Source organism: Meriones unguiculatus, chromosome 6, assembly GCF_030254825.1.
Source record: "Meriones unguiculatus strain TT.TT164.6M chromosome 6, Bangor_MerUng_6.1, whole genome shotgun sequence".
Classification (NCBI taxonomy): Eukaryota; Metazoa; Chordata; class Mammalia; order Rodentia; family Muridae; genus Meriones; species Meriones unguiculatus.
Genome location: NC_083354.1, coordinates 11,134,549 through 11,206,637, shown reverse-complemented (window position 1 = coordinate 11,206,637; position 72,089 = coordinate 11,134,549). Strand labels below are relative to the sequence as shown.

Here is a 72,089-nt window from a genome sequence, read left to right as displayed (position 1 = left end):
CTGCACACTGATAATTGGGGGGGGGCAATGGTATTCTTTTTCAGCTTCTTAGAGGAAAAAAAAAAAAAAAAAAAGCATAAGAACTGTGCATACAGTGGCAGTGGTCCTCAGAGCTCGACCCTGGACTAGCAGTATGATTGTGACCCAGGACCTCGTTAGAAATTCAAACCCCCCCCCACACACACACAGGCCACAGGCCAGATTTACATATATGGAACCTCGGGGTTGTAGCCAGCGAACCACATTCTAACAGCATGAGGGTAGCAGGGCTGCCAGTTAACCCTGAGCTTTTTCATAAGTTTGTAACTCTTACATACTACAATTCGAATTTATTTTCTTTAGCCTGAAATGAAAGTGGAGGTCATCTAGCTATTCTGTGGGGGGAGGGGACACCGAATAATTGCTGGGGAGCATCAAATGTTCCTTCCACCCTGCTTTACGGAAAGATATAGGACAGACGTTGTATCTTAGGTATCATCTTTAAAATCAATCAAGTGTACACATTTAATGACATTTGTACATTTCTACTTTTAACAACAAGAAAAGAAGCAACTCTGGGGAGGAAGGGGCGAGAAAAGAAAGCTAACAAGAAGAATTTCCTGAAAACAAATGAGTTTAATTCAGGCAGAATGCAGAGTGAAACACAGAAATATGGCGTGTACTTCCTTAAAACACTGGCTGTTTAGTGGAAGCCATAACTGCGTATTTCCTTAAAATAGAGCTAGGCATAGTCAGAGTGGCCCATCAGTTTCAGATAAAAGCAGCTTGTTCTCCATTCTGCCTTCCTTAGCTTCCTTTTTCACTGTAATATCTAGAATTTTCCCTGTGCTTAATCTGTAATACACACACATACACACAGAGATCATAGGCTATGGGCTTTTTTTTTTTCCAAGCTTGGATTCTATGAGCAAATAAATCACTTACCCAGGAAGTGAATACCCCACAAACTATGAGGTATTCTCCAGAGAAGACTGCACCAACATGGGTTTAAGCCAATAGAGTCTTTATTTGGCAGCCAGTGACTACACTGGGTGTTCAGGATTCCAGTGTGGCCCCAAGCCTTCTTGAGGGTGAGTTTTTTACGCATAAAAAACATGTTCCAGGTTGACATACTTCAGTTAACATTTATCCAGAAGCACAACTACAGAAGCTAAAAAGCAAGGTTAGTACATTTAGAGACTTTCCCAGAACTAAGGGCTTTGCTGGACGTGGCCTTTATTTTTGTTTTCACAGGTGGTGCTGTGTACATGCTGAGTTCTATGGCCTGAATGGTAATTCCACCATAGTCAGTTCTGCTAAGGCCTGTGGTGCCTTCTAACCTCTGGGAGTCTGTCACACTAATAATTGAGATCTTTATTGTTGCTCGCCTGGACTAGTAACTGGGTTTCTTTCCACTTTTTGTGAGATTGATGTTCTCACCACAAAGGTAAAATGCTCTCAGTAACTTTTCCCCATCAATAATTCTGCAGGTACAGACTGGCTTTAGACCAAGCAAAGGCTGCATGACTGCAGGGGAAATTAAAGAATCAATAAGGATGTAATATCTTTAAAACCTGAGAAACTCAGGGAGACTAGAGACTGTCATACATTTTGGTTGGGAGCATGCAAAGGGAAAATAAGAGGTAAACAGTATAGTAAGGTTCTGTCTGTCTCTGTCTCACATTTCCTTTGGACTACTGCCTGCCCCATAACCACTGTGATTAAAAATTAGGGAATGCACCAAGAAGGAAAGGCTTTCCTGTTGCTTTGTGTCCTCCTCCTCCAGTTCTGCTGGCCAAGCTTCAGAAAAGAGGGAAGATCCCTTATCAGATACACCAGCTGCCACTTAAAGGCTTCAGAAGAGACCACCTAACTGAGGGTTGGCTTGTGGGTGTGTTGTTGACTACTGCTCTACCAGCTGAACTCAATAGTCAAAAAGAAATCATAAGCTAAGGCCTGAGCACTGAAACCTGAGGCAGGGTACTACTGATGACAACAGAGGAACATCAGCATGCATCTGAAGTAACTGGGGTTTGAATGACAACACAGGCAGAAATACTGAAACAGAGCACAAACTGGGATAAGCACATGCAGTTATAAAGACACCGGTGCTAGAAAGTAGAGACCGGGCCAATCAGAGAGCCAAATGTTAAAGATTAAACCGGCTACGGTAGTCATGCCTTTAATCTCAGCACTTGGGAAATGAAGGCAAGCAGATTTCCATGAATTTGAGGTTAGCCTGGTCTACACATCAAGCTCCAGGACAGCCAAGATAACATGAAAAGATACTAAGAAAGAAAGAAAGGAAAGAAAGAAAAGAAAGGAAAGAAAAAAAGAAAGAAAGAAAGAAAGAGAGAGAAAGAGAGAGAGAGAAAGAAAGAAAGAAAGAAAGAAAGAAAGAAAGAAAGAAAGAAAAAAGAAAGAAAGATGATAAATAGATTAGATTAGACTTAAAACAAACAGTGAAAGCCAGGTATTGTGGCGTATGCCTGAGATCTCAGCAGTTGGTAGGTAGAGATGAGAACACAGGACAAGGAGTTCAGGGCTAGCCTGTGCTACATAACACTGTCTCAAAACAAAAATAAAAGCAAAGAGCCAAAATAAAAATTCAGAAGCCTTTTTCTTTAAACACTGACCCTTTCACAACATGTCTGGAAAATCAGTAATAAAGCAGACAGAATATTTCAACCTGTTGCCCTTGGAGGAATGATGTACTTTCCCACCAACTTCTCTGCTTGTCTGAGTTAAAAGGCTCTATAAAAGGTAAAAATGTTAACAAGAAAAAAAAAGAATTATTCCATCCTTTTATAGAAGTCATGGGTGGCTTTGGAACAAGGTCTTGGCTCATTTCCTAAGCATGGTTTCCTTGGTCTGTTATCTTGAGCAAATCTTGTTTACTCAGAGTGACATCCACCCCAGGAAATCTCCTTGAGTGTCCTTCCAGCTGTTGGAAGTAAAATGGTCAAGGGAGGGAACGAGAGCAGGGGGCTGTGATGAGAGGGCCAATGCATAAACCCAGAGTAAGTTACCCTGTCCAAGACCCTCAAAACATCTGACAAGATAAACAGGTAGGGAAGTGGAGGGTAGGGGCTGAGGCCAAGCAGGCACATGCTGGTCAGTGTAAGCACACTGGTAAGCTGGATATCAAAATGTGATAGAGCCAGGAATGCTGCCTTCCACTTGTAACCCAGCATTTTGGAGGCAAAGAGAGGAGGATGGCTTAAGCTCAGCAGTCCAAGACCAGGTAGACAATAAGATAAGACGTTGACTCAGAAAACAAACCAACAGCAAAAATCCAGTAATCTTCTCCCCCTGATAGATGAAATCAGGACAACAAAATTATTTTGTATTTTGTCACTGCAGATATCCGAAGCCTAAAATGTACTGACTGTGCATTAACTTGAGATTCAAGGGATGCTCTATTATGTGCTAATACATTAATCACAAACAACAATAATAAAACAAAGCCTACCTTCAAATATAAGCTTCCCAAGGACTATCAGAATGGAAGAAAGCTATTTCTGTCATCTAAGAAATTCTATGACAGAAATATATTTTTTATTTGTTATTGTTAAATAACAAAAATATTTAATACTGTACAGGAATTTTAACCCAGCAACATGGCTGCCCTGGCAAGGGATCACATCCAAAGACTGTCTAGGTCCGTGTGATTAGGCTGGAATACAGACATTCCCTTAGTATACACTTTTAATCCCAAACAATGTAGGTAAGGTTAGTTTGCAGAAGGAAGCAGCCATGTTTGAAAGTGATGAATCAGAGAGAGGTTTGGCAGAATGAGTCAGAGATAGAAAATGCATAACTCTCGTGAGGACGGGAAAGAGGCAACGTAAGAGAGCAGCTCAGAGAGATGGGGAGGAAGTAGTTTTACAGGGACAGTTTCACAGAGACAGGTTGCAAGGGAGGACAGAATGAGCCAGAGGATGAGAAGAAGAAAAAAGTTTAGACCAAATTGCCAGAGTTAGTTTGAGGCCAAGCAGAACAATTCAGTTCCACTTTACATATTAAAACAGACTAGTTATTCCAATATGCTTTCTGTTGCTATGAAAAAACACTGAGGAAAACCAATTTGATGAGGAAAGAGTTTATTTGGCTTATACATCATAGCCAATCACTGAGAGAAGCTGAGGCAGGGTCCTGGAAGCATGAACTGAAGCAGGGACAACAAAGGAAGGGTGCTTAATGGCCTGTTCCAGGATCACATTCAACCACGTTTCTTGTGCTGCTCAGGCCCACTTGCCTAGGGAGAGTGCTCCAGAATTGAGCTGGGTCCACCCACATCAATCATCAGTTAAGAAAATGCCCTCACAGACATTCCCAAGGACAATGTGATGGAGAAATTCCTCAGTTGAGGTTCCCTCTTCCAAGATACGTCAAGTTGGCAACCAAGATTACCCATCACAAATAGTAAGGGGAAATAGTTGAACTTTTATTAACTTTTATTAAGGAATATTAAAAAATATTTTTAAAAATTCCATCACAAAACTATACTCCTTATTGTAAAAATTGGTAATAATTGCCACTTACAGGTAATAGAATGAAGATAATGCCTGCACCTTCACAATTAAAGCAAACATAGAAATGTCCACTTTAAAGCTGACATTTTCTTCTAAAACCAGTGGTTAAAAACTACATGTATGCTCTAGAAATACATTTCCTACTGCCAGCTATAATTCCATCAAGTCCACAGTTGCATTATTCTAGAAACATCAACATGCACATAGTTTGGTACCCAGTTGTAAGCCCATGTTACGCATCATTTTCTCACAGAGACCTTTTCTGAAAAACAGCCTCCCCATATGTCTTAGTTAGGGTTTTATTGCTGTGAAAAAAACCTACCATGACCAAGGCAGCTCTTATAAAAGAGAACATTTAATTGGGGCTGGCTTACAGTTTCAGAGGTTTAGTCCATCATCATCATGGCGGGAAGCATGGCGGTGCACAGGCAGACGCGGTGCTGGAGGAGCCAACAGATCTCTGTCTTGATTTGAAGGCCGCCAGGAGGAGACTGGCTTACACCCTGGGTGGAGCTTGAGCGTAGAGACCTCAATGCTCATGCCCGCATCGACATCCTTTCTCCAACAAGGCAACACCTACTCCAACAAAGGCCGTGTCTCCTAATAGTACCACTCCCCATTGGTCATTTACTGAGTCTACTGGCGCTATCACTATTCAAACCACCATATCATTTATCCTTGTCTTCCCCTCTTTGTTCCTTGTTATAGAACTCTTCCATTGTTCTAAGATATCGTTCTAAATTGATTAACTCCTGTGTGGTTAAGAAACCAATGGAAACCAGGGAAGTGAAGAAACAAGGAGGCAGAGACAGGGATTTGAATCCAGAGTCTGTCATTTACTAAACAGGTAGACTTAAAAACAAAACAAAACAAAAACCAAAAACCAATGCTTAAATACCCAGTGGTCACCTTTTCACCTACCTTTTCAAAATGGAGAAACTACTGACTACTTCATGGTTACTCTGGGAATTAAATGAGAAGGTGTTTCAGAATCAGAACACAGTGAGGGCTACATGCTGAGGCCTCCATTATGGAACAAAGTGATCAGTTATTTGGCTGAGGTCTGTAAACTTTCCAAAGGGGGGAGGTTGTAAAGTCATCAAACTAGATGAATCAACCTCTTGATGGATTATCATCTTGTAGAATGTACCTGCTTTGCCCCCAAAGAGCTCTTATATCTTTGGTAAGCATAGTACTTTTAGTTATTTTGCCACAGACTTCAAAGCGATAATGTTCTGCCAGCATTCTTATCTCTCAGCCTGAGGACTAAGACATTTAGCTCTCTCAGAAGATAAGGACATTGCTCATCCTGCTTTCTATATGGCTGGGCTCGAGCTCCTCTTGAAGGCTGCTTGAGATAACCCCAATATGGCTCTACAAAAGGGGAGGAAATAGTCCTGGCTCTTTTTTCTTTTGCAGAGAATTTTCTCAGAGTATGTTTATGTATGTTATGTTGTGTAAGCACAGTAACTGTGAGACAAGACTCAGATGTCCAGCTTTGTTTATTTGAAGCACTGTCTCATTGTCTCATTAGGTAACTCAGGCTGCTCTCATACCACACCAAGTCTAGCAGATTGTTGCTTTATTGTTTTGTTCCCAGAACTAATGCTGAGAAGTAAACATATTTACCCAAATTCTTATCACTTTTACAATAATATTTTGAGAGGCAGATGAGCTACTAAATAAGGGATCTAGACAACTGATCCAGGCTGTCTTCCTTTGCATTCCTTACCCCTTTCCCAGCTCCCTCCCTTTCTCCTTTTCTTTGTCTGGTAATTTTTCATTATCTCCACATCAGTTTCTATCATCATTCCTCTGGAACACTGGAATTAGTGTTTAATACAAGCAAAGAACAAAAGCACACTAGTCACTGTTCTTAAGCTATTTGAACAGTATACATTCCAAGTAGCTGAAATAAACCCAGCATCCTTTAATCATGCAGGAACACGCTCCCTGAGCTGAGCCAATAACAGACACTAGGAGTTGTAACAAATACTTGTAAACCTATGTGGATGTTTCTTTTGCCTGTTAAGTAAATTACTGAGTTTAAAGTTGCCCTAAACTATAAACTGGTCACAACTTGAAAACTAAAACTTGGAAATATCAAAACACAATACCATAATTAAAATATAATGACCATTAATCTCTACTTCCATATAGAAAACAGAAGATAAAGAAACTAGTTTTAATGAGGATTCCATTTTCATCAGCAGAACTTTTTACTTTTTGTGAGAACCAGCCCCAGATTTACAGCTTTAGGTATGATACAATTAATATCGCTTTTTATTTACTTATTATAAATTTGGCATCATCAAATGTACTAACTCGGGACTGTTCGTACTTATTCATTTTAGATTTACATTCTCTATATCTTCCTTGATCCTGTGCCAGAGACCATGTTTTTAGCATTATCTTTCTACAGAATATTATTGCATACTATAACAAAACCATGCCATTAATTACTGTCTCCATCCAAGTAAATTTTAAGGAAAATGTGGTATATCAAGTCAATTTATAATATAAAATATTCTTTGACATTTTGACACTATGAACAATGAATAAATTCTATTATAAGTCTCCCATAAACCTACCCTACTTTAAAAATTAGGTAAATACAATATAAGTATATAAGTAAGGGTGCAGTGAAACCATCAAGCCAGACCACTATGAAAAGAACAGAAGGTTTATTGGGGATCAAACTATGAAGGCTATCTATTCCTCAGTGGACAAAGAGAAGAGCGAACTGGTGGGAAAACAAATAGATTTCATATGACAGCAGTTTTTTGAAAGGAAACTAGATGTCCTTGCCCAAATTAGGTGACCTTTGGGTCAAATTAAGGGAGGTTCCTGTAACCGGACCATCAGCCCCTGTTTAGGCATCTGTTTACCCAGTAACAATTTTTCTATTTACCCAGCCAAAGGCCTCTGTTTAGGATGCTATCACCAGCACTGCCCATCAACACTCTCCCTCCAACTTTGGACTACAATAAGAACTTGTAGATTGCTAACAGAAAGTAGGAGCTCTTGAAGGGAACTCGGCATCCCTTTATTTGCTTTTTTCCTTTTTCTTTCTTTCTTTTTTTTTTTTTTTTTTTTTGGTTGTTATTAAGAAGGGTGTTGGATACCTTACCTGAAATAAAGTGGTGAAAGCTTTTCTACTTCAGCTGACTTATGTCACACCAAAGCAGAGGGAAATTCTCTTTAAGAGTCTGGCAAGCTTCTCAGCATGCAAGATCACAGCACCTGTAGCTAAATTTTTGGCAAACTAAACAAAACATGGCCTGATACATGAAATAATAGGCGCTCTGTATAATGTTCTCCAAGAAGACATTTAAAAAAGACCCAGTTTCATGTCCCTGGTCTTATTCTACAAAGCAATCTCCATGAGAACAGCATGGGCGGAGTCACATATAATCATGCTATTTCCCATGCCAAACTTCAAAGTCAGGTCTTTGTGGCCCAGATCAACACTCCTACTCATTTCACGGCTGATCTGTGAAGATGTTTAGTCTAAATTAGAAAATAATAATGATCGTTTGTAGGAAGATCTCCCCAGCCCCACCTAGCCTGAGTGGAGATCCTTGAGCATGTCCGGGCAAGCTCTGCACCACTCAACTCCCTTCCCAGCGCTGTAGATTTTGTAACCGCTTGTTTACATAACAAAGATGAGGAGTGCCAGCTGCAACCTCAGTCATAATCTACTGTCTAAGATTCATCCTCACATTCGGGGCTGGAGTTCCTGCTATGACCACTGCAACTCAGTTATGACTCAGGGAAACGAGATTTCTTCATCATGCTTGCCTGTAACTACAGGGCTGCTCCTTATCCTACCCAAGACAATGTAAACACTGGTTAGTTCCCAGTATATGGAAATAGTTCATGCTCTCTCGTGAACGTTATATTTGCTTATTTTCTGTAAAGAGAAAAAAACCTTACTTTACTGTGTGATCTTGAAAAAACATCTCTAGACTATCTAGAGAATTTGCACTTTGGATGTGAATTTTCACATATGATATGATGAAATGATGCTAAAAAGAAATGGCCTGAGATTAGTAAGGACCATTTTTAAAAAAGGATTTTCCTTGTAAAACAAATCATTCTTGCAGACTTTTCTTTTCTTTTTTCTTTTCTTTTTTTTTTTTTGCTAGTCTAACTCCTGTGTTACTCTCCTCTCTCTCAAGTATGCATTTTGTGACCAGTGATTCAACTTCTGGTATGCCTTTAGGCCTTTCGCTGTATCTGCCTTCATCAGCACACCATGAAGTTCACCAAGTTCTACCTCAGCAACTAGTACATGTGTGAGGACTTCCTGGACAATGAACTCAGGGCTCATGCGTGTACTATGGCAATTAAGCCACATCCCCAACCTAACCTAGACATTATTCCAAAATCAAAAATTACAAAGGTAAGGGTATAGAGCTAGAAGTACATGAATCCCCTCCCCAATACCACGATTAAGAGGGCTTTGTGAGTCTTACCTCAGTAAACCTAACTGTATTATTTGCAAAATCTGTATTGAATGATTTATGCAATCCCAGTCAAAATACCTGGGATTATGTGCAACTTCCATGATTCCACACTTCTTTAAGAACTGAATTCCATGAATTAATTCAGCTCTTGGAAGTAGTATAACACAGAAAATCATGCAAAAACCAACAGCCAAAACCCCACCCTAAGTCTATAATAAAAACCTATGCTTTCTACCATGAATTTATTGATAAGGAATTTAAAAGTTAAGATTAACCCAGGTGGTGATGGCCCATGTCTTTAATTCCAACACTCAGGAGGCAGAGGCAGGAGGATCTCTCTGAGTTCCAAGCCAGCCTGGTCTACACAGTGAGTTCCAGGACAGCCAAGGCTACACAAAGAAACCCTGTCCCAAAAAATCAAAACAAAAAAGACGAAATAAGATCTTCAGTGTAAAGTGAAGTATACTGTAGGTATATAAGAAATATTCATTCCTTTACCTTTCACTTAGACCTTCTGGCTAAGCACTTTGTAAGCCACAGGTCCTATTCAAATGTCAGCTGCTACTATGGGTGAGCTTTGCTTTGTTTCTGGCAAGGTGAGGGAAGTGGAACGAACTTGGACTTTGAGGGCAAACAGACTGGATCAAATCCTGATTCTGTTTACTAGCCTGTCTCCTTTAGGTTTCCCGCACTGAGCTTCAGACTCCTCTGGAGAATGGACATCTTAGAGTAAGCAGTCTTCCTCAGCCTTCTTAACATTTATACCTCCAACCCCACCACGGATTCTGAGGCAGGTTCCCGATGACCTTAAACTTGAGATCCTTACTCAGCCAATTATTGGAAGCCATCTAATCTAGAATGAAATGTGCATACACAAGTTCAAGTGCATGAAATGGGAAGAGCAGAACCTAAAATTTGGACACCTCAAGTGCCTGCTTAACAATGTCATTCATCCGTGACAGTCGTTGTGAAACAGTTTATGTCATGCACGATTAGCACAAGTCTTGAGTTTCATTTTTAAAATGGAAAGTTCTGCCATGCAGAAATCTAATAATGTGGAATGAAAGGCATCTGGATAGCAATGTGCGGAATCCCCATTTTCAGATTGAAGGAAACCATTTCTGTCTGAGGATCAACCCACTCACTCATTCTTTCCCACCTCCTAGGCTCCCTGTGGATTATCTTTGACCCTAAGAATAGCCGTGTAATGACACCGGTAATAGAGAAAGGACCTGTGCTCCATTATACGTGTTTTCATGGTGCTGGGAATTTGCATAGTAAAAAGTTTTTTAACCATGTCTCCATGGGAAAGGGTAAGTCTACTGGACTGCAGATTTGGCCCTTCCTGCCTGAAACCACCATCTTGGCACCTGTTATCCTCTTCCCCAGTGTCTCGTTAGGTTGAAAATAACACTATAGGGTATGGGGGCTCACCTATGTGTTCTGCATCCCCATGTCCAGTGAGAACTTGCGTCTTAAAGCACCATGTCTTGCTCCCACATCTTTTACAATTTCCTGTGGGCCTTCATCACTCACTCATCTTTGCAGCTACGTGAAAACACATTTCTCATAAATCCAAATAAACTAGAAAAAGGGACAGGGCATGTGGTGTCAGCACACGAGAGGTAGAGGCAGGAGGATCAGGAGTTGAAGGCTATCTTTAGCTAAACAGTGACTCTAAGGCCAGCCTGAGCCACTTGAAACCCTGTCTTGAACGACAGAACACATTAGAAGAGCTTTGCATTTTCATTAAAATAATAGCACATCTTTACAGCCTGAGTTCGAATACTACACAGTGCAAAATATTTGCATGTCCTCAACTCTTCCGGTAGTACTGGCATCACAGAATGTTCAGGATAAAAGGGAAAAACATCTCTAGAACGGAGAGTATAGGAAAAATCATGCAAATCTGTGAAATCCTGTCCCTCTGGCCTCTTTGTTCTATCACAGGAGACTTCCTTGGGCCTGAACAAATCTTAAGTATAATTCAAAGGGAGGGTAAAACATCACATCCCTTCCACATCGGTTGTTACTTTGCTACCATATACACTGAAACTGGCTGTTTCCAACCATTAAGAAATCTAAAGCACAACTTGGAGGTCTCCCCTAAGTGAACTTGAGGGCTCTGGAGAGAAAGGGTGTGCGTCAAAGGAGGCGTGCAAGGCCAAGGGGCGTCACAGCTGGAATCCCGATGAGGGCCCACCAAGGCCTGCTATGTGCTGCCGCAGAAAGCAAGCCCACTGGGGTCGCACGCCGTTCTGATCCCCACGGGTGTAGGTGGCACATGACTGGTTCTCAGTGGCCTCGCTGAGAAAAACCTGGTCACAAGGTCCTGTCCTCGGTTTCCCCATGAAACCCAAGGGTGGCGCAGAGCAGGTGCAGCACAGAGTCACTTAGGCCACCAGGCACTAGCTCAGACCCAGGGGAGCTTTCCTCCTTCAGTCCCCAAGGCTCTGCGCCTCCGCATCCGTCCCCGGACGGGGGAACGTCACCGCGTGACGCCCGAGGAAAGACGCCCAGTCCGGCCTTGCGCATCCGAAGTGGCGGCGGCGACAACGGCCCTCCCGCGGGGACCCCCGGCAGCCTGTGCCCGGGAGCGGACCCCTGCGGGCGGCCAGCCCGCTCAGAGTGCTGAGTCACGGTGAGGCGGCACGGCGCGCCGCGGGGAAGGCGGGCCGGCGGTCACGTGGCCGGCGCTACCACAACAACGGCGAGCGCGCGGCGACGCCCCGGCGCTGCGGGGCCCGTGCGGGCTCCGCGTCCGGGTTTTCCCGCCGCCTGTGGGCGGGGCCTGCGCGCGGCCGCGCTCGCTGCCTCGCTCGGTGGGCGCGCGCACGGCCGGGTACCCCGGAAGACCCAGAGCATCCTCTCGGAGCCGCCGAGCCTGGATGCGCCCGTGATGATGGCGGAGGGGAGAGCTGCTCTGCCAGCTGGGAGTTCTTTCTCCCCATAGCATCGCCTCCCCGTGCACCCCTCCGCCCGCTGGAAAATAACGCTCCCGAGCTGAGACCCGGCCGGCGGGCAGTCTGTCCCGTGCAATCTTGGAAACTTGCAGGTGCAGAGCAAGCACCGGCAGAAGGGAGACCCTTGCTGGACGCGGCTACGTGGTGGTGTCTCTTTTTAAACATAGCTGAAGACACTGCAAGGGAGCATGGCTTAAAATTTGGCAAATCCCCCTCAGTGGCGCCACAGTGCCCGGGTCCAAGTCATGGTCCGGAGCTCTGAGACCCTCGCACAGGAGTGAGCTTTCGGAACTGAGACCACGGAGCCCAGACAGCTCCCTAGCGATTGTGGATCCCGGTTGCAGGAGTAAATCGCCAAGACGTTAGTTATGGCGTCGGAATTTGGCTGTGCCAGAACTAGTCACTGAACCATTCAAACCTGTTTCCTCCTGACAATGAGTTGACATTCCCCCTGGAGATGGCTTCACAGGTCTCCCCGTGAGAAAACAGCAGGTGTGCTGGGAGAAGTACTTTTCTACAGGTAAACAAAAGTCGACGTCAACAGCTCTGTTGCAACGAAGGGGGGTACGCCACAAACGTCACTTTTCAGTAGCCGCCTTAAAGAACTGCAGAGATCTTGGTGAGACAACGTAAACAATTGGCTATTTATTTTAACCAAACATATCTGAAATTTATTGCATCAACATGATGTATAGCATAAACAAATATATTTATATATTTTGAGACACCGTTTCTCTATGTAACCCTGGCTGTCCTGGAACTTACTCTGTACACCAGGTTGTCCTCGAACTCACAAGAGACCCCCCTGCCTCTGCCTCTTAAATCCTGGGATTAAAAGTGTGTGCCACCACCTCCTGGATAAATTTTTTAAAGAGATATTTTAATTTTTGTAGCAAGTCTTCAAATCTGGTATCTCCCGGGTCCCTAACTTTCCATCAGAAGACATAATTTGCATTTTTATTTCATAAAATTTACAGTTGAAAATTCACATTCCTAACTTGTTCCATATTTATGCGAAAGTGTCCCAGTTACCAAGAGAAAGATGAAATTTTTAAGGGGGTGGTGGTTGTCTGGTTCTAGCCCAGGCTGGCCTCAAGAATTCACGATTAAAGTCATGTCAGAGACATTCCAAATGCTTGATAGCCACTTGAGGATGGTGGCTGGTGTGCTGAATCATGCAGGTGTATGAAAATGTGAGGTGAGATTCTGAGAATAACCAAATGCTCTTTGGGAAACTTTACATGTAGGTGAAACAGCTTTTCTCCCCCTCTCCCAATACCTGCTCTTTCCCCCAGAAAAATTAACACTTAGTAAGCAATAGTGTATATTGAGCATTTCCTAGAAGAAGAAGAAGAACAACAACAACAACAACACACACACACACACACACACACGTCACCTCTACTCTAAAGAAAGCCAGTATCTAACACACGTAGTGTAATAGGCAAAGGTGTATACACATTCAGGCACAATACAGACTAACCAGAATCCAAAGAAGTGTGTCAGGTGGTGGATCTCGGGCATTCAGAAAAGAAACAAGAATGAAGGGAGCCTCAGAACATAGTTAAGGACCAAGAAAGAAGGTTGATGGGGAGGACACAGTAAGATGAGTAGTAGCGGTTAAGAGGGTGGGGGAAATTAGAATGAGTTTATTATTATTATTATTGCAGTATGTGCTAGGGATAAATGTCATCTTCTGTCTTAGATTCACATATCATCTAAATTGTGCACCTACTCACTTCCCACTGTGGAAATCACAGCCATACCCACGGTCCCGTCCCAAGCTTTTTGATGGACACATTCAATATGAAGGCAGTGAGCAAATATTCCTATCACGCATTCATTGGTTAGTGTTTATTAGATATCAAATCTAAGACAGGTGTGGAAGTTCATACCTATAATCCCAGCACTCAGGAGACTGGGGCAAGATGGCTGCCTGAAGTTCAAGGCTGGGTTGGGTTACATAGTGAGATCTTGTCTCTAAGTAACTACATAATAAAAATGTAACTACAGTCTAGGAGAAAAGATGTAGTGAATGTTTTCTGCCCTCTGTACAAGAATGGATCATCTAGTTACTGCATATATTTATCCAGTTGCAAAACATTAGTCGAACAATTACTCAGGAGCAAAGGGGCAGGTCGTGGGGACGCCTTTCTTCCATTCCCACCGAATCCAGGTCCTGGAGCCTTCAGCAGTCAGGGTAAAGCTCTCCTGAGCAATAGAGTGACCCGGTGCTGGCTGGATGTTAGGTTCTGAAGGCGGGGTAAGTTCTGAAGACAACTTCTCACACTGCCCACTTGGAGACACACCACAAGATCTCTTTCTCACAGTGAATGAGGTCTGTGCCAACCGGAGATCCCATCGACAGTTAGTTAATTTAGAGGACTTCCAATGATGACACACATATGTCTAACCCCTTGTAGACACACGGATCCATGTAAAGGACCAGCAATCAACGCTCTGCACCTCCATGCCATGGAGAGCTGTAAACATACATGAAAAAGTCTTACTCCGGAGTTTACTAACTTTACTAACTCCGGAGTTAATATTTGTTTGCAACACATTTTTGTCTCCCACCGTTTGTAAGCATGAGGCCCTTCACACCCAAAAAAAAAAAAAAAAAAAAAAAGGAATCCGGTCGGCTTTTGATTAATTCTAACAATCGTTTTTTCATGACCCGGATTTTATTTCGGGACCGAGACCTCTCAGTCCTTATTCGCTGGTCACCAGGCCACCCGCGGACGGCCACCGGCCTCAGCCCCGCCCCCTCCCGAGGCCCCGCCCCCGTGACCCGCCCACGACCCGGCGCTCTGCTCCCCGCCCCCGCCGCAGCCTATAAAACGCGGAGCGCGGCGCGCGGAGCGGCAGGCGCGGAACTGGGCATGCTCGGTGTCGGCGCTGCTTCGGGTCGCAACTAGGAAGCCCGTGCACGACACCGGCGGAGCCGAGTGGAGCGCTGCCGCGGCGGCCTGGGCCGCGGGGCAGGCGTGGGAGCGCGAGACCGGGCGGCGGCGAGAGACCCCCCGTCCCGGGCCGTCCACCCGCGCGGCGGGGTCCGAGTCCGAGTCGGAGCGGGAACGGACGGGACGCCCGCCGCGCGGCCCTCGCGAGCCCCCGGGGCGGAGCTGCGGCCGGGAGGAGGACGCGGCCATGGGGCTGCTGTCCCAAGGCTCGCCGCTGAGCTGGGAGGAGACCCAGCGCCACGCCGACCACGTGCGGCGGCACGGCATCCTCCAGTTCCTGCACATCTACCACGCCGTCAAGGACCGGCACAAGGACGTGCTCAAGTGGGGTGACGAGGTGAGCCCGCGCGCCTTTGTTCGGCCAGGCCGCCCGCGGACCCGCCGCCGGCCGAGCGGCGCTGCGGCTCGGGAGTCATTCATTCGTGCTGGGGCGGCAGCCGCTCGGAGGCCCGGAGGGTCCGGGCGGGAGCTGTCGTGGGAGTGTCGATCTCCCGCCGTCCCGTCGCACGGTCCGCCTTGGAGATGAGTGTGGACCAGACTAACTGGCCCCCGTCGGCGTGCTGTCACGGTTCAGATCTCCGGGGTGTTTGCTTCGGCCCTCCATCACCTAGGTTCTTTTCTTAAACTGTCACGCCTCACACCTGTCCGCAAACTTCAGAGGTGTACATTGACACATACAGTACCAGGGCTTGTGCCTGTCCTGAAGAACCGGTGGCTTCATGATCCCGTTTAACTGAACGCTTACTACTTACAGGTTAGGTAAGGCTGGTGAGATCCTTCAGCTAAGTGTTACCAACCAGTGCTAAAATTGGTGCAACGCCGAGACCGTTGTTATTTTTATATAGTTTAGTTCGCTCCCTAAAGCACACACGCATACGCTGATATACATAAAGTTAAATTGATCTCTTGAGGAGTCAGTCTCTTTGTAGTGTGGGTTTGTTATTTGCCATAGATAGGGTGCCACTCTTATAATTTAACTTTTAGTCAATATCATCATCCTGGGGCTAAGTTTCAAAGTGCTTTCTGTACGTAATGTTGGTAGATGATTCTGCCATCTGCAGCTGGAAGAATTATATAAGGACTAATAATTTGCATTTCTACAAAAATTGTCTATCACATTTTTCTCAGGAAAGGGACACACATGTTTGGCAGTTCTCCAGTGTTAGTGTAAAGTTTGTTGTGTATTTACAACCTTTGGCAGTTTCTCATTTGTGTTTTGTGTGCCATTTACAGGGCAGGAACATTATGCTTCTTGTTCACCTGTTTTTCCTAGGGCCTAACTGAGAGCCTGGTATTGTTGACAGCAAGTAATTGTGGCATCCTTTAAGGTTCTCTTGGAACTAGCCATTGTTGAGCAATCAAAAATTGATTTTTTTTTTTTTTTTTTTTTTGCATCTTCCAATATTTAACGAAGACTCCATACTTCAGAAAAAGAAAAGGAAGGCGGTTAATGTGTTTGTAATTGTGGTTCTAGGTAGAGCTTCATCCTCACATGTTCAGTACAGGTGAAGCATAGCTGTTCACTCCAGTGTCCCCTGACTCCTTGCCCTTTCTCTGTGGAACCAGGAACCTCCCAGATCACCTTTCTCTTTTTAAAAAAAATGCGCCCCCTGTTGGCAGGAAGGGCATACGCAACTAATTACTTGTTTGAAGAGACTTGCCCTTGCTGAGCAAACCTGATGTTACAGGGAGCTGCACAGAGGGTAGGACCTGAGTGTACCACACACATATCCATCATGCCAGGCTTTGCTTTAGAGAGAGTTGGTGCTAGGATTGCCTTTCTTCCTCCCCACAAAAGGTCAAGGGGAGTAGAAAAGCCTGGCAATTCCATGCAGTTGTATTCTGTTTAGGGGGAGAATGTTGGGCATTTCAGCCAGTTAACACTTTTTCTCCCCTCAGGACAGGGTTTCTCTGTGTAGCCCTGGCTGTCCTGGAACTCCCTCTGTTGACCAGAGACGCACCTGCCTCTGCATCCCAAGTGCTGGGCTTAACGGCATGCACCACCACTACCCAGTCAGTTAATACTTCCTGAAAAGAGGATGCTGGGTAGGTCTGTTGAGAAGTTGGACTCCAGAGGTGTAATCCTCCAATAATAAGTAGCCTGGCTAACAATGTTCCTTCATTATATGACACCAGGGTGTTCTATGAAAATTTAGTGGCTGCTGGAACTGCATTTCCAAATATTCTGTCATTAGTTATGTACAAACCTATAGACTGATTTCCCCCCAGTCTTTTAGTGTTGAGAATTTACTTGGAAATAGCCTGACATGGGAAGAATTAGAATTGTGAAAAATTCCTAGAAGATAAGGGGGAAAAGTCCCTACCATGCTGTTACTCCTGATACTGCACTAGAGTGAAGCCTTGGTCTCGTCCTCCAGGGCTCCCCTTTCTTGCCTCTGACCTTTGTAGTACAGACACTTAAGCCTCCATTGTGGCAGTTTTACACTTCTGGCAGTCTCGTGCCCAAGTGTTTGTTGTGATGACAGCCTTATGTACAAGAGCTGGAAGTCAGCACAAGCCCTGTGCACAGTAGGAACTTACTGCTGTGTACACGGAGGGGATATCTGAGGCCATTCAGCACCCAATCTGTAAGTAGAAGCCTTGGGGAGTAACTGAGAAACAGACTGAGCAGATAAAAGTGGGAGAGGTGTGCTGAGTGGTCTGGGCTCTGGAGATGAGGGCTGTTCCTGCTGAGTGGAAGTGTTGTAGACGTAAGATGTTACATTGGATAGGCCTGACACCAAATACAGCAGTGGTCTTCAACCTGTGGGTCACAGCCCCTTTGGGGGTGCATATATATCCTGCATATCAGGGGTTTATACAACAACTCATAACAGTAGCAAAATTACAGTTATGAAGTAGCAACAAAAATAATTTTGTGGTTGGGGTCACCTAGAACATGAGAACTGTATTAAACAGTTGCAGTATTAGGATGATTAAGAACCACTGTTTTACAGGGTTTGATATCATATCTGTGGGGCCATGGACTTGGAAAAAAACAAGAACTGCAGCCAAACCTTAAAACTGGTCACAGTTGTATTTGGAAGAGAGCCTGCCACTTCAGAAATGTTCGGCTACATGTACAAGGATAGTGTTTATATCTCCACACCAAAAAGAACTTTGGGTTTAGTGTTTGCCAGACTGACTGTTGGGTCTTGAGCCTGCTTCTTCACTTTCTCTATTTCTTCAACTTTTGCAGTTTGAGTAGGGACAATTGGGTCTGTGTGTGTGTATGTTTTGGCTGTGTCCTTTGGAGCCATGGCCGGCTTTGTTTTGGTTTTGTTTGTTTGTCTTTCTTTTTCCTACGTGTGCCTATTTCACCTTTAACATGACAGATCCTAACTCTGCATTCAAGGCCAGCCTGGTCTATGTAGTAATCCCTAGGACAGCCAGGGCTACATAGATAGTCCCTGCCTCTAAATAAATAAATAAATAAAATATTGATTCAGGGATAGGGACATAATTCAGTTAGTTCTTTCCCAGCCTGCATAGGGCTCTTGGTGTGTAATCTGTCCCCAGAAAACAAAGACTGGTCTGGGAAATCTGAAATGCATATAGCAATAGCTACTACTCCCCCCCACCTTAATATTGCTGTCAGCTGGGCCCAGCCTTTTCAGTTGCTTTGTACCAGAATTGAAACCTGATTCTAAAGTTTTAGATTATTTGCAATGCTTGTCATGTTACCAAATCCCCTTTTACAGCACTCAAGCTATGCAGGTCCTGGAGCTTTCAGGATATAATGCAAAGAAGCAGATGTGTGAAAGATGTCAGCATGTGCAGGGAGTGAGTAAGTAAAAGTGAACGCATTTTGTTTGACTTGAGTCCTGTCAAGGACCAAAGCCTCAGACTCATGGGAAATTGGCAAGGCCTTTCTCAAACTGGTCAGTCTCAGAATTGGCAAAGCCTTCCTCTGGTCTGAGTGTGAATGTTGATGTATGTACAAGTAGAAAGTTTTACATCCTAAAACTGTACCTACAGAGACCTCCTGCAAGACTAGCTAATTCCCTGTCCCCGTGGGGAAGTCCTTGGTTGTTACTGTAGTTAGTACTACACCATCAGAGCGAGCATAGCCTACCTGAGCGCAGCCTTTCTGTACTTGTATCCCTGAGTCTGTTCTTTCTTCATCTCACCCCCAGATGGAGTAAAGATGGGACCTTTTAAAAATAATTTATATTAATAAAATTTTAAAAAATAAAGAAGTTTCAATGCAGGAAAAAGAAAACACTTTCAGGTTTTTAACTAAATACAGTAGTTCTCAAAGAATATGCCTTTCCCAAACACCGTTCTTCCAAGTTTCCTTCTTTGTCTCAGTAGTGTGATCAGCAAGCATGCTGCCTACTGAGCTATATCCCCAGCCCTTTTTAAAATTTTGAAGCAGGCAGTCCTTGAACTTGTAATCCTCCTGCTTCAGTCTTCCAGGTAGCTGGAGGTGTAGGACTGTGTTATAAAGTAGGCCTTACTTTATATCTCATTTAAATAACCAGAGTCACTGTGGGTGAGACAAACCACCTTAGTTGTTTGGTTTTGCAACCAGATCTGTTTCATTAGCTTAGTACTTTCTGATGGAAATGGAAAATGGCTCAGCAGCTAGGAGCACTTGTCTTTCCAGAGGACCCCGGTTGATGGAGTACCCGCATGGCTTCTCACAGCCACCTGCCACTCCAGTCCTAGCACCGTCCTCTCACCTCTGAGGATACTGCGCTCGTGTGGTGCACAGATGTACACGCACATAGACACAAAATAATAACATGATAATAAATAATAAAATTGCATTTCAGAATATCAGTTGTGTTTCAGAACCACATTTATTGATTTTCTAGAATAAGCTGTTGAACACATCTCATTCCTTTTTTTTGAGCTTTATTTATTTTAAACTTTATCTTTAAAAAAAATGTTGGAAATAAAAAATGTAACACGCGAAAATTAGATGAGATCCAAAGACCCAATGAACTTTTATTGCAGGTAAAGTGGTGTCACTGCTCTAGAGGCAGCGGGACCTGGGAGAATGGAGCTGATAAATGAGGTGGACAAAAGTCTCATACAATAGCCAACTTTATTCAGGGCATCAGATAGTCTGTACTCTGGGAGGTAAGAAGGATCGCCTGAGTTAAGTGCACAACTACAAAGACAAACCATTCCGTAGAAAGGATAGTTCAAACATTTAATTGAATAATGCCAGCAAGCAATGGTGAGTAATCTGAAGTGGGCTCACTCCTATCTGTTAAACCTGAGGAGCTCAGAAATTCATTCCATGAACAGATCATGTTTTGAAGAAACTAAGGTCACAAAACTCTTGTCTTGTTTTCCTGGAGTTTTCTCCCAAGCATTCAGTATTCTCCTCACGTGACTCCATTTTTCGACCGTGTTCTGACAGAATAGCTATTCAAAACATAACCTGAAATTTTATGTTGGATTTTTATATTTTGACATTTGAATGACTATATAGACTACCAAGAATGAACTAGAATTAGAAAAACAATTATATCCTTTAAATAAAATTATATATATCCTTTATATCCTTTAAATAAAATTAGTTTTATATCCTTTTATAATTTGTGTTTGTTACCTGTATTCCCTTCCTTATTCCCTAATATTTAGTTTTTAGGTTTTTAAAATTCTATTTCTACATATTATACTGTGCTTACATGTACATTTATGTACAGATGTTATTGGCTAGACTCCAGATACAAGGGAGAGCATGTGGAGTGTTTTCTTTTTGAGATTGTACGACCTCACCTAAGTCCATTCTAACTATCCATTTTCCTGCAAGGTTTGAGATCACATTTTTTCTTTACAGCCAAATAATACTACACACATATACATATATGTGTATACACATACATATATACATATAAATGCACGTATGTGTATGTAATATGTATACTAAATTCTCATTATCTATTCCTCTGTTTGAAAGACAACTAGGTTGATTCCAATTCCTTTCAGTAGTAAATAAAATAGCAATAAACACGTAAATATCTCTGTGGTAGAGCATGGAGTTCTGTGGGTAAATGTCTAGGAGTGAAATAGCTGGGTCATATGGTAATTTTATTATTTTTTTTTTTGAGAAATCTTCAATGGCTGTATTAGTTTTCATTCCCACCAGCAGTGAATAGGGTTCCTTTCCCTCCACATCCTCTCTAATATTTGTTGTCAGATTTATTGATGACGGCATTCTGACTGAGGTGAGGTTGTATCTCAAAATAGTTTTGATTTGCATTGTCCTGATTGCTAGAGATATTGGCCATTTGTGTTTCTTTTCTCAAACAATGGCTATTACTTTCGTTTGTCTGTTCATTGAATGCCACTTGAATTTTGTTGGTATTTAATTTTTACAATTTTTGTGAACTCTGGATATTAACTTCTTATCTGAAGTGAAGATAATTCATCTCTTAATAAGCATTACAAAAATTCTGGGTTGTGCCCCCCCAACCCCATCTTCCATCCATCCATCCATGTTTCATAGAAAAGAAAGGCAACCTGTGTATTGTGTTTGTGCATACACATGTGTTTATGTTCAGTGTTGCTGCAGTGTTTGTTGAAAGCACTAGCCTTCCTTTGCTTAAGAAAGTGTGTGATATGTAGTTTTATTTCTGGACTTGTTGCACTGTCTACTGACCTGCCTTTGTGCCGATAACATTTTCTTCTTTGGTTCTGTAGAGCATGAAGTCAGAAAATACCTTCTTTCTTTGTTTTTGTTTGTTTCCCTGCTTTTGTTTTTTGTTTGTTTGTTTTTTGAGACATCGTTTCTTTATATAGCCCTGGCTATCCTGGAACTTGCTTTGTAGACCAGGCTGGCCTTGAACTCACCACAGAGATCTGACTGTCTCTGCCTCATGACTGCTGGGATCAAAGGCATGCACCACCACCACTGCTCTTTGTTTTTTAATTAGTTTAGATGTTTCCAGATATATTAAATTTCCATGAGTTTTAGAACCAGATAGGCCGTGTGTATAAAAAACAAACCCTCATGAGATTTTGATCTCATTAGGACTCTATTGAGTCTTCATATCAATTTAAGAATTGATACCTAAACAATATTGAATTTCCCTACTCATGAACAAGTAAATCTCTTCTGCACATCTTTAATTTCTTAGCAGTGTTTTGTAGTTTTCAGTGTAATTGTCTTGCACATATAAAACTGTATGCATTTGCTGAGTGTCTAAGTTTGTCTTTCATCCTTCAACCTTTCTAAATTCACTGTTCTGGACACATTGAATTGTGATAATTCGTGTGGTTCTAGTGATTGCTTTTCACATTTTAGGCCCCTTGCCATTGGTTGACCCCCACCCATTTTGAATGTGCTTTCAATCTTTAAATGACAAAAGTATGCATTAATAATAATTCCTGTACGTATTAATAATACTTTGGGAATATGATTATTTAGATAGAGGATCTTTTAAAGAAGCTGTTTTTATAGCTGATGAGTAGCTCTGGAAAAGTCTGCATCCTCTACCCAGTATCCCTGGATTATAATTTAGTTGGAGTGTAAATGCCTGTCTCACTTTGGGGTGCTTCTGCATAACATTACTTACTGAGTTCTTTTCTTAGTATTATTTTAATTTACTTATTTTTAAAATTCACTTTACATCCTGGTTGTTGCCACCCTCCCTCCTCCTTCCCCCATCTCCTCTTCTTCAGAAAAGGAGAGCTCTCTTTCCCATCCACTCCAGCTCATCAAGTTGCATCAGGACTGAGCCTGTCTCTATCCCTGTGGCCCAATAAGGTAGTCCCAACCAGGGGGAAGTGATCAAAAAGCTGACAAGTGAGTCTGTGTCCAATGCAGTCTGCACTTCCATACTAGAGTTCTAGTACGGAACTCTAAGCCGTCCATCTGCTACATCTGTATAGGATGCGTAAGTCCGATTCATGCTTGGTCCTTGGTTGATAGTTGAGTCTCAGAAAACCCCTCTGGGCCATGGTTAGTTAGCCCTGTTGGTCTTTTTGTGGAGCTCCTGTCACCTCCAGATCCTTTTCTCTTTCCTTCCACTTTTCCACAAGACTCCCTAAGCATCACGTAATGTTTGGCTGTGAGTCTCAGCATAAGCATGCTACAAGGCATAGACCCAAAGAAGATAAATAACAAGGAGGATTCAAGGGAGGATACATAAATCTCATTTGGAAGGGGAGATAGAATAGACAGAGGTAGCTGCTGAAGAGAGGGAACAAGGTAGGAGAAGGAGCACAGAGTTAAGAGGGTAGAGAACAGACTTGGGGAGAGCGAGGGTGAGGGTTCAGAAGGCCTGTAGAGAAAGAGAAACTGAGGGTGGGGACATCTCTGTGACAAGCTGGAGACCTAAGACAGGGTAGGCTCCTGGGAGGATATAAGGGGGACTCAAGCAGTGACTCCTAGTAGCAGAGGCCATAGAGACTAAAGAGGATACCTTCTAACTAGAATAGCCTCTTAGTAGAGGGAGGAGAACTCCAACCCACCCACAAAAAACTTCAACCTCAAATTTACCTGCCTGCAAGATGTGCAGGGATAAAGATAGAGCAGAGATTGAGGAAATGCCCAACCAATGCCTGACCCAACCAATGACCCACCCCTATGGGAGAATGCCAATCCCTGACACTATGAATGGTACTCTGCTAAGTCTGCAGACAGGAGCCTGACAGAGTTGTCCTCTGAGAGACGCTACCTAACAGAGCTTCAGAAGTTACTGAGTTCTTGAGGAGGAGGCTGTGCAGCTTGCTGAGGACTTTTCTCATGTGTTTGGATTTTGTACTAATTTTTGTTTACAGCTAGGAAATGGAAGCCTCCCCCACGTTGTTTTCCTTCCAGCTCTCTTGACTGTACTCTGTCCACACTGGCTGTCTTCCTGGTTCCAAGACATTCAATGACCAAGATTCTGCCGAGCTTTTCTTGCTTGCTTTGGTATCCTTTTGTTTTCATGGTGCCAGGGATTCAAGTCAGGGCTTTGTGTATTCTAGGCAAATGCTTTTAATACTTTTTAACTGTTTGAGAATGTTCTAAATGCCACATAAGTTTTGAAAATCATGGATTGCACACAACAAATAATAGAATTCATTTCTTTTTCCTGTCAGGACTGGGTTTTTACATTCTCTGAAGCAACATGTTTTAAAGGCTACTTTCTGATTGTGTAGCCATGCATGGTAAACTTCTGAAGTTTTTTGTTTATACTAAGTAACTAAAACTTTTTGAGTCTTAACAGCTCTTCTAATTAACAAGCAAAATGAGTGGCCCAAACTGCTCTTTGGAAAAACTGAAACTTTTCTGACATGGTGAAACTTCAAAATCCGTATTTCCATGGTGAGCTGCTTTCAAATTCAGGAGTATTTATTGTGAACTTCCTGTATGCTAATGGTTCTCAGTCTTCCTAATGCTATGACCCTTTAATACAGTTCCTTATGTTGTGAGGGCCCCAAGCATAAAATTATTTTTGTTGTTACTTCATAACTGTAATTTTGCTACTGTTCTGAATTGTAATGTTTTCTGATGGTTTTAGGCAATCCCTGTGAAAGGACGTTTGACCCCTCCCCCAAAAGGTTGTAACCCACAGGTTGAGAACCATTACTGTATACAAATGCTTCCTGTGCTAGGTTAGAAAAAGAGAGAATGAAGAAGGGAAAGAAGCTTGCTGCCTTTGAAAAAGCTGTGGCTGCTGCGTACAAAAGAATAGGCTCTGTTTCTAGAGCTGATTTCAAGCAGCTTTGACAGAGCCAATGCAGGAAACAGGTGGCCAGAGTTGAGGCTGAAAAGAAGATTGAATCCATTTTCTTAAGGTACTTCTTCATAGGCTGTGTAGGAAGATGTGTGGTATTGTAAGTTGCTGCATGAGACTGTGGGGAACAGAAGTGAAGAAATGCTTGTTCACCCCAGGTAAGGCGCAGCTGGCAGCCCAAAGAAACAGTCCCACAGAAGTCCAGCTTGACAAACCATGGTGCTTATTGGGATCACTTACAAGGGTCTGGGTGAAGGGTGATTTTTCAGAAGAATGGACAGCGAGAAGGCAGCTATATCACAGGAAAGGCCATCCCAGCCTGGGTGCTGGCTGACTCATTAAAGCTAAATCTTGGGGGACGTTCTGCAGGACATGCAGGCAGGGAACAGTTCCTGTCAGTCTCCCGCTCCTCTCCAGTAGTTGTTCATTGCTTCTATAATCTTAGTGAGGAAGCTGTGGATCTTGCCAATTTCAGGAACTTCCTGGGTCTCAAGAGCAGCCCCCACCCCACCCACTTCTTAAAGGAAATGTTCAATTCAAAGGAACCTGCTACACATAGTCTGCCTGGAGATTCAAGGGTAGTAATTGGATATTTCTTCTAGATTGTTTTATAATAGCCTGAAAAATGGATTAGAGCTACAGAGACAGGCTCACACTGAAGCATGTATTACTTGCTGGCAGAGGTTTTTATTTGTATATTTTCAGGTTTTTAAACATTTGTGTTGTAATGCCTGGGTAAGCTAGAGGGCCTCGTACATTGCCCACAAGAGCTCTTTCTCCCTAAGCGTTTATTTTGATACATCATTGTAAGTAACCTGAAAACTTTTGGCCGTAGGCCCTGGTCTGTCCTAGGAGAGTCAGTGCTCATAGTACTCTCTGTGTCCATATTATGTTTGCGATGGTCAGGATTTTGTAGCGTAACTAATTTCCACAATAAGATTACAAAAGTATCCCAGAGACAGATGTTCCAGATGACCCGAACGTCCACACGGATCATCATCTTTGGAGTTTTCTCACAAGACCCTTTTAAGTTTCTGTTTAAGTCCTTTGTTTCTAAAAGACATGCTGAGACTCCTGAGTATTTCCCTTGAAACTCTTAGAAACCATTAAAAATGTGAGATGTGAACCAGAGAAACAGCTCAAAAAATAAAGTACTTACTGTGGAGTGTAAAGACCCGAGTTCAAATCCCAGACACCATGTAAAAGCCAGCTGCAGTAGTTCAAGCACCTTTATTCACAGCTTTCTTACAAGGACATAGGAGGTATAGACAGGATAATCCCTGGAAGGTTGTGAGCCAGTTACCCTGGCGTACACGGAACAAAAAATGGCAGCAACAAGCAAGATAGAAGGCAAGGACTGACACGCATGAATTCACCCATACATGTACATGTTACATACAGAAAATCTTGGATGTTATTTTTCTTTTTGTTAATCTCTTTGGAATTAACCATAGGTGTCGGGAACTGGGTTTCTTAGTGCATTATGGAGCTAGTCATGGTCCTCAAGGATCTGTGAATCCTCACTTCTCTGCAGTGCTGAAGAGAGAAGTAACAGCAGTCACCCACTCTAAGCTCAAAAGTTAAAAAAACAAAAACAAAAACCTCATAGAGTTTATTTTCTGAGAGCTGCAAATCTCACACACACCTGAGGAGGAATTAAATGCTACTTTATTGCCTATCACTCTTCAGTAGTCCTGCCTGTACTGTCTAGGGCTTATGGTCGGTCCATTGGCCCTTTTAATCAAGTAGAATAAGAGCCAGATGTCCTGAAAGCACAGAGTTCATTCACTTCACTCCCAGCTCCTACACTTATTCTGTACTCAGCTCTGAAGAGCTTAGTTATCTAGTTGTTTGGCTCAGAATGAACTACAGAAAATGGATTGAACGAATTGAGGTGAAAAGGAGCAGGAGTCAGTTTGGACACCCCACGCAACTCCAAGTGTCTTGCATCATTATAACTAAAAAAGAAATGTAATAATTTAGAAACAAAACAATTCAAAGAATCAATGAAACCAAGAGCTGGTTCTTTGAGAAAATAGAGATAGATAAGATAGACAAACCCTTAGCCAAACTAACTAAAAGGCAGAGAGTAACTATCCAAATCAGAAACAAATACAGGGACATAATGACAAACACTGAGGAAATTCAAAGAATCATTAGGTCTTCAAAAGCCTATACACCACAAAATTGGAAAACCTAAATGAAATGGAGAATTTCTTGATAGATTCCATTTACCAAAGCTAAACCAAGATCAGGTAAATAGATTAAACAGTCCTGTATCCCCCAAGGAAATGGAAGCAGTCACCAAAAGTCTCACTGCCAAAAAAAAGCCCAGGGCCTGATGGTTTCAGCACAGACCCTCAAAGAAGAGCTAACTCCAATACTCCTCAAACTTCTACAAAATAGAAACAGAAGGAACATTACCAAACTCATTGTATGAAGCCACAGTAACCTTGATACCTAAACCACCCAAAGACCCAACAAAAAAGGAGAACTTCAGACCTATCTCTCTTATGAACATTGATGCAAAAATACTTAATAAAATACTTACAAACCAAATCCAAGAAGACATAAAAGATATCATCCATCATGACCAAGTAGGCTTCATCCCAGGCATGCAGGAGTGGTTCAATATATGGAAATCCATCAGTGTAATCCACCATATAAACAAACAGAAGGAAGAAAACCGCACATGATCATCTCCTTAGATGCCAAAAAAGCATTTGACAAAATCCAACACCCATTTATGTTTAAAGTCTTGAAGAGATGAGGGATACAAGGCATATACCTAAACATAGTAAACACAATATACAGCAAGCCTATAGCCAACATCAAACAAAACAGAGAAAAATCAATCCCACTGAAATCAGGGACAAGGCAAGGCTGCCCTCTTTCTCTGTATCTTTTCAACATAGTACTTGAAGTCCTAGTTAGAGCACTAAGACAACTAAAGGAACTCAAGGGAATACACATTGGAAAGGAAGAAGTTAAAGTATCACTATTCGCAGATGATATGGTGGTGTACTTGAGTTACCCCAAAAATTCTACTGGAGAACTCCTTCAGCTGATAAACATCTTTAGCAGAGTGTCTGGATACAAAATTAACTAAAAAAAAAAACAAAAACAACAACAACAACAACAACAACAAAAAACAATCAGTAGCCCTCCTGTATACAAAAGACAAGGGCTGAGAAAGAAATTAGGGAAACAACACCTTTTACAATAGCCACAAATAATATAAAGTACCTTGGTATGACTCTGACCAAGCAAATGAAAGACCTGTTTGAAAAAAAACTTCAAATCTCTGAAGAAAGAAATTGAAGATATCACAAGATGGAAAGCATCTCCGATGCTCATGGGTCAGTAGGAATAACAGTGAAAATGGCCATCCTGCCAAAAGCAATCTACAGATTCAATGCGATTCCGATCAAAATACTAACACAGTTCTTTACAGAACTTGAAAGAACAATTCTGTTTCATATGGAAAAACAAAACTCCCAGAATTGCTAAAACAATCCTGTACAATATCAGATCTTCTGTAGGTATCTCCATCCCTGATCTCAAGCTGTGCTATAGAGCAACAGTAATAAAAACTGCATAGTATTGGCATAGAAACAGAATAGTGGATCAATGGACTCGAATAGAAGACCCAGAAACAAATTCACACAACCACAGATACTTGATTTTGGGAAAAGAAGCTAAAACAATACAATGCAAAAAAGACAGCATCTTCAGCAAATGGTGCTGTTCTAACTGGATGTCTACATGTAAAAAAATGCAAATAGATCCGTATTTATCACCCTGCACAAAATTAAAGTCTAAGTGGATTAAAGACCTCAACATAAAACCAGACACACTAAATCGGTTAGGAAAAAAAAAAAAGTGGGGAAGACCCTAGAACTCATTGACACAGGAGACAATTTCCTGAACAGAACACCAACAGCACAAGCTCTAAGATCAACAATCAATAAATGGGCTGTCATGAGTTTGAAAAGCTGTAAAGCAACAAAATGACAGTTCTGTAATGCAACAAAAATGTCATCAGAATAAAATGACAGCCTACAGACTGGGAAAGGATCTTCACTAACCCTATGTCTGGTAGAGGGCTATTACCCAGAATATAAAAAGAACTCAAGAAGGCAAGCTGGTGTCCTGCATACAGGAGCATACAGTTGCCTTCAGAGTCCCACTCATGTATATGGAGAAGTTTGTAAGCCTGGATTCTGAAGGGGTAACTCTGGATAACAAGATAGCCTTTAAATAAAAGGGGCTTCTGGGAAAGCAGAGTAGATAAGGTACTTTGTTACAGTGCGGGTGGCCACATTAGGGAGGCGTCAGTGTATGAGGCCTACAAAGTTCCCTTGAAGAAGTGAATGATACAGGAGCCCATGAAGTTGGTATTATCTTCCTATTACTTAAAAAGACAAAATAGGAACACCAGAAAAGTGAGACATGTGGGTCCCAGGTTCCAAAAGGATTGTCTGTACTCTTCTCTGTTCCCCTCAGGTTGGTGCCCAAGCAGGCAGGAGCAACTGGTGCTGTGTACACATGAACGAGGAAAAGAGCAATAGAGCAAGAGGTGGAGTACACTCCATCTCGGAACCATAGAGGCAAACTTAAGCCTAGCATTTTTCATTATCAGATGGCCAGTGAGATGCCAGCAGTCAGAGAATGACAGTGTTCGTTGCATACACAGGAAGTTCCTTGGCCCAGGGGACAAAGGCTGACAAGTTGAATGTGTGACTGGGCCTTTCCCAGCCAGCCACACTGGCACACAGAGCAGGCAAGACTGGGCCTGCCCTTCATTAGCTGCTCAGGCTGACCTTGCTTTACAGTTAGGCAGCCTCTGCTGAACCAGACTCCTACAGCTGGCTGGCATGACTGATGGCCAGCCTGCTAAAACTGGGTACAGCTTTGGAATGGGACTGTGACACTGCCTTTTGGAGCTGTGACTTACAGTGTCTGTGTTCAATCACTGACATTTTGGATTGGCACTGAACTGTGTGTGTTGGGAAAAGGGGGACTTTGGTCCTGGCTCTGAGGCATAGATGGCCCTCTGTGAGGACAGCGGGTGCTTTGGAGTTACCTGTTTGGGCCTCTGCTACTTGTTGCATGAGTTGGTTCCTAGGAACTAAAACCCCGAGTTTCTCCTGTTTCTCACAGGCTTTAGGACAAGGTAAATATATGGTACAGGGGACATGTTTCCTCACCTCTCCGGTGCCTCAGGCGCTGAGTGGGGAGCCACCCAAGAGAACACTGTGAGTGTTCTTCTAGTAATAGCATGTTTCTGTGCTGAAGCCTCTTTGCACTGCAAGTGCACAGTTCTCAAACTCCTGAGATGGCAACCTCAGCTCCCCTCCAGCTCTGCCTACTGCAGGGCAGTTGACAATGGCCTCTTCACATACATGTGGCTAGAACTCTGGCAGGGGAATATAGTTTGTTTTGGGAAAGAGCTAAGGAGTTTGTCCTTAAAATCTCGATGCTTAAGTTCCAAAGCACAGTTGTTTTGAGGTAAATAACTACTTATATTTATAATACTGAGAGGTTTTGGTGGCTAAAACAAATATTACATCCGTAACCTGATATGCGTCTTCGGTTTGAGCGAGAAGCCTAGTTTGGTTCATAAACAAGGTGGGGTTTCATGCATATCAGAAAATTTTAAATGACATGCCGAAAGTAATTGGATGATTAAAAATAAAATAGCAAACAAATTCGGAGGTTTAGAAAATAGATGAAAAGCCTGGAAGAGCAGGGTGGCAAGGTGGCTTAATGGGTAAAGGTTGCTTCTCCACAGCCCTGACAGCGTAAGTGTGACTCCTGGAACCCACATGGTGGGATGAGAAAACCAGCTCCTACAAGTTAGGTCTACACAGGCACCATGACATGCCCCAAATCATAGATTATTGAGGGAGATCTACATTCATGGCTTCTTCTGTGCCACTGTCAGTGTCCAGGTCAGAATTCTGGTCTCTCTTGGTTTTTGTCCTTTCTACTGTAAAAGAAATGTTCTAGTCTGTACCATTCAGTTGAGACCAGATAACTGAAATTTTACTTTTATTAATTAAAGTCTAAATAACCATATGGAGAATGTACACTGTTTTCCTTTTGTGAGAGTTGCAATCCTATTTTCTTCTCTCTTTTAAAGTCTTGGTTTTTACGTGGGAATCTTCTCACTAAACTAGTAGTGAAGAACTTCCTCTATGGGCCAAGGTGACCCAGACAGGTAAATCCACCTGTAAGAGAAGTTCACTTACACATTGTTAAAGTTGATGCTGATAGTTAATATGTTCTAAGGTAAACAGCAGCCAGCGCTGGAAGCTGCAGCCCTGATCAAGCATGCCATACGCCAACCAAAGACCAGAGCAGGATGAAACTAAGATCATTCTGATTTCAACATATCTAAACTTCCCATAGGTGTCTTGTGGAAATTGATATCTTGATGGATTTTGTTAAAAAATGAAAGAACAACAACAAAATTGTATTAGGTGGACCATGCCTTAGATCTAGAAAACAGTTTTCCCACACAGCGGTAACCATTTTGGGGAAGAACTCAGCCATCTACTCTTACTACAGCCTTGACTAACAGTCAGAATGGCTGTGGAATCATCCAGGGGAGCTGGTGTAAGAGAAAACTCGGGAACGCTGGTGTTTCTAGCAATAGTCAACTGACAGCATAGGCCAGAAGAGAGCCAGCTGTGGAAGGCTGGCCCCAACCCTGATTCTGCACGGTGGGTGGAGACCCATCTAAACTATCAGGAACTTTGCCTTCCCGCCCTCCTACACCGACCTTCCCTAAGTGCAGGAGCTGGGGGAGATAGAGTACTTTGTGGCTCCTTACACATCAGGTTCCTGTCGGATGGGCTAAGTGCCTGTGAATGTGGAGATTCTTACTTGTCATTCATACAGAAGCTGACAAAGGAGCTTCTGCAAAGTATACTGTTTCCCTGGGAAACCTGCCGGTCATCCTAGAGAAGTGGATTACTTCCTGAACTCACCTCAAGTGGAAGCCAACAAGGCGGTGCTTCATAAAATGTCTATCACGCCTCTGCATCTAGTTTCCTTCCCAAGGGCTTCGACATTATCAAACTAACAGGAGCTGGCATTTGTACTAAATGCCACTTACAGGCTTCGTATAATTCCTACAATTTTGAATATTATCACTGTTATTTTAACCTTGAATACCACAAATATTTGCTGTATGTCTGTTCTGTGTTTAGTATATTACAGAGTACTTACGTCACTCTCAATTAAGACTCTTTATTTTTACTAGTGTAATTTCACATGAGCATAAATAAGATGCTCAAACTTGCGTTATGACTTAGGACCATGTCTGGCTGTCCCTAGCAACACTAACACATACAGCAGGGTGCGCAGTAGTCTCTTACGTCTCTCGGTCTTCGACAGCTCAGAGACACCGCAAACTAGATTTTTATTTTCCTGTTCCTGATTCAACTGTTGAAAGATATTGGTGACTTATTTAATGGGATAAAAATTACTCTCAGCAATAGAAATGTCAGGGATCTAAGCGTTAATGTATAGGAAAAGCAGTATACATTTAAAAGATAGCAGAGTAGACAGGATTTCTACTGGGCCTGTTCTCTGTACGGAAGGGTAACTCACAGTGCTGGACAGCCTTGTTTCAAATTCTGCGCAGGGAGCTGTCTTCTGTGCACGATGGAGAATTGACATCTGGTGCTAGTGTGTGCTCAGTGTTTTGTTTCTTTCCTTCTCCTTCTGGGATGGTGCATTGATGCAAGACTCTGCAGCCCGTTTACAGTGTGTTCAGCCTGGCATATGCACTCAGTCTGCTTATGGAATTCTGGTCTTATAGCCCGGGAAGGGTTAGAGAATTGCCATGTTCACTGCTTTATTATTAGTGTTAGTTACTAAGACAACCTTCCAGAGGTGCCTGAAGCTATACACAGCATTGAACCCTACATATGATCTTTTTACACATGCATCAGTATAATCAAGTTTAATTGCTGCTCACGGAGAGTAACAAATAATTATAATACAGTGAAATAAGAGTTATGTGACTGATCTTTGTCAGAAGTAAAGACTGCTTTGGAGACTGTGGGTAACTGAAACCAGAGAAGGAAAAAGCCGTACATAAAGTGGCTTGTGTTGTTAGTTGGCCCAGGTGCTGCCCAGGTGACTAGCTGAATTTTTCCTGCCCTAACTTGTTCTTGGCGGGCAGGGTACCTGTGGGTCAGAAGTCTCCATTCCGATGGCCTAGCTGAAATCGTTTCTGAGATGGTTGTCATACTGATGACCCCCAGTCTCCCTGTACATTTAACATCATGGCAATCCATCTTCATCACCCCAATACCTGAGAGTTGCCATGGCAGTGACTGGAAATAACAGAAGTAGAAAGTAGCACTGGAATACCTTGTCTGTTCCTAGAAAAGGTGTGGATACTCATCCTTCTTTATTTAGCCCAACTCTACCTCTTATTTCCATTTATCTTTAACCTCCTGACCCCCAAGTGTTGAGAAGTTGATTTGTGGGTTTATTCAGTACTTCTGCTTTTATGTTTATTCGAATTTTGTCTTACTGATAATTTAACATTTCCATTCTTGGTCATCTTCCCTTCTCCAGTAGCACTAGGTCTGGTTGATCCCACATTTCTGAGGGTTAAGAATGACCCAATTTAGTACAGTGACTGATAATACTTGTGTTAATCCTTAGAGTCAGTGTGGCGTAGAAGACCTCCACGCTGTTGTTATTTTCTCTTTAGCGTTGTTTCTCTCTGTGGCATTCAAGGAAGCAGTTAGGGAAGGGGTGAGATCCAGCAGCATCATAGCTCATTGATCGTGGCTTTAGACGTCGTATATGGGAAAGCTTTGGCTTACTCTGTCAGTTTTGTTGTCACTCATTCCTTACATGACTGTGCCAAGCGCCATTTTAGCTAGAGGTTCCGTGGTGCTTTGTGGTGGCAAGTGCTGCACTAGAGTAATGAAATGAGTAACTCTAAAGACTACTTTTTGAAAGGCGAGAGGACAGAAACCTCATTTTGTTTTATATTTACTTATTTAAAATTGAAAAGTGCTAGAGAACTTTTAATAAGATTGCATTCAAATTTAGGCATTATAAAAAAGTTTTTCTTTCTCATGTAGTAAATATTCTGATATTTTCTATTCTGTTTGCTTCATGAGATCACAGGATCATTATTTTTCAATAAAAAGTCTGGTGTGTTGGCATCTTCAGGATTGTTCACTTAGAGAATTTAAAACAGATTGGATTTGAGCTCTTTGATCTTTTGTCCTCCTTGATGCTTTTAAATTTGAGAATTGGATTTCTAAAACTTAGGATTTCAGAAAGACTAAGAAACTAACCAAAGTCATTTCAGTTTAGTCATTAGTATAATGACTACAGATATTCTTGCTTATTTTGGACACAGATAAATGATGCAGACCCAGTAAGCTAAGAGTTATCTGTTAGTTTTCATTTTAGAAAGCTTATTATGTGCTTAAGCTATCCATAACTGGTGATGCTAGGCCAAAGAGTAAAAGAGGAAGATTCCTTCTGACTAGCAGAAGCAACGTAGGGAAGAGAACTTTCCTGGTCTCTTGGAAGTGGGAGCCACTGATGACAGTGATCTGTCCATGAAGTGGGAACTTTTGGTATAGGAAACATGAAGATGGGAAGCAGAGATCTCAAGACCGAGCCAGAAGCATATATAACCTTCAAGGTATGCCCCCGGTGACCCACCTTTGCCAGACATAACTTCAATCTAAAAAGGCTCCATGAGCTCTCAAAACAATGTTATCAGTAGGGACCAAGTGTTAAAGCACCTAACGCTGTGGGGAGCATTTCACATTTAAACTGTGAGAATAGGCTTTAAAAAGTTAGGATCAGTGTATGCAAAAGTCAGGGGCATCCTTGTGTTCATGAGCAGACAACTTAACATACTGTGGAGACAACAGAACTGATTCAGGTAGTGAGTTCCATGTACCCCTCAGTTAAGCTAAGGAGTCCTGGGTCTCTGTGTGGGTGCTGTCTGGCAGTCTTTCATGTGGACAGCCCTTCCACATTCTTCCGCCTTTGTTTTCACCACATTGACTGAGTGGTTATACCTTCTTACATTTCTGTTTCACATACCTAAATCAGTATGTCACCCATTCTTGATAGGAACCTAAATTTGTCAATTAAGTGACTAGTAATATTAATTGCAATTGTTTTATTTGTTTGGTCAGTTGGTTAGTTTTCTTTTGTATTCTAAACTAGCATTTCATTTCCCATGGTTATAATGTTCATTCCTCTGTATGTTTTAACTGAAAAACAAAAGAGCCTCTTAAGTTATTGCTGCTGCCTGTATGGTGGCATATGCCTGTATTCTCTGCACTAGGAAGGCTGTGGCAGGAAGATAGTGAGTTTGAGGCCAGCTTTGGCTACATGGTAAGTTCAAGGCCAGCCTGGGCAACTCAGTGAGACCCCATCTGAAAAACCCAAAAACCAGCAAATCAAATTTTTGAAGTGACTAGCTTAATGTGCACCAGTACAGACCTAAGTCCACCTAACTTAAAGTACAGGTGCTGACAGCCAACCAGCTTCTGGGTGTATTTAAGGCTGAGGTTCTGAGCTCATATGAAACGTCAAGAAAAGGAAGGAGATACACTCTCACCTACCTTTTCTTTCCTCTTTCCCCCTTTTCTTTAATAAAAATAAACCAACCTAGATTATATTGTCTGGACCTGGTTTGTGTTGTGTGCCATTAGCTTGCCACATGTTCTGTATGGCTGCTGTCTTTGAAGAGTCAGCTAAGCATGTGCTTGAATAATCCAGCTCCACAACTTCTCACTTAGATTGGATAGTAGGTATTTTATTTCATTCACAGATAGTTATTCATAATCTTAACTTTCCACACCAACTCTCATTGTCTAAAGCATGCTATTTCAGAGAAAACAAAAGCAAACTCAAGTTGTACTCGGTCCACAAAAGTCTCTCTTTAGTATTTGACCTGTGATTTTTTTTTTTTGTTAATATTCTACCACATGTAATAAGTATACCAGTTGTGTTCTGTATTATAAATGGTATTGCATTCAGATAAAGGAAGTTGTATTAAGTTGCTTGTGGCACACCAAAGCTAAATCGTTGAGCCTCTAAAATAATGTCTTTTGGGGCATTTATGCTTTTAATCCTTGAAGGAGGATGGAGAATTACAGGCTGTAGATGAATCTGCCAGAAAGTATGATCTATCTTGACTCAAATATTTAGAGAACCTCTTCACTAAACATTTCATTTCATTGAGAAAATGAGCATTAGAATACACCCTCTTCACAAATGTGGCTCTCAGCATCTCTTCTCTAAAGACCTCTCCTTTAGCACTTGTCAGAATGGACAACTTGACTTTTCTGTGGGCTATGGAGTAGAACAGAGGAAAAAAGGAATTGAAGAATGAGTTCCTGTCCTCTCACAATGAGCTATAGACTTATGCTCTGCAGGTTTTTATATTATACAAAGGAGTTGACATATGAGCAGACGATCCCCAGTTTCTGTGACTCCTTTCCAACCTTCACATTTTCTATGCTCTGTTTCTAAAGGTCAAGTCTGGACAAACACTCATCTCTTTCCTTTATTACTTTTCACAGGTGGAATACATGTTGGTGTCCTTTGATCATGAAAATAGAAAAGTCCAGTTGTTCCTGAATGGAGAAGACGTTCTTGAAACTCTGCAGGAGAAGGGGGAAAGAACAAACCCCAAGTAAGCTGATACAATCAAGACTCAGCCTAGTAACTCTGCAGCCTTTGAAGTAACTAAGACAGGATCTTTTCTTAGATGTCTAGAAGCCAGGATGAGAAAGAGTAAGAATGTAACAGGCTTGGTCCTAAGTTAGAGTCTCCATTTCTTGTTCATCTACTTGGTGGCTGAGTAGCCTTGAACAGGTTAGCTGACCTCTTCATTCCTTAGCTCCTCATCTCTATAAAGTGTGAATAACAATAGTTACCACATAGGCCTTTCAGAACACCCACCACAGTCAGTGACAATGTAGATACTTACTTGTTCTTCTATATTTTTTTACATTTGTTTGTTTGTTTAATGTGTGTGAGTGCTCTTTCTGCATGTATACCTGCATGCCAGAAGAGAGCATCAGATCCCAGGATAGATGGTTGTTAGCCACCATGTGATTGCTGGGAATTGAACTCAGGACCTCTGGAAGAGCAAACAGTGCTCTTAACCTCTGAGCCATCTCTCCAGCCCCCACTTACTTGTTCTTAAAGACACATTTCTGAAAAATGTGTCTTTAATCCACAGCAGAGCTCCAGACAAAACTGGGGGCAGTTTTGTTTTAGCAACATGATGTTTAAGTATTCCTTTCTTCTTTTGTTTTGTTTTTTAAGATATGGTTTCTCTGAGTAGCCCTGGCTGACCCTGAGCCAATCTCAAACTTGGGAATCTGCCTGTCTTTGCCTTCCAAGTGCTGGGATTAAAGGCGTGCACCACCACACTTGACTTTCTTTTTTTTTCTGGCTAAATCTTTTTCTACCTGAGAGCAGAGAAGGGGCCAAGAGCATCTAGTCTCTCATTCATTTTCTATCTAGTTGTTTGGAAAGCTGCACTTGAGGACTGTGGCATTGAGCTGAAAGCTTGTAAGACGTCAGTTCCTTTGTGGCAAAGTGAGTTAGCTTTGTTCTGGACCAGAGTACCTGTGTGCATTTTCAGATACTTATAAATATTTTGAACTCAAATACTTAGCAACCTTAAGTAGTTGAAAAGCTGTGGAATTTTACAGCTTTTAATAGCCTTTTTTTCAATTGTGTCTAATAGCTCTAAATTTTTTAAGGCAACTTTATAATTTTTCTAAAAATTGAGTGGAACACAGCCAAAGAATAAGCTGAAACTAAAATGACTTCTCCATAGCCACCCAACCCTCTGGAGACCGGAGTATGGGAGCTACATGATTGAAGGAACACCTGGCCAGCCTTATGGAGGAACAATGTCGGAGTTCAACACAGTGGAGGACAACATGAGGAAACGCCGGCAGGAGGCTACCTCTGTATTGGGAGAAAACCAGGCTCTTTGCACGATAACTTCATTTCCCAGGTCAGTTCCTACACCAGTATGTCATAGCAGGAGTATCAGACTAGAGATATGAAGAAAGTGAAGGATGACCCAGCATTTCCCTCCATAGTTCTTACACTTAAAGGTAATTCATACTGTTGAACTGTGCAGCACTGTCATCTTCAACGTTCACTTTAAGGAATTGCACGACTTCAGTCTTCAGTTGGTGGGTGGCCTGCACACTGGTAAGAGCACACATGCGGACTGGGTTGGAATGACCCTGTGATTAGTGGCTGGTTGGCAGTGTGGGGAGGAGCCAAGCCTTCTGGGCTCCTCTCACCGGATGGTAGCAGTTGTACTTGCACATACATTCTCAAAGGAGCATCTCCTCTCCGGTACTCAGTGAGGTCTCCTGAGCCGTGTGTGGGTCCCAACCCCAGAGTGCTTTTGAACTTTGAGGAGGGAGCCTACTCTCACAGTCTGGCAGATACCACAGTAAGCAAGACCACGGGGAGCAGTTCTGGAGCACCCTAGTGCTCTTGTTCCTGCTCTACTCTTGCCAGACACAAGCTGAGCCACATTGGTATTGTGCTGGAAATTTAGGACTTTTCACCAAATCTTGTTGGGATAGTAACTCCCAGTAAGTAAGCATAGTAGAAGTGTGTTTGCAGATTAGAAGGGTGCACATATATCCAAGTATCGTGTCCCTAAGTAGACCAGAGTTCTACTTAGGAACCTCATTTATCTATGCTAGATGCCTGCCTCCTCCATCGAAAGAGCTATAGGGGATCCATAGCCTTTAAACACTAAACTGTTCTGATGTTGCCTTTTCTTTTGAGAGCACAGGCATTCAGAATCATTGAAACAGTAATGTCAATTATCAGACACTTAGAGACTCTGAGTGCCTTTTCTATATCAGACTCAGGCAGGCTTTGCTCTGCAGAACTGAGGAGACAGCAGAGGGTAATCAAATATCTATTATATAAATATGTAATGATAAATTAGGGAGTGCCATAGGGTGTGGATATGACTATGTGATGGATTTTGTGATGGAGGAAGGCCTCTCCAAGGGAAGATCACTGGAGTGGTGTCCAGAACTCTAGAAGGAGTTTCATAGGAGAGGGAGTAAGGATGCCTCTTCCTCTGGTTGCACAGGAGTTACATAGTATGGTGGGAAGCAGAAGAAAAGAGGTAGCCGCTGTGACCAGGAAGCTGGGGTGCAGGTGACTGGTGAGGCTGGGCAGGCTGTCTTGAACTTTGATTGTTATTCTGAAAGTGGTAGAGACCTTGGGAATGTAGGCTGGCTAGATAGTATCATCTGGGCTGCTGGCATGAGAGCAGGTGCCAGGGCATGTGAGGAGAGGGAAAGGGAACTCCCTACGCACTGTTTTGGTGACCTGGTTGTGAGGGTAGACAGTGACAATGGAAAAGTGGCAGAATTAGCTAAGCTGCTGGAGGAGGGCTATCAAGGAGAGTACTGTAGGTAACTCGTGGGAAACTGGAGAATGGAGTAGCAGGCTGTGGGTGTTACATGACAACATTAGCAAATTTGAAAATGCCACGTCTTATACTTTCCTTTCTCTCCGTAACATTAAGAGTTACACATCTCAGTTTAGCAAACTAAAGTGGGCAGCACAGACCAGAACTGTTGCAGAAATTTTAAGAAATGTGCAGCGTTGAAAGGTAGTGAGTGTTCTTTCTGGGCCACAGGGTAAAAGTCTTCTATGCGTCAGTTGGTGGTTCTGTATGGAATAGTTGTTCTCTGGAGAAAGGTTTGTAGTAGTAAGTTCCGTTCAAAAAGTCTGCAATCTTTCTTTCTTTCTTTCTTTCTTTCTTTCTTTCTTTCTTTCTTTCTTTCTCTCGTTCATTCTTTCATTCTTTATCTTTCTTCCTTTCTTTCTTCCTTCCATCCCTTCCTTCCTTCCTTCCTTCTTTGTTTGTTTGTTTGGAACTCACTTTGTACACCAGGCTGCCCTCAGACCCAGAGATCCACCTGCTTCTGTCTGGTTCTAGGAAGCTAGGATTCCTCCAGGTTCATGCCTGTCATTCTCTTAAAGATTTTTTTTAAGTTCATGGGCTCAGAAAAATATACATGACTGCATGAATGCCCAGGCAGCCTTGGTGCTAGGAACTGCTTTCCAAATGAGAGCAGCAGTGTCAGCTGTTAATAGGGTGGTGGACAGCCTACAGGAACTTGACTTTATGAAACAAGGTCTGGGCTAGCAGTTCCTACTGCTGATCTGAAGCCTTGTCAAGAGCCTGCTTTGTTTTGCTTTCACTAACTTAGAAGGACTGCCTTACTCAAGTGAGATGGGAATTTGAGCTCTGTAGAGACCTGTATGGAACCTGTTCTTCTGTTTTGAAAGCAGAACTCTTCTTAAGGTTAAATAAGACAATAAGGTTGGATCTTGGATATCAGAGGACACTCTAGTGTAAATTGGGAACATTGGAGACACTGCTTAATCTTGAGAGATTTCTGAAGAGATTGCAGGGGAAAAAACCAGGAGAACTGGTCCAGATTCATAAAGAGGTTGGAACAATGCAGTGAACAGGGTTGAAAGGTACTTTGAGCATTTATAACTAGCAATGAGGCACCTATATGTCATAAGAGCATGTGGCTAAAGGATTTGTCCTGTCCTTATGGAAGCTGAGTAATGTTTCTAGATGTTGAGTGGAGACTGGTAAAGTCAAAATCAGCTGGAATAAATAAATGAGACCCCAATATAAGACAATGGAGAACAGAAAGGGGCCACAAAGGAGCCAGCATTTACAGAATGTACATTGGTTTGGAAACACTGCTAGACCCTTTAGAGTGGGGAGTAATGGGAATTAGATGTTTTTATTGGTTGCAAATTATAGTGAGACTATAGCTAGTCAGTTTTTTAGGCTGTTTCCCACCTATTTCTTTCTCATTTGGTTGTAGACTAGGCTGCCCTGGATTCACCCTGCCGGAGCACAAACCCAACCCAGAGGAAGGAAGTGCATCTAAGTCCCTCTTCTTTCCAGACGAAGCCATAAACAAGCACCCCCGTTTTGGGTGAGTGAGGCTCAGCCTTTGGGCACAGTGTTTGTCTAGGAGCTTGCAAGCAGGTACTGGATCCCGAGGAAGCAGCAGACTCATCTGCTTGTGTTGCTTCCTTCAGATTTGCTTGTCCGTTTCAGTCATCCTTAAACTCCTTGGCTCCTTTCCTCCACTTTAATTTGTAGATCATTTTCAGTCCTAATTCTGCAAACACTTATATTGGGACGTTTTCTTTGCCTGTTCCTTTCCCCTAAGTTAGCCTGGGACCTGTCACCACCCTTGTTAGTCTGTATGCTGTGACAAGGTCAGATGTATGATGTGACAAGGTCACCTAGCACAGGCCTTCTTCTTGTATAGTCTAGGTCTGTAGTTTGTACTTTAATTTAGCTTTTAAGTTGCTTCAGGTCCTGCACCAGCTTGATCTTGGCTTTCTTCCTGTGGGCTCACCTACCTTGAAAGGAAGCTCCTGAGCCAGAGTGTTTTGGGCGGGGGTGGGGGGGGTGGGACTAGAAACTCTCGGAGCTTGTTCCTTTCACAGACCCCACATCTGTCCCATTCAGAGTCTTTGTAAGGGTAGACAAAGACTGACTGACTCTGTTCACTCCATTCGTTCGTTCGTTCATTCATTCTTTCATTCATTCACTTAGTTGAGGCAGGGTTTGTCTACAAAGCCTTGGCTGTCTTGGAGTTCACTATATAGATCAGGCTGCCCCTGCCTGACTCTAGTACTAGGGTTAAAGCTGTGTGCCACCACGCTCTGCTAGACAAAGATTTATAAGTACAGTTTCCAATTCGTAGCATTATTATGTATTTACAGAGAAAACTACTAAGCAGTAAGAAAAGATGGACTGTGACAGTTATCACAAGCTAGACCCAGAAACCCTCACAGAACAGGCTAGCACAGGAGGTCCTCGTGTCCTGACTGACTGAGAGGTCAAGTCAGGCATCAGAACAGACGACAGTCACAACCCTGTGCAAATCATTTAGCAGTCAATACTAACATAAAAAAATAAGTGAATCGGTTTTATTGTGTATTTAACCTTATCCATCTAAGGTATTATTGTAATTTATATTCATTTTCAAAAATCTGAGGAAACTTTTTCCTTTCTTTGTGCTGTTAAAATCATGTGTTTGCTTTCGGAACAGTCACAAGTGCTCACTGGCCATAGAGTATGCATCAGGTGAGAAATGGGTTAGTGCTGAAGAACTGGGAAACTGAGGCAGGTGAAGGATTGAGACTCTAACAATGACCAAAACCTAAGTTCTTAACGTTGACCGAAATCATAGGAGTTTTCATGAGAAATGTTAGAATTAGCAGGACTCTGAGGTGGTCAGGCTGCTCATGACCACCTGAGCTGGATTTGGGGTTAACGTTAAGTAAGTGGGAAAGCATGGCCCCTATCCAGAGCCAAGCCTCTTTGAGAAAACCATTAGCATGTCACATGTGCCACAAGACTGTCTTGGGGCTCTAGGTTGAGGTATGGTTCACTTCCATTCCTTTTGATGTACTCAAATTCCGTAAAGTGGCAGTTCCTGGGTGACCTTTCCTTTGTTTGGTTGTCTAGCACCCTAACAAGAAACATCCGGCATAGGAGAGGAGAGAAGGTTGTCATCAATGTGCCAAGTAAGTCTGCGGGCTTGGGTTGGGACAGCGTATTGAACCATTAGCCTTGATTCTCAACTGTTTCTTCTTCTTTTAATTAATTATACAGTATTCAAGGACAAGAATACACCATCTCCATTTGTAGAAACATTTCCTGAAGATGAGGAGGCATCAAAGGCTTCTAAGCCAGACCATATTTACATGGATGCCATGGGATTTGGGATGGGCAATTGCTGTCTTCAGGTATTACTTCTGTTACATGAAAAGGCTAAATGTCCTCTTCTTTGTGCTTACTAACTTTATGCATGTTTCTTGTTTAAAAATCACCTTTTAATCTGATTCAAAAGATAGCATGCTTTCATGAAAAATAAGATTGTTTAGTAAAGTCTTTTGTGGCTGTCTTTTGACTAAGAATTCCAGTTCACCCCAAAGGTGTGTGGTTGTTACTAAACGTAAAATGCACGGTATTTGGGAATGCCCTTTCCAGATGCCTGATTTTACTGCCATCTAGTGACCGCCTTGGAGGATGTTAGTTAGGGCTCAGATCTCTTTATTTGGAATCTAACGATTTTATGGTGCAAGGGGAAAAATTGTGTGGCATTTAAATTTTTATGTTTGTCCAAAGCTACCTCATGGTTTAAAAGGAATAAATACTTAACAGCCTTTGCCTTGCCCCTGGCTAAGTTACACAAGAGAGACAATAGTACTTCTTGGTTTACTAAATTAAAATTTTTGTTGTGACTAATCAAATAACTGATGGCCTCTGGCAGTAATTGCACCCAGGCTTACCCAGGGCTGGAGTGGGGAGTGCAGAGCTCCCACTCCCGCATAGGCCGTGGTCGCTTGTTGACTCTGCCCCCGCTCAGTTATTCAGCCTCCTTCACGGTTTTTTGGCTCACTTTACTAAACTGAGCTGTAGCCTTGGCACAAAAGCCACAAAACTCAGCATTCTTTTCTCAAGGCTTTAGGCGTACATGCATTTGTCACAAAAGCCTCCAGACGGTTATTTCTAAAACTACAGATACTCCAAAGTGAAAATCAGGGTCAGACTTTCCCATGCAGTATGCTTTTATAATGTGATAAAGGATAAGGTCTTTTGTTTCCTCAGCATATGTAGGTAGGATCAGATAAGTGGCCTCCAAAGAAAGGCCAGTATGTTCCCTTAGAAATGGTCACACTTCATTTAAAAAGAGGCTGACTTTTGACTGCGTTATCTGCTTTCCTATCTTAAATACAAACATTTCTAAAATGGACCATTAAGCTCTAGCTCTTAGAATACATGGCTTCAGTATTCTGGGTGCTCTGGGAACCCCACCTTCCTTGGTTTAATATTGAACCAGGGTCTGCCGGGGAAGCACGGTCGCTGTAACACCATTCCAAAGGGACAGTCTCTCCTTAGACATTTTGTTTATGCAAATAAGTGAGTCCTGTGGGTAGAGACAGACATTTTCATGTGTGAATACACAGTTCTCTATTCTATTTAAGGTATGAGTTTAGTACTTCCTCCCCCAACATATCCAGTTAGAATATTCCCCTTTAAAAAGTTGTAGTCACAGATAATAAAATGTGTGATAAATGAGATGAATTCATAGATAGCTGCAAAAGTCCCTGCCTGTAACTTCTGCCTGGGACAGAAGGAATTGTTTATTATAGAAAAGTACAAAATGAAATGGAAGGTAATTTTTTAGTTACTGGACAAAATGCAGCGTTTAACCACCTTCAAATTTGTGAGCTTGGCAAGTGCTAGTTGCGCTTGCCTATGACCCAGCACTACAGAAAGATTGTGAGTTCCGGGTGGCCTGGATTCTATAACGAGACCGTCCTAAAGAAAAATAGTCACTCTTCAGGCTTTCTGAGAATCATTTAATAAACAAAAAAGGTCATGGCCTGCTATGTTTTTTTTTACTCCCTACTAAAGAAAAGTATGTAGCTGCGAAACTGGATTCTACACAAATTTCAGATTCCGTTTCTGACATTGGTGTTTTTATAGTTCCCCCTTTACTTCCTGTCACTGTCATAGTGATATTTCCTCCTAGGTGATCTTTTAGGAGGGCAACAAATGCTACAGCTTCTTGTGTTTATACCTTTGTGAAGATATCAGAGTGCCTTGGTTTTGCTTTACCCATGAAAGGTACCAACTGTGGCACTGTTCTGTTTGACTTCATGTACACAGTGTTTCAATCTAGAGGTAGGAAATAACTGCTGTTCATAAACAGAACTTTCAAATTTCAGTCCCTACTTTTCCTAGATTTTCCTAAGCTGGACTTTCCAGGATATACCTACAAATCCTCTGTTGTGTGTCTCAAACTGCCTAGGAAAACATAGTCAGACACCATCCAGAAAACATGTTCATTACAGTATCTTTGCAAAACCAAAGATGGTAACACACAGTAACATACCGAAAAGTCACAGAAAGAACCAAGATCGACTAAAAAATTGTGTCCAGCAGACCGTTCATCCCGACATCTGGAAACACTGGGATCTTTTACATCTCAGAGGCTTTTAAAATATCTCATCATATCTTTTCCCCGTTCCCTTCTTTATCATCCTCTTTCTTTCATGACCTCTGTCACTTTAGTAAGTAGGTAGCAGGCACTGCCATGCATTTTTGGATAGAAAATGTCAGGACAGAGTCCTGCAGCTCACTCCATGGTGGTAGAACCACATCCAGCAAGCAGTGCTCTGCATATCCAGTCTCCCTATACACATTGGATCCTTAGTATACAGAAAGTGTTTGCATGCGTGCGTGCTCAGACCACAGGCAACCTCAGGTGTTATTCTTAAAGCGTTGTCCACAGGAGTCACTCATTGGCCTAGGGCCACTGAGCCCTGGCAGTCTGCCTGCCTGTACCTCCCCAGCTCCGAGACTATAAACAAGTGCTTCCACACTCAACTTTTGGTGGGGTTCAAGGGTCAAACTCAGGTTCCAATGCTAACAAGGCAAACTCATTATCCTTCTGACCTATATGCCTAACCTCACAAATTGGTTTCTAAGTCTCATGTCATTGAAGAAGCTGCCTTGCCTTGCTTATCATGGCCTTATTTCCAGACCTCCTCAATTTTTATCAACCTTTGAAACCATTTTTCCTTAATGGCTACAGCATAGCTTTACATTTTCTTCATCTGTAGTGGCTAGTGAATTGTCATTACTTTTAATTGATATGTGCTACTCTAGCATTAGTACAGAAACTCTAGGAAGGAAGATGATGACACCAAGTTGTTTAAGTAATTGTTTCAGCAGCCAGTTGCCACATATAATTGAGCAGCTGTGCCCCCCATGAAGCGTGTTCAGTGTTAAAAGAGTCAGTGGAGATAGACAGTTAAACCACTGCACCTAGGATTCTTACAGCAATACGGAGATTCTTAGCAGTGCTCTCATCAGCCACTGTTATTTCAAGGTTTAAGCACATCAATTATTTCCTGCATCAGGACCAAACTTAAAACTGTCATTACTGAATATCCATAATTGAGGAAGTTAAAATTATTTACAGTGTGTGGTTATAACAGTTGTGTTGTTACACAAAATGCATTTCTTGGCCATCACTGCCACCCTTCCCTGTGGAGGAACACAAAACTTTGTTTCTTTGGGATGACAATCTAAGAGGATTTGTGATTTTCCTGTATTTTTTCAGTGCCTGTTTGCCCTTGTGAGGTTTCCTGGGTAATCTTTCTGAATTTGGGGCATTGTCTGAACATGCTTTCCAAATAGTCTCCAGTGCAGGTTTTTTGCCCTCTGAAGTCCAGAACTTGAAGCCTAGCTGCTTAAAGGACATTTTTATCCCTTACATCTAGTAACGTGCCATGCCATAGCACCTGTTCCTCCTCTGCCTCTTTTTCCTTCATATCCTAGGAACACAACAAAACCCAAGTCTCCTCATGCTCTGCACACCGGTCCCCAGAGCACACTTTTGTTGAGACTCAAATGCCCCATCTGCTAGCCCTGAGCTTTTTCCTTCTCACACCAGTGATTTCACTGTATATTCTCTGGCCTTACCTCCTTTCACAGTCCCCTACAACCCCAGCCCTTGCCACCCTGCTGTGCTGCCTCCAGTATACTTGGAAAGCTGCCCATAATGTCACCAGACCTTTCTTTATACCAAAATGTTTGTAAGCCATTTGCTCTAGGAAGCAACAAGAGGCCACGCTCTGCTGCCTCTTTTCTCTTTCCTGACGTGATAGTGCTTTTGGCTCACATTGATGTTTGTGAGGTGTCCCTGAGCGGTGGGACATGATTACATACTTTTCTTGGGTAAGTTCACCCAAGACAACTTCTAAACCAAGCTCATACCTGAAGCCTTCTTCATCTTTTCTCCACCCATCTCCCTTCTCGGACTTACTGCTTGTGGGGCCTGATAATGACTTTATGTTCCTGTTTTAATAATTTTTATTCTTAAACAGGTAACATTCCAAGCCTGCAGCATATCTGAGGCCAGATACCTTTATGACCAGCTGGCTACTATCTGCCCAATTGTTGTAAGTAGAAAGTATATCTTTCCTTAAATACATCTTACTAGAAAATAAGAGCACATGTACTAGTTAATGAACACAGAGAAGGAGAACTGAGGAGCCAAGTTACAGTACCTTATTGCTGTTCATACTAAGTGTGTGACCATACTTTCTCCCTCTACAGGTATGCCCTTATGTTACAGAAGGTGTGATTTTAATGCATACAAGCCTTGGAGGTCTTTCTTGTGCGTGCTCTTTATAAAGAGCAGCTGGGAGTACATGCAGGAGGCGGTGGGAGCCTTCTCTATGTACGCAGCGCTTTGACCCTGTACCTGCTGACTTGTATTTCTAGATGGCTTTGAGTGCTGCATCTCCATTTTACCGAGGCTATGTGTCAGACATTGATTGTCGCTGGGGAGTCATTTCTGCATCTGTTGATGATAGAACACGGGAGGAGAGAGGACTGGAGGTAGGAATGATTCTTCTCCTTCATAGATCTTTTACACCACAAAGGTGATGTGCACTTATTGTAACCACTTGGCATTCTGAAGTCTCCCTTAGACGCTTACCTTCTGGGTGTTCACATAAGGGAAGAGAATGCAAGTGGTGAGCCTGGCTCTGTTTAACATGGGTACAGGAGGAGGAGGGGAGTTGGCTTGGGTGGGAAGTCAGTTTTTATCCTTGCCTGAAGTATATGTAGTTTTGTTTTCTTTTTACAGTAGTGCCTGTTTTGTGTTGTGGCAGTCACACTGATGGCTGTTTTACCAAAAGGCTCTGCTCGCTGTGTGAACACTTTGTACCCAGTGGCTTCTGCTGGGAAGTGCAATTTGTTGTCAGATGATTGTCTCATTTGAAGGCTTAGGCTCTGCCTGTAAGGACGGGTTAGCCTTGGTAGCATTTCTTGTCGTGTGTCCCTTAGACTCTGCACTCCAGGAGTGTGCACCACCCCCCTGCAGAGAGCCAGGCACCCAGATTTATCCCAGATGATACTCTCAGGACAAGGACTGGGCTGGAGGTCAGGGCTTTTAAAGACTTCCATAACTGATGGCATTTCTACTAAGGGCATTTCTGCTCTGGCCCTTTCATAGTCATTCACAAATTATTGAACATATTCTATAAATAGAAATAAACATGCAATGTGTGTGAAAGAAAAAGGGTTGGGGAGGGCAGACGCACCTCAGCATTTGTATAGAGGTCAGAGAACGACATTGTAAGTCATTTTTTTTCCACCATGAGTTTCAAGGATTGAACGTGGGTCCCTAGGCAAATGTGCTCCTACATAATTACCTACGTGTTAATTTCCCATCATTTCTTCTGTTGTAGCCTCTGAAGAACAATCGCTTTAGAATTAGTAAATCTCGGTATGATTCAATAGATAGCTACCTCTCTAAGTGTGGTGAGAAATACAATGACATCGACCTGACCATTGATAAAGAAATCCACGAGCAGCTCTTACAGGAAGGTGAGCAGCCCCCCACGTTCCTAACTTGATCATTGCACCTTTTGTTCTTCAAAGCACTTTAAACTTTTTGCTGACTCCTGGTCTGGTTTCTGTTTTTAGTGTGAAGTCTCTAACTTTTCTTATGAGGCTGCTTGTTCCTAAAGTTTCAAGTTCCAAATGCTTGTGAGATCTTCTTGACTTTTAGCAAAAGGAACTTTTTGGAGCTCTGTATCTAGGTCCACACCAGTGCCCAGCAGGCATTGTGTGAGGAGTGAGTAAACTCCGGCTTTTCCCCAGTGTCCTAGGATAAAACCCTGGGCAAGGTGAGAGCACTGAACCACCCAGTCATTCCCTAAGCTTCTAGACCCCCTTCTTCAGTCTGTGGACTTAGAAATTCTCCAGGGCCTTGCCCTTTGCAGTTAGTCCCCTGCGGTCTGTCTTTGCAGGTATTGACCATCTTCTGGCACAGCACGTTGCTCATCTTTTTATTAGAGACCCGCTCACCCTTTTTGAAGAGAAAATAAACCTGGATGATGCCAATGAGTCGGACCATTTTGAGGTATCTTCCATTCAAATATGTTTCACTTCACAGCTGAGGCACATTTGTTTTTGTGAGGATTGGTAACAAGACAGATCTGTCTTTTCTTTTTCTTTTGTTTTTTTGAGACAGGGTTTCATTGTGCAGCCTTGGCTGTCCTGAGACTCCTTCTATAGAACACTCACAGAGATCCCCCTGCCTCTGCCTCCCAAGAGCCAGGATTAAAGGTGTACGCCACCACTGCCCTTCGAGAAATCTTTCATTACTAGTGCAATACAGAACCACTAAAAAACTAAAAAGTAATTTATGATTCTTACTAGTTATTTCTCAATTCTGTGAAACTAAAACATTAAGCTGCACACAGATAAATGTTCCAGACATAGCCTTACTTCCAGGAAACACTTTGTTTTTGTTTTTTGTGGTTCAGGGAAGTTTTGAGCCATGAGGGCAGAGAGAGAAATAGACAGAGAGGGACAGAGAGACAGTGGGAGAGTGTAGAAGAGATGAAGGGGGATCCACGCTTTGTTTCGTACAGTTAACAAAGTCTGTAAGTTGTAACTTTTTTGTATTTGCAAATTGGGAAGTTTAGATATGGATGGACAGGGAACATTCCTCTGTTATTAAATACATCTCACTTAAATGTGCTCTAGAGTGTAGAAAGTTGGCTTTATCCTGTTTCTTTTTGTTGTTATAGAATATCCAATCCACAAACTGGCAGACAATGAGGTTTAAGCCCCCTCCTCCAAACTCAGATATTGGATGGAGAGTAGAGTTCCGACCCATGGAGGTGAGACCCGTTTCAGCTCAGAAGCTGCCTTCTGGCTGCTCCCCAGCCTTCTAATGCTCTTCTCCAAGGGCTGTGAGTTCATTCAAAAGCAGTAGGAATCCAAGTGTGCATATTAATAGCAACTCCAAAAGCCACTGGGAGTTGATATCAGAGTGTGGACCTGGATAGAGGGCTTCTAGCCTCAAATGGGGAAGATGAAAGTGCTCGGAAATAATGTAGTTGAAGGGCTAGGGAGGGGGAAGCTGGAGCCAACAGTTGATTCCTAACATCTCTGGTCTTCCTCTATAGGTGCAGTTAACAGACTTTGAGAACTCTGCCTATGTGGTATTTGTGGTTCTGCTCACCAGGGTGATTCTCTCATACAAACTGGATTTCCTCATTCCACTGTCCAAGGTAACCATGGGTACGATCACAGCGATGAACATAGACAACGTAGATTTAATTACTTGCTTGTATTCACTGCCTAGTTCCAACCTGTCTTTACATTGACTTCTTTTACCTGTTGGGATAAACTGTCTCTATTTGGCTCTTGTTTTCATGGTAAGCCTGAATTTAAAGCTTTGCTTAAAAACAGTAGCTGGGGGCAGTCTCACAAAGTGGAGCCCTCTCCCTCTCCCAATTCCATTGGTTCTACCATGTCAAAATTAGGGTGACTGGTGGGCTTGCTGATAGAATTAGGGAAGCTGTTAATGCAACCAAACTTGTTATGTTTGTGGAGGATTGTAATGGCACTGAATTACCAAGTTAAGGATCACAAATCCCCACCCCCACAAAGAACAGAGAAGAGGCTTTCTGGAGGAAGTTGGCCAGCCAAGCTTTGGAGCACCTCTTGCTCAGGCCACAAAGCTGGGTAATCTGGAGAAGCCCTTAAGGTTGTCAAGGCCATGGGTATGGGGCAAGTGGTCCTCTTGACATAATAATGGATGTGAGAGACTGCTGACTGGAGTGAGGGATCTGCTGCTGTGGACTCCTGTCAAGGAGTTAGGCCACAGATGAATTGGAGCAGCTGTGTCATAGTAAACCCAGAAGGAATTCTAGAGGTTTGTGTTACTGTGGGTGTGTCTGCTAGTTAAGTCAGATCCACCCAGTGAAAGTCCCTGTGAGCTACAGAAAGTTAAGAAAAAAAATATCCCTAAGAGAGGACTCTGCACTTGGACAGTCCTCAGTAAGGCAGTTAACCCAGAGCCCAAAACTAGGAATTTTGTCTCAGCAGAGATGTTCTGGAGGGAGACTTTAGTGTGCACACCTGCAGGAGAGAAAAAGAACTGGCCTTACTTCTTCACTGAATTTAAAGCCAGAGAAATGGACAGACCACTGGTCGTTCCCTGCCCAGCACAGTGATTTCTGTCTCGTGTATAATTTAGTGTACGTCCTAGTTTGCTTTTTGTGACTGATGAACACCATGAGCAAAAGCAACTTAGGGAGAACAAGTTTATTTTCTCTTAGGATTCCCAGGTCATAATTGGTCATGAAGAAAGTCAGGCCAGGTGCTTAAGGCTTGCTGGCTTAGCAGCCTGCTTTCTTACATGGCCCAGGACCACCTGTCCAGGGCCGGCACCATCCATGGCAAGAAAATACCCTACAGGCCAGTCTAATAGAAGTGGTTTGTGACGCTGGCTTGTATCAAGTTGTTGTAAAAACAGCTAGCACAGTGTATGGTTGGGTAGGGCAGGAAGCCAGTATTCACCACATGGTTCACATGTAAAAGTCAAAAGACAGCTCACAAGACTTGGTTCTTTGTCTCTTTGCATGTGGGTTTTGGGAATTGAACTCAGATTGTCAGGCTTGGCAGCAGGTGCCTTGCCGTGAGCTCCCATCTAAGTGATTTCTAAAAAAAAAAGTTAATTTAAATCTAAAGTGTCCCAGAACTCCTGCTTAGCATTGCCAGTCTGTTCAGGCTGCTGTGCCCATAAACTGAATGGTACTCTCAGGGCAGAAATTGATATCTTGCCATCCTTGGGACTAGAAGCTCCAGATGACAGCGTGCAGATGCTGTGTGTTAGGGCTGCTCTCTCATTCTTACATGATACATTCTCTATGTGTCCACAGATAGATGATAGAGGGCCTGGCTGGCTTTGGGCAGCTCTCCTTTGTTTATTGATTTGCAGGCATGGGAAGCAGGTGCTCTTCAACTCACTTATACTCCATTGTAGGCTGAGATCTTGAATAAGGTCTGTTCCCATTCAAAAGGGCAAAAAGCCTCCCAGCAGGATTAGGTGGCATTGTGTGGGTTCTGAGATGACACAGATGTTCAGATTTGGGCATGTGCATTCTAATGCTGGATATCTAGAGAACAATACTTTTAAAACTTTAAAAACAAGGAAATTGGGCTGCAGAGACAGGTCAGCGGTTAACAGCACTAACTATTGTTGCAGAGGACCAGAGTTCGGTCTCAGCCCCCACATGGTCACCACCAGTGGTAACTGTAGTTCTGGGGAGTCCAGCACCCAGTTGTGGCCAGCGGGCACTTGTACACACGGTACACTTAAATTCATGCAAGCAAGACACAAAAATAAGGAATCTTTCTGAAAAGGTAGAAAGAAAACACAGCTGCAAGATGGCTCGGTGGGTAAGGTGCATGTCAGTGAGCATGGTGACCCGAGTTCAGATCCCTGGAATCTACATGGTGAATAGAGCCGACTCCTGCAGGTTGTCCTCTGACTACCACATGTGTATCATGTGTGCCCTACACACACTAAATAAGTAAATAAACACAATTTGAGTTAAAAATAAGACATCTATCTGGAAGTAAAGCTCATTGGCGGAGCCCCTGCCGAACCTGTATACATATATTTATATGTAGCCGTTAGTCAGCAGTGGCAGGGTATGATAATGAACTTAAGATCTCAAGCACTTGGGAAGCTGAGGCAGGACGATCACAAATTCAAGGCCTCCTTGGCTCCATAAGCAAAATCCCATGTCAAGCATAAAAAAATAAAGAAAAACAGTCTGAAAGCAGTATGTTAATTCTAAGTGACTGGATAAAGAGCAAGCAAAGAAAGAAAGAAAATATTTTAGTGTTATAAAAGTGGAGTAAGGAAGGCAGTGTGAAGACAGATTGCAGAAGGGGAAGACAGTGAAGATGAATGAGGACAAAAACAGGACTGGAGAGATGGATGCGCAGGTAAAGACACTTGCCTCCCAGGAAAGAGAGAACTGAATTCCATACAAGATGGATTCACACACACACACACACACACAAAGATAAATACATGTAAAAATGTTTCTAAGAAGAAACAGGTAACATCAAATTGTAACCCTCCAGTATGTGTTGCTTTTGTAAGACATTCCCAAAACAAGGCCAAACCAAGTGTGAGGTAGTCAGTGTCGTGTGAGCTACTGACAGCAGTGCTGACTGCTTCTCCTAGATATGTGACGATGGCACTGGCTGTCTATGCAGCAAAGTGCAGTGACTTTCTTAGAAGCATTTAATGTGGTGGGCAGGAAATGCGTGAGATAGGAAATTAAACTTGAAAGCTGTTTGTATTGTGGACAGGTTGCTTATGATCTCAGTGTTTTCTTCCACATAGAGAGCAGGGCCAGAGAGCTCCCTATCGGTAACAGGCTGTTATATCACTGGTTAGACTCTCCTACATATAATCACTGGCTGAAGGGCCATAAGGAATTAAATGATGGTTAGCAAGTTTAGTTATGTAGGCTAGATCAGATATGTCAAGCCAAAGAGTATCTTTTGTTCACATGCCTTGAAGAATGGTAAAAATCAAGAAAGTTGTTCACTTCTCAAAAGTAGATGTTATCCAAAATGCATTTCCACTAAAAGTCAACAAAATAACATTCAAGAAAAATTTCCTATTGAAAGTTTAAAGTGTCTTTCCTAATAGATCTTGAAGGAGGCTAAAACTTAAACGACTGATGGGCAGGAAAATTAATGGCGTGAATGTTGGTGGAGCAAAACTAATGAAAACCAAGTATTATAAGACTCCAAACCTTAGAGATGCCCACAGCCACAGTTGAATTTTAGCCTGTTACTTAGGTGTGTGTCTAGAAGTGGCTAGATCTTCAGAAGGTCTTGCAGTATCATTTTAAAGCATCAAAGGAGTAACAATAGGATTCTTTCCATAATAGGTGTGCAGGGAATTTAAATAATCACAAAAGACTCTGTCAGCAGGCTGGGGAGATGGCTCTCTGGGCAAAGTGTAGATCCTCACTACAAGCAGGGTGTGCAGCACACTACTGTAAACTGAGTTCTCGGGGTGGGGGGAGCGGGACGGGACAGGCGGAACCCTGGCTTGGCCAGCCCGTCTAGCAGAAATGAAGAGTTTCAAGTTCACAAAGGGGCTGTGACTAAGACACCCCAACATCAACTCTGGCGTCTACCCTGGCCCTCTACCTGTTGTTTGTGTTATATATTGGGGCTGCACATAAGATAGCACTATGGTCATTGGAGCACTGGCTACTCTTCCAGAAGACCCGGGTTCAGTTTCCAGCACCAACATGGCAGCTCACAACCATTTGAAATTCTAGTCTGATGGGATCCGATGTCTTCTACCTCCAAGAGCACTGCACAAACGTGGTGGACAGACATACATGCAGATAAAACACACACACATGTATAAAATGGGGGGAGGGGGAGGTAAAGATAACATGGTAGAAAATGCAGCTACTTTAAAGGTTTACTTACCCTCAGGTCTTAAAAACATTTGTTGGGGAATTGAGAATTCATAAATGAGTTACCCGGTAGGCAAGTGGCATTGGTGACTGCCCATGGTGGGCTGCCTAGTCCTAGGAACCTAGCGGCCTCCTGGCCTTGTGCTCACTGGGTGAGGCAGGGCTAGTGAGAACACTGACTTTGAGACCGGGAGAGCCAGGATATTAGGTGTGTTTTTACCTGGTTTGCTTTATAAAGTAAGCTTCCCCTAAATTCCTATTGTTTTGCACAGATACTATGTGATGTTTTCCTACTGTGAAGGACTGAAGGGAGCAGAATTCTGAGGGGAGTGATGAAGGCACTGGCTTGTTTGATCTAAGATATACTGACTTAGTCCAAATTTTTTTCTCCATTAGGTTGATGAAAACATGAAAGTGGCACAGAAGCGAGATGCTGTCTTGCAGGGGATGTTTTATTTCAGGAAAGACATTTGCAAAGGTATCGCGTGTTCGGGTTTCTAGGGTCAGCTTATACTGAACAAGCTGCTGAAGCTTGTCTGTGCTCCTTGGTTGGCAGGTGGCAACGCTGTGGTGGATGGGTGTAGTAAGGCGCAGACCAGCTCTGAGCCAGCAGCAGAGGAGTACGCCCTCATGAGCATCGACACCATCATCAACGGGAAGGTACGGCCTGAACGGGGCTCTGTGCTGAAAGGCCAGCTGGCAGAGTTTATAGTGTGTTCTTCTTGTAGGAAGGGGTGTTTCCTGGACTCATCCCCATCCTGAACTCCTATCTTGAAAACATGGAAGTAGATGTGGACACCAGATGCAGTATTCTGAACTACCTGAAGCTGATTAAGAAGAGAGCGTCGGGTATAGTAGATTTGTTTCCTTTTCTTCATCTGGTCCTTTGCTCTTTGGTTTTATAACCTGCTTGACCATATGTCACACTTTAGCCGTGCTCCTGTTTTACACATTTTACTAATTACAGTTGCATACCTTTTACAGTCTTAGCATCACAGTTGAAATTGAGAGAGCTTCTTTTTTCCTTACTGGCTTTTGAAATAGTGGTGTATTTTTAAAGGTGGCCTCTTCGATGAGGAGTGGTATCATCTGTGTATCACACATCACTGTGAAGTTTTGTCAGGCCAAGTAACCACGGCTCAGTCAGGCTGTACCTCTGCCGTGTGTACAGCTCTCGACTCCTTCTATACAGTGCCCTCCCCGCCGCCCAGGACCTTTCTTTGAGTCGGTTTTGAGACCTCGTTTACAATGCCTCGCTGGCCTTGCTGGTCCTTACACACAGAACAGCTCATGCAAACCTCAGTGGGAATGCTGACAGCGCCTAGACAAAGGGCATCTGTAAGAGCACGTCACATCCTGGTTGCACCTGCAGCTTCCTCTCATTCCATGTTCTCAGCACTGTGGGGACCCTGTAGTCCTTTGAAGTAGTTACATAACACCATCATCTGTAGACATAGCCCCCAGCCAAGGAGGCTAACCCGCTTCTTACAAACAACACTGACCCTCTGTCCCTTAAGAGCTGGTAGTGCCAGCCTATTGGTGCCATCCAACTAGGTACCTACATACATGTTGCTGCCTGCAAACTGCCATTTGTCCCCAGCAGGAATCCTCGGAATGAGTGAAAGCCCTTACTGTGTGATACTCCCAGGTCATGATGACCTCATTTCAGAGGAACGTGTTCAGTAGCCATTAAATACCTACTTTTTAAAAAAATAATTTATTTAATTTTATTTTATGTGCACTAGTGTGAAGGTGTCAGATCCCTTGGAATTGGCGGAACAGACAGTTTGAGCTGCCATGTGGGTGCTGGGAATTGAACCTGAGTCCTTGGGAAGAGCAGACAATGCTCTTAACCACTGAGCCATCTCTCCAGCCCTAAATATCTACTTCTTAAAACACCTCATTTTTTTCTTCAGGAGAACTAATGACTGTTGCCAGGTGGATGAGAGAGTTTATCGCAAACCATCCTGACTACAAGCAAGACAGTGTAGTAACTGATGAGATTAACTATAGCCTCATTTTGAAGTGTAACCAAATTGCAAATGAATTATGTGAATGTCCAGAGTTACTCGGATCAGGATTTAGAAAAGCGAAGTACAGTGGAGGCAGAAGCGACCCTTCGAACTAGACACCCGGCAGAAAGCGGGTGTCCCTGTCGAGTGAACGGCAGGCGCAGCACCGACTCTCGGCCGATCAGGCGCTGTGAAGACCAAGATGGCCTGCGGTGTCGCCGCGCCATTGGCCAGCCAGTGACTAGACGCTTCCTTCAGTAGGTAGATCTGAGTTTGTACATGTGTATAACTAAAGTATTTTTATGATTAACAATGTATTTTAATAACACTGTATCTAAAGTCATAGTGAACTGGCTTGTACATTTTTGAATTCTTACTCTGGAGCAACTACTGTCTAAGCATTTTGTAAATGTAATTGTACAATAATAACTGCATTCCAGAGTTTCAAATGTTTACTGTAAATCTTTAATACTACCTGGGACCTGATTCACTGAAATTTACTTAAAAAAAAAACAAAAAACAAAAAAACAACAACAACAAATGCTTTCTCATAACTGTTTTTTGAGTTGCCTCCTTTGCTGTGTAGGTAAAATCACTGGACTGCACTGACGCCCTCTGAGGGTGAGGCACCTCACCAGTGATGTTTCCTTTCCAGAGCAGCCCCACTCCCAGCCGAACTGAACTCCGCTGGCTCTTAGAGGGAAGCTCCTTCGGGATTTGCCTAAATACACAAGCTCAGAGTTTGTGCTTAGAGAATATGAGGGGTAATTTTGTTTCACCTGAAAAGGGAAATCCTTCCCTCGTGTACACGCCGAGCTCTGCCAAGAGCAGGTGTCTGCTCCTGCGCTCACCTGTTGTGTGACCGCCGCGCTAGGAAACGGTGGAGTCAGCGCAGCGGCAAGGTTTTGGTGTTCACCCTCTGGTTTGCAATAAGCATACTGGCAGGCTGTCTTGTACCCGCCACTCATTTCATTCCAGATTTTCCCTGGGGAGTATTCTGCATTCTGCTCGCTTTCTCTATAAAACTCACAAATCAATCATGAAATGCACTAATTTTTGTGAATCAGGACCCTAAATGTTTAATTGTAAATAATTTGTTTCATAGATTGCTTCAGCTTTGTGTTATCTTTTACATTGTTAACTAACTAACTACTTCTGAAGTAACTGTACTGTAGATTAAGACAGGCTCTATGGATATAAATATTGACGCTGTAATGCTAATCTTTAAAGATGGCAATAAAGTGGCTTCAGCTTAACTTTAAAGACTGGGATTGGCTCTATATCTCATTTACTTTGGAAAGTTAAAAAAAAAGTTCCTTTTTTTCTCTACAGTTCCCTTATGTAAATCAGGTTGTAAAAAGGATAAAATGTTTGTAGATTTGAGAAAATAAAAAGAATCAAATTCATATCCTTAAGCTAGTGCGTGTATCAGTGGTTTCAAGGGTTTTTAGATTGGGTTGGGAGAACACTTTTGTTGTTGTTTTCGGTTTTGTTTTTATTTTTAACTGTGTTCTGGCTACTGGTTTATATCCACTATTCAGATCAGGCTGACCTTGAACTCACAGAGACCCACCTGTCTCTACCTCCTTAATATTGTTAAAAGCATGTGCCAATACACCTAGCCTTGGCAGGGAGGATCTTTAGCTAGGCCAGGTTGTGTGATGTCATTTCATCATTGCAGCTTTACAATCCTTTAAGAGGAAGACTGGTAATAAACTCAGATGGGTCTCCCTCAGCTAGCTTTCACACACACCCCAGCCCCCTGGAGTTATAAAAGACCTGATATGCTGATATGCTACTTTGTCATTTGAAAGTGAATTTTTCTTTTACTCTGAACCACTCTCATGCTGCTGGGCCAGTGATGACCTGGGAAATGCATTCTGCGCAGGACACACGTAGACTGAGGATCAGCAAACACAGAGAGCTGTTTTCAACCTACAGAGCAGTGTCCATACTCGCCTCCCCTCACACACACCAAGTTCATGGCCACACCTTGGTGCATACAAAACTGAGACAAGTGCAACCCAGACATAAAGGAGAGCCACAGTACCTATATCGGGAGAGTTCCTTCCAAAGGAGTACTCTCCTCAGGCAAAAGAAGCACAAAAAGGGGTTTTATTTTGTTCAGGGACCCCATTCAGAAAAGTACTTTAGGGACATTTTCCAAGCATGCTCGATTCAAGGTGATAATTTAAGAAGGGAAATGGATATGCTTAGTTGGAGATTATGGTACACAAGTTTGAGCAGTGGAAATAGAAGACAAAAACACTTTTTGAGCTTTCATCAAAATTTTAGGTGTTAATAAAGGAAAAGACAAGTAGAAGGTGTGTTAACGAAGGAGTGTGCTCCCCCAAAGGGCTTTCTCTTGCTTACCTTCCTCTAGGCTATAACTATAACTTAGGGCTATAACTTCTTCAAATGAACCCTGCCAGCACTTAACACTGTAATCTCTTCGACAGTCTACATGTCCACATTGCCAGTCAGCGCCTACGTAATGCTGGTTTGTCTACAGATCACATGAATTACACGACATTACCATTTCACACCCAGGTTACAGACACATGATCGTAAAATGTCAACACATGCCTGCAGTATACGTCTAGGTTGTTCTCTTGCTAAATTTTAAACCAGCCAGGTTTCAGCCTGTGCGATATGCTCTTCCTCTTCTCTCCTAGAGAGGGCAAGTATGGCCCACAGTTCATGAGCTTTACCATTCAGACACAACATTCAGGGTTGTAAGCTGATATAACACTGACATGAACAAAGATGTTTTGTCTCTCTCTATATATATGTATATATATATGTATATGTGTATATATACATATATATGTATATATGATGAGGCCTTGTGAAACCTCGCCGGCTTGTAAGCTAATAAAATGATTTTGAAGGAGTTTGGATGGAAATACTGCACATTAGTGAACAATGCTGAGAAGACAAGTTAGTAAGTGAAAATTTCAGTGACAGCGTGGGATACTTTGTATGAGTCACTGCTCAGAGAGGCCCCAGAGGCACCCAAAACAGTACGGGTCATTGCCATTGCTCTTGGTTGCCCAGCAAGGTGTTAAGACCCTATTCTTGAAGGTTGCACACTCTTCGATTGCAGGCACAGAAAACGTGAACTGGCCAGGAAGCTCTGGGCCTGCCTGCCTGCCTGCCTGCCTGCCTGCTTGCTCTTACAGTGCCAGAAGGGGCTGTGTGGACTCCCAGGGGAGGAAAAGACTCAGTCATCTTGCCCGGTGGTGGACTGGACTGCGTGCTACCGTGTAAGGTGCCCGCAGGAGCAGTAGTGGCAAGACTGTTAGATTTGAGGCGTGCTCCACAGAAGGGGATCCATGCCTGGTGCTGTAAACATGCTCAAAAATCACTGCCAGAGGAGTTTTTTTAAAAGCCCAGGTGAGAACCTCTTGCTGTTTTTCTCAGAGATCACATTGTCAGACTGCCCCCCCCCCCCGTTATATTTAGACCCAAAGACTGCACCTTTAGTCTCAGAGAAGCTGCTTGCTGTGGTGGGTGGCATGGTCAGCACAGGGTGCTTTGCTGATCACAGTGCTAAGGGGGCAGCTGAGGGCTGGGCTATAGACGGGGTAGCTACATCAACACCCTTGCCCTAAGGCTCAGAGAATTTCCCAGAACAGAAAGAACGTGAAAGCTGGAGGAGGCCTGGGGGTGCCATTCTCTGGACATGACATGGCTGTTGCACGCATGAACTCAGCAGCTGTTAATGACCCACACAAATCAAGACAGTTCAAAATTCCAGGAAGAGGAAGGGAGGGTCTTCCTGGGCCCCACCTCTAGCAGGGGGGCAATGTGCAGTTGAGGGGTGCTGCGGGAGGGTAGTTACTTTTGGGGAATGTGGTCACTGGTAGGTTCCCCATGGCCCAGTGGAAGGCCTTACAGCTATGCACACCTGGACAGCATTCATTGAGTTAAAAACAAATACATTAATTGAGTTAAAGACAAATTATAAAATTACAGGGTTGGGAGGGTGCTGTAATGAGGGGTTCTGTGGAGAGCTGGAGGGAAGGAACGGTGCTTATGATCAAGATATATTCTATACATAATCTTCAAAGACTATAATGAAAATTAACATAAAAAAAAACCATGGCCTCTCCTGGACTATGCACTCTCTTAGACACTGCCTTTCCTGCCTGCTTCTAACTTCTTGGTCACGTGGGGATATCCCTTGTGATGCGTGGATTCCCCTCGTTTCCAAGATGCATCTACCGGAGACTAAGCATACGCTGGTCTCTTAAGCCAACGCCTAATTAAAAAAGCAAGTCTCACAGACGTCTGGGTTTTGGTATGACAGGGCCCAAGTCTTGGGATGTTAGGAAATTTGCTAGGAAGCTGCAGAGGAAAGGTGAAAGATCCCTCCAAGTTAATAGAGAAAGAAGATGGTGGTGAGCTTGTGATGCCAGGGTCCTTCAAAGTTGGCTTAGGAGCCTTCTCAGAGCTTCCAGCAAGCTTCACAGGACTGTCAGGGGTCTGGTCATGGCTCCCACTGAGGTTAGCTGGGATCATTCTTCCCTGAAGACAGGTGCCTGAGGTCTACCCTCTGCCCCCTCTTCCGAGTTAGCATTCCACCTTCTCTGTAAACACTCTTGGAGTGCACAGCAAATGATACTTAGAACAGTAAAAGTTGGAAGACGCCAGGACAACACTGTAGTTGTTGACATCATTGTAGTTGACTTGACCTCATTTCTTGGTTCTGGAGACAGGAAATCCGGGCTCAAACATTAGCACATGGGGCTCCTGGTGAGAGCTCTTCCTGACTTGAAGATTAACTTTCCTTCTGTTCTGATAGATGGTGCAGGCCTCTTCTGATGACAGCCTTCATCCCATTTATACAGGCTCCCACCACCATCTGAGCCTAATTACTCCCTTTAAGTTCCCAACCACCGTGTAAACCCCAGGGCGAATTAGGCATTTGGGGGGGATACACATCCAATCTGCTACAGAAAGGAAGTGTGGGAACCAGGCCTGGAAGTGAGGCCTTGCTCCAGCCTTGGCCGGGAAAGGTACATCCCTGAACTGCATGGTAAGCAGAGGCCAAAACGTGGCAACCCCTTCTCACTCTAAACATCTTTGGGATGCGTTATGCGGAAGTACAGAAGATGCACTGAGGAAGAACAGTGTCGCCACGAAGTGAACTATGCTGCTGTAGCCCACATTGTCCCCAAGTGAGAGAAGCCAGGCAGATACAGTGCACACTGCGTGGGCTCCATGAGCGGTTCTGGGTTCCCAGTAGTCACCTCTGGAATGAACAGCACTGACTGGAGGGGGGGGCGGGGTTGATTTCTTCCCTAATCTGGGTGATGGGTCGGCGTGCTGAAAAGTGAGAGGGCTGTACAGTTAGGATGAGAGCACTTCACATACTTCACGGCAAAAAAAAAAAAAAAAAAAAAAAAAAAAAAAAAAAAATGGGTAAAATTTATACAGTTAAAGAGGGGGAAGGCAAAACCTATTCCACAGTCCTCCTGTGGTATGTGTATGGAATAATTGCCTCTTCCCCCTGCTCCTCCTCCTAAATTAGCCTCCAACTCATTCCTCTGCCTCAGCCTACTGAGTGCTGAAGCCTCCAACTCACTCCTCGGCCTTGACCTATTAAGTGCTGAAATCACAAATGTGCCACCACACTTAGTCTCAAAGTGACTCTTTCTTTTGAGGTTGTTCTTTCATGTTTATGGATGTGAGTGCATGTGTGTATGAGTATTCACATGTGTGGGGCCAAGCACATGTTTGTGTGTGTGTGTGTGTGTGTGTGTGTGTGGTCCTAAGGTTGATGCTGGAAATCTTCCTTGATCATTCTTCCACCTTATTCTTTGAGGCGGGTCTCTTTGTCAAGCCCAGAACTCACCCGTGTGGCCGGTCACTGGTAAGCTTGCCCCAGGACTCTCCCGCCTTCTGACCGCAGAAATTACTGGCCGTGTCCACCCAGCATTATGTGGGTTCTCGGGACCAGAACTCCAGCCTTCTTGCTTTGGTGGCCACTGAGCCTTCTCCCTGGCTGCATAAGAGCTCTCCTCCTACCTCATACACATGAAGCCCTCCTTGCGATGTCTTAAAGCCTTTCTGAGATGGCGTCACTTCTCAGTCTAGGAAGCTTCTGAGAACTGGGTTCAAACAGGACACAGGCGCCTATATGTTGGGGTGATCTTTTTGTGCGCTGTATAGAGATTGTCTTCGTACTATTCAAACGCTGATCTCTGTACCAACAGAGATCTGATTACAGGTGGCACCGTCGGTATTTTCATTCTTCAACTGTGTCATATGTTGTAAACAACTCCAAGCACCTTCTGATTGGCTTAAGAAAGAACTGAATGGCCAATAACAAAGGCAGGAGAGGAGGGCAGGACTTCCGGGTAGAGACAGGAATCCTGGGAAAGAGTCGGAGGTGTGGGAGGTGGGGAACGAGGGTCGCCACATGGCAGGATGTAGGCCAGGCCAGTATTGCTGGGTCAGAATAGCAGAGACTCTGCACAGCTATAGTGCCTAAGCAAATAAATATACGTCTCTGTGTCATTATTCAGGAGCTGGTACTCCAAAGAAAGTTTTGTCATAGCAAAAAAAAAAAAAAAAGGAAGGAAGGAAGGCGGAAGGAAGGAAGGAAGGAAGGAAGGAAGGAAGGAAGGAAGGAAGGAAGGAAGGAAGGAAGGAAGGAAGGAAGGAAGGAAGGAAGGAAGGGAAACAAAAAAACCCCACAGACTCAAGTTCAAACCTGTGGAGAGCAAGTAGGATTTGTCTTTTGAATTCACTCAGTTTATTCACACAAGCATTCTTTATAATATCGTGATAACGTACAGGTTAAATAGGGCCAGTAGTGGTGTCAGACACCTTAAATCCCGGCACTTGGGAGGCAGAGGCAGTCAGATCTCTGAGTTCGAAGCCAGCTGGTCCACAGAGCAAATTCCAGGACAGCCAAGACACAGAAAAACCTTGTCTCAAAAAAACAAAAAAGCAAGAATGTTAAACAGACTTTTCGCCCCTCGAGGAACAGTTGGTTGGGCAGAAATGTTGCTACAGGGTTCCACTTCGGAGTCTTCTCTGGTGAGGACACTTTGGAAGCTTGCAGGATCGACGCACGTTGGCCTTGAAGTTCAGCTGTGACAAATTAGGAGGATGCTACTGGTGGGTGTCACAGGAGATCCTAGAGACCACTAACAGGTGGGCCTGCGTGGGCCCAGCCACACTGCTGTAAGTTCAATGGTCACTGAAGCCAGAGCTGTGCACAGACTAGCTGAAGAAGCCACGTCTCGGGAGCGAAATCCTAGATACCATTTCCAAAGCATCAGACCATAGCAACAAAGCAGTCATTTACTGAGTGGTTCCCAAATGCTATGTCATTTAGTCAACACAAAAACCCTGTGGAAGGAGTTCCGTCAGCGGTGCGTGTGTTATCCGTGAGTGCGGGCCGTGATCACCCAGGTCCTCAGGAAGCGCTCTGCCCCCCGAGCTATCCCAGCAGAATTCACTGCACTTGTGGTTTAGAAGACTCAAGTGTCTGGTCTGCAGGTGGTCGGGTGGGTAGTCTTCTACCACCCTGAGAAACGCAGAGAAAACGCAGTCAGAGTCTTTAGGCCCGTGGTGTCCCAGGTTGCCGTCTACTTTGTTTCTGAGCTATGGTGACCCAGCGTCACAGCTGGGCACGTGCTAGAGCGCAGCTGCTCACCTCATGGCAGGCAGAAGCCAGGAAGCATGAGCAGAGAGGAGGGGAGGCATGGCCTTCCAAGGCTCTCTCTCTTTGTAACTGACTTCCTCCAGCCAGGCTGGGTGCGCCATAACCCAATGAGCTCACCAATAGATCCAGCCACCGGAAGATGGGTTTAGTACACTCTGACCTAGGTACCTCTCTAAGCGCCCCCTCTGGACAGTACCACAATTGGGAGTCAGCCCCTCCCTGTATGGATCTTTGCAGAATCTTTTCATACTTAAATAATTCTGACACACATGCCCGAAGCTTTCTACTCCTTTCAAAGCCTCCCAGATGGTCGGTTGTGCCCTTAGGATGGTTGGTAAGTTAGAAATTGAAACCTAATAATTCTCCTTGTGTTAGATAATGTAATGTGAAATGGAGTTGCTCAGTTTCGCTTCCGAAAACTGGTGTTTTGAGACTAGAACAGAGCTTTATACCTACATACCTTTAATGTTTTTAAGTTATTTCTATACTTCTATACCTTGAAATTCCAGCAGCGCCCCCACGATGGCAGTATGAGACCAATCAATACACCTGCAGCCTCCCTACACAGGGAGGGTGGACTCACCTGTGGGCAGTGTGTGAAGAGGGACAGAGCACCCCTTAGTCTGGGTTGTTTCTTTTTTTCTTTTTTTTTTTTCTTTTTTTTTTTTTTTTTTGCGACACTTTTTTTTTTCTTTTTTTTTTTTTTTTCCACACAGAGAGAACAGTTTCTTACTTGGTGAGAGCGCCCTTTTCAGAAGTCCTGGGCAGCAGCCAGCAGCAAGCACAATAGCCCTGTCTACCAATGTTTTCCCCGCTTCCTCTGCCCCCTGAAAGCAAGCATTTGAGAATAAATAGTTCAGTTCTCTTTTTCCTTGGTTGGCCCCTATGGCTGTAAACAAAGGGACAACTGGACCATAGAAATGTCACATATTTTTCTTGGCTGCCTGTGATCTTGTGAACCCCTGCCTGGGAAATTACCCTGACAGCCAAAAAACCATGATTCAGCCAAGGTTCTCAAAGCGCCTTGTGGGGAGTAACAGATATATCCATCCCCCAAACACACCAGGCCATAAGCACTCCCTGAGTTGTAGCTGAACCCCACAGGCTCCGCAAATCGGTTATTTGTTATTGCAGTTGTTTTGTTTGGTTCTTTAGGAAACTGAACCATTTCTCGATCAACAGAATCAGCCCCTTCCTTCCTTCAGGTCTTGTTTTCACTTCGTGACTCTTGGTCATGGCTGACTGGATTAGAAGCAGATGCCTAACACAGGGGAAGGCACCTCAGAGCCCCTGAGGGTCTGTACTTTGAGAGTGTCATCAACACATAGGCACAAGTTAGTGCTTCTGGCATGGATCACCATCAGGAAGAAAGCTCCAGGGTTCCTGAGGCTGAGGCCACAGTTGTCCAAGTTTCCTTATATGAGTTTTTGCTACATGCGTCTCCTGCCAAGGATACCATCTATCTGGGCAAAGTTCTATGGGGAAGTTCTCACAGAACCTTCCTTGCTATCACAGTGAACAGATTCTCTCGAATTCCACCCTGCTTTCTGACCCCAATTTTTTCCCTTGTTCTCCCTAAACACAAAAATGGTAACACCTGCCAGATGAAGTCATTCAAGCAGCAAGTATTCATCTGGCCAGGTACCTAGCATAAGAGGAGCCTGAGCCCTGTCTTCGTCATTCCTATAAAGAAAAAGAAACAGCCAGGAAGACGTTCTCCCTGGAGCAAGAGGCGTGAGGACTGTGAGACCAGGGTCTGTCTTTGCAGTGAAGGGGTGCACCTCGTGCGTGCACCTCGTGCGTTTGAAGCCAACGTTGCAGACGAGAAAGGCCTGGGGGGCTTGCAGCCACTGGTTGGGGAGTAGGAGTGTGAAGCAAGCCACAGGCCCTCCCGATACTGGTCTCTCCAAGGGTGGAAAAAATGTCTACCCCCATCAACTCACTTTCGTGAAGACAAAGAAGCCTGATATATGTGCCTCCGCTAGGCATTTTTAATGAAATCAGTGAAAATGACAGACAAAAACCAAAAAACAAAACCCTCCCATCATGTATTTCCAGACCCCACTGGAGAGACTTGAGGAGGATCCCAGAGGTGAGTCCTGGCCTTCTCTTACCTGTGGGTATCTTGTGCTTCTTCTTCGTGGCCTTTGTGGGCTTCTGTGGAGCCAACAAGGAGAATCACTACCTCATGGACGCACCATCTTACTATCTCCCTGTCTCATCATTCAGAGGAGGTAGAGGCTGCCATGTTGCCAGTGTGCTTAGAGATGGTGAGGCATCAGAACATGCAGCAGTAGATACAGATTGCAGAGAGGGAGGGAGAAAGAGAGAGCGAGAACGAGAGCGAGAGAGCACCCTGACTTAAGGACTGTGGCACTGCTAACAGCCCGTCAACATGGCAGCTCAAAAGAGCAGGGGCGGGGGGCTCTTCATGAGGAGCATCGTTTTGGCCGTGGCGGTGTACAGGTCGCTCCTTTCAGCTCTGCATGTTTCATTAGATGGATTGTTCGGGAAGGAAAGGGGAGTGCTACTTCACTGAAGTTGTCAGAGCCGACAACAGGCTTTCCCATGGCCTAGCTGCTTTGTGTCCAGGATCTGTGGAGACTGTAGACAAGCTGTTTCTTCAAAGCCCTTCAGAACAGTGGGGCACTGAAGTCCCTCAAAAATTGAAAGTAAGATTTTTGCATGATCCAACAAATCTAATTCTGCACATACACATATCCTCAAAGGATTGAAAGCGTGGTCTCGAGATGTGTTTATACAGAGCAACGTCATTCACGCCAGCTAGAGGCAGGATAACACAAGTGTCCAGCAACAGGGCAATGGGCAGAGAAAAGACAGAATCTCACACACAGTGGAATATTGGGTAATTTTTAAAAAGAAGGAAATTCTGATAAATTCTGCAGCATGAATGAATCCTGAAGACATCTTGCTGTTACGTATGCAGTTGCAAAAGAACGAACACTGTATTGCCCTACTTCTATAAAGGAACGGGAGTAGTCAAATTCATAGAGACAGAAAGTGAATGGTAGTTGCCAGGAACCGTGGGAAGAAAGACTGGGGAGTTGTTGCTTAACTTACGTTACATGTGTGTTTTACCAGCTAAAGATGAAATGTGCAGCTAAGATATTTGTAAGAAAGGAATACTAATGAGCGTGCGGGACAATACAAACTCACTCAACGGAAAGCGAAGGCTCAAGTGGCTTTGATTTTCACGGCAAATCTTGTTTGCCAGTGTGACAGCCAGTGCTGCCATTGGTAAAGCAGACTAGAAGTTCCCACGCTAACGAACGAGGAATGAATGATGCCAATTGCTTTAAAGTATCCATATGTTTTGCCCTTGCCTTCTGTTGTGGGATCTGTCTCGAAAAGATGCCTAGAAATGCAATGTCTGCTAACTATGCGCTTACATCCATTCAGATATGCTCTTCCCATTGTTATCTAGAACAAGACAACTCAAAACTTGGTAATACAAAAATGGTTGTGGGTGCTTCCTGTGAGAATGCGCTTCATGTAGAGCGTTCGGCCGCTGTTAGACACTGCACTCCCAAACACCATTCAGTGGCATGAGAAAATTGTTGATGGAGTGTTAGCACATGAAACAAGGTTGAGAACATCATATATGTTATATAATATCTATCTGAGTATATGTGATATGCACACCGAAACAGAGCAGGATAAATAGAAGCAGTCGAGCTAAGGTTGTTCCAGGGCCTCTTGCCGAAGTTTCTGTCTCCTGCCAGGGCTGCTAGCCAGCAGTAAGTGGACACAGTAGCTAATGGCAATGCCATCCCCTTCAGGCCTCAAGTTGATTTCCTTATGTCTTAAACTCTAGCTACAGAACATAATCTCATTATTGTCACTACACGATTCATGTTGCGGTTATATGGTAGTCACACACACACACACACACACACACACACACACACACACACACGATTATACGTATTCTTAGTAAGTCCACCATAGCATTTACATTCTTTAAAAATTGCCGTGAATCAAGAGGGTTTTGTTTTTGTTTTTGTTTGTTTGTTTGTTTGTTTGTTTTCTAACTTTGTTCCACAGAGGAACTTTCTGCAGTAAGCCGACATGAAAGGCAGACGTGGAAACTCAGTTTGTGAAGTCCTGCTGCTCTCTCCATTCCCTGACCTTATCTGGGAATCGACTTCTTTCCTGGAGAAGTAAATTTCCTGTAAAACTGCTTCCTGGGGATGATGGTTAATCTTGTTGGTGTGACAGGATTAACACACACCTAGGAGGTCGGTGACTATACAAATCTATTAGCGGTGTGTCATCCTGTACCCTACTGGACCTGCCAGGGTAGCAAGGGCCTAAGGGAGTGTTTGATCATTAATCGTGTATAGAAGCTAATGATCGTGGTGATAAAGGCTTCTGCTTGACTTTCAGTTGGTTTAACTGTTGGTTTTAAGTTAGCCACAGACAATACATTGTCTTATTTTCTATGCCAGGATAGACATTTCTTCCACCCTTTCTTGGTGAAGTATGTCTATAATTTAAATCAGTGTTGAGCATTGAAATATGTCTTCCAAAAGACATGTTGAAGTCCTATACAGACACACACACACACACACACACACACACACACACACACACACAGCACTAGAACCTGTGAACATGACCTTATTTGTACATAGTTGTTTTTTTTTTTCAGGTATAAGTTAAGGTGAACTCTAAATCCAATGCCTGCTGTTATCAATGACTGCTGTTTTTGTTGTTGTTGTTGTTGTTTAAGATTGGAGCCATACAGACACACAAAGAAGGCCTGGAGGCCAAGATCTGAGTTAATATTACAAGCTAAGTATGTATCTCTAGAGATCATCAGAAGTTAGAAGAGGCCAGAGAACTCTTCCCTGCTTCTCCAGGGGGAATATGCCCTGCCAGCACCTTGATTTTCCACTGCTAGTCTCCAACCAGGAGAAAATTACGTTCTGCTATTTGAAGCCACGTAGCTCATTGTATTTTGCCACAGCAGACCTAGGAAACTGACATAGTCAGGAGAAGCTGAAGCGCAGGGGTCACTGGCTCCAACAGCTCCTTTTCTGTTTTGACGTTTACCCACTTTGGCAAATACCAGCTATGTACCTATTCCTCCTTGATTAATAGTCAGAAATACTTGAGAGGTTCTGGAATTCCTAAATGACATCACCAGATCCCCTCTCGACCCACTGTTAGAGAATGTTCAGTCCCAAAGGTATACCACAGAAGGGAAGGGTTTCTTCTGATGCCTTCTATCTACTTCATATACTGTTTAAAACAGGAAATGATAGCTGTAGCCACAGCATCTCGAGTGACACCTAGCATATAGCATTTGGCTCAAGGGAGTGAATGAGTGCATGATGGCCACAGTCTAGGTGGGCATACTCCTCTTTCTCATGACCACAGAATCTTTCCTCAGTCAAAATGGTCTAAAGTCTCTTTCTTATTTCAACAAGAATTTCTCCACTTCCTGTCTTAGAAGTAAAGCAGATCTCTGCCTGATCTAGCCTGTACCACTCTACTGCAGAAAAGGTACCAGGGTGCTCAAAACAAGGGCTGTGGATAGCCTGAAGCGAATAACTCACTGAGCCATGTCTGAGACCACAGCAGCACCCCGGAGGTCCACAGAGGCAGTGAAAATTAGCCTCGACTATTTGAACTTTGTCAAAGGCCACCTGAGTATGGGACATGGAGTGTTCCTGGCTCCGTACAAGGTCAGCAGCTGTGTGGTGCTGGCCATTGCTAGCCATAGAGTAGGCTGGAGAAAGAATCGAACACCATCACCAAAAGAAGGTTGCTTCAGGCCCATAGGCTCAGGCCTTCCTCAGAGAGGACACAAAGGCCATATGTCTGATCCTTGTCCAACCATCCCAACATAGCTCTTGGTTTCCTACTCAAGTATGCTCTTGTGTTGTCTCACTTTTGTCCATGTTTCTTAGAGAACTGATCATTTACTCAAGAGTCTTCTCTTCCTTCAGCCTCTCTGCTATGGCAGGCCCAAGATGTCCTACCAGTTGAAACTGATTCCACCTCAGGTAGCAGCATTATCCTGTGCTTTCTACCTTTGGACTCGGGGAAGAACCTAAAAGCTGCAGAACACATCCTGGACTTTGGCTCGTAACAGTTCTATCAGAGACCACAAGGACCTGAATGACCTCTCCCAGGAGGACCTACTCTCTAGCCTACTCAGGCCACCAACCACCAAAGAGAAACCAGGAGCCTGGCAAGCATGGCATGTGCTAGTTGGGCTCTGACCTCCCTGGCAGGCTAACCTCCCTTTACCCTTGGCCTACCATCATTACCTCTTAGGGAATTCCCCCAAAGGTGTAGGGGGAGGCCAGCACCTGCTGTTTCCATTGCATGTGATGTTGCCTTTGCCAGGAATCTTATCTCCCAATCGCCTGAATGTTCTTCTCTGTTTTCAAAACTAAGATCAGCGTTTCTTCTAAATTCCTTTCTCTGGCCTGAAAAGGTTACATTGACTTAGCCCCAGGGGTATCTCCTCATTCTTTCCTGAACTCTTCTTGTCTCTGTGCTTGGGTCACACAAATTCCCAAGTACATCCCACCGTCGCCACCGCGTTTTCTGCCCCTTGGCCCCCGAGTGCTCTTCCAAAGTGTGTGTCTGCTCCTGTGCTCTTGTCGCCAAGCCCTAGCCCTAACTCCTTTCAAAGATGATTTTAAGTTGCATAAGTAAGTGCATGTTCTCAGTCCTCCCAGTAGGATATACAGAGGTGCTGGTGCCTCCAGGAGAATTTTTGCTCACCCTCACAAGGCAAGCATATAGAAGAACATCCAGCTAGATGCCGCCCAGCCTAATGAACAGCAGCTGAATAAAGGCTGCTTCAATTTGACGTTCCATGCCTTCAGACATCTCTGCCCGAAGAGAAGGCTCTAGGCAGGCCTCAAGTAGATTTAACTCAAATGACTTATGGACAGGCCAAGCAACAGGAGCTACTGTGAACCTCAGGGCTTGGAAACAGTCCTGTGGCATCTGAAAAGCCTATCTCACTAATGAAGAAGCATGCTCAGAGATCACCTAGGTCTCATGGCCAAGGCTATAGGGCCCCCACCAAGCTTTTGCACTCCTCTTGGGAGCAGCGACGTTGTTGAGATGTTGTTGAGACGTTGTTGGAATCCTTTAATATATAAATATGATTTATGATGGAGGTAGAAGAAACTGAAGAGAGTGAAGAGATAAACAGAATAGTGTAAAGAAAGAATTGATAGGCGCTGAAGAGGTGGCACGGTAGTTAGGAGCGTGTCCTGCTCTTCCAGAGGACCAGAGTTCAAGTCCCGGTACCCACATCAGGTGGCCCACAAGCCACCTGTAACTCTACCTCTATGGTGTCTCATACCCTTTTCTGGCTTCCAAGGACACAGCACACACATATACAAGTAACTGAAAGTAAAAGAAAACATTTTAAAAGGGAAATAATTGAGAATGTTGTGTCAACGACTGTAATAACTAGAAACGGAAAGGAAGTTGACACTGGTCCCTCACGCTTGACAGCAGCAAGAGTGATGGCAGAGTGTAATTCTTGAAGACATTGGAAGCTGGTTTGTGGCAAGGAGCAGAAGTTGGGAGAGAGGCGTGGTCTTTGGATAGTGACAAGTGCTATGAAATTGCCCCACAGATTCACACCTCCTCCTAGTACAAACCTGAGAAGTGTCATTGTTTTGAAAATCCTGTAGGTATTGCTAAGATTGGGGTGTGCCTGGTAGAGTCTGAGCTGACAAAAGATTCTAATGTAACCTTTAGCAGGAAGTTCATTTAACTCAACTGGCCCTTGAAATCTCTTCTTGAGTGTCATGATATGAGAAGCTATAGAAATGAGGGCATCTCTCAGGTGGGACTCTAGACATCTGAGTCACACAATTGGCCTGCGAACATTTTTCAATCAAAGAAGGAAAACAGAAGAGAAGATCTGACCTCATCTTTGAGCAGCGAAGAGTTTCAGTGGCAAAGGTCAGGAGACATAAATGCTCCAAAGAGAAGGTACAGGGTCACATCAAATGTCAGGGGATGTCAGAGATGCCAGGAAGCAGGGCCTAGAGCATAAGAAGGGAAGGGGTTTGTTGGTTTTCTTTTTCCAAGACAAGGCTCACTATGTAGCCCAGGCTAGCCTGGAGTTTGCACCCTTATTGCCTCTGCCTCTTGAGCACTGGATTAACAAGCAATGGGCAGGAGGTTCTTGAAGGGACAAATCCTTTCAACACCTGTCATCTTGCTGTTACCCTAATAGCATCTCCTTTCACACAAGTGTCCCTGTTGGGCTGAGTCATGATTTGAAGAGAAGTCCAACCTGGCCGGGTTAAAGAGAAGGATGAGGGTGGCG

At 43.6% G+C, this 72,089-nt stretch overlaps 1 protein-coding gene across 1 annotated transcript; it reads left to right on the top strand.

Moving 5' to 3' along the window:
* The first annotated feature begins 14,812 nt into the window (after positions 1–14,812).
* Gclc (glutamate-cysteine ligase catalytic subunit) lies at positions 14,813–57,488 on the top strand. Its single transcript, XM_021643445.2, has 16 exons — positions 14,813–15,246; positions 36,184–36,296; positions 37,455–37,637; positions 40,519–40,632; positions 42,183–42,241; positions 42,330–42,463; positions 46,619–46,693; positions 47,019–47,135; positions 47,990–48,128; positions 48,554–48,666; positions 49,340–49,432; positions 49,721–49,825; positions 54,458–54,539; positions 54,618–54,721; positions 54,790–54,910; positions 55,978–57,488. The coding sequence occupies exons 1-16, from the start codon at positions 15,097–15,099 to the stop codon at positions 56,187–56,189; spliced, it is 1,914 nt and encodes a 637-aa protein (XP_021499120.1). The 5' UTR covers positions 14,813–15,096; the 3' UTR covers positions 56,190–57,488.
* Positions 57,489–72,089: the final 14,601 nt, after the last annotated feature.

Excerpts from the sequence above, each read along its gene's own strand:
- Gclc (XM_021643445.2), top strand. The coding sequence starts at position 15,097 with ATGGGGCTGCTGTCCCAAGGCTCGCCGCTGAGCTGGGAGGAGACCCAG. Across the intron at positions 37,638-40,518 it reads ACGATAACTTCATTTCCCAG|ACTAGGCTGCCCTGGATTCA; the intron begins GTCAGTTCCTAC and ends ATTTGGTTGTAG. Across the intron at positions 54,540-54,617 it reads CAGGAAAGACATTTGCAAAG|GTGGCAACGCTGTGGTGGAT; the intron begins GTATCGCGTGTT and ends CTTGGTTGGCAG.